General features: G+C 41.6%; 3 protein-coding genes across 4 annotated transcripts; 1 reads left to right on the forward strand and 2 right to left on the reverse strand.

Moving 5' to 3' along the window:
- Positions 33,292-35,979, forward strand: LOC109225964. The gene is made up of 3 exons (XM_019390771.1): positions 33,292-33,759; positions 33,934-34,250; positions 34,293-35,979. The coding sequence occupies exons 1-3, from the start codon at positions 33,292-33,294 to the stop codon at positions 35,977-35,979; spliced, it is 2,472 nt and encodes an 823-aa protein (XP_019246316.1).
- LOC109225301 (FBD-associated F-box protein At5g38590-like) lies at positions 42,866-47,655 on the reverse strand. 2 transcript variants are annotated; one of them, XM_019389920.1, is made up of 6 exons: positions 47,515-47,655; positions 47,124-47,177; positions 46,162-47,049; positions 45,940-46,083; positions 43,405-43,697; positions 42,866-43,072 (listed from the first exon to the last, which is right to left on the reverse strand). In XM_019389920.1, exons 2-5 carry the CDS (start codon positions 47,166-47,168, stop codon positions 43,407-43,409), a joined length of 1,368 nt encoding a protein of 455 aa, XP_019245465.1. In that variant the 5' UTR covers positions 47,169-47,177; positions 47,515-47,655; the 3' UTR covers positions 42,866-43,072; positions 43,405-43,406. The 2 variants fall into 2 exon arrangements, with proteins under 2 accessions (XP_019245465.1, XP_019245464.1); XM_019389919.1 differs by lacking the exon at positions 42,866-43,072 and having other exon boundaries at positions 43,103-43,697.
- Positions 52,275-52,878, reverse strand: LOC109225966. The gene is made up of 2 exons (XM_019390772.1): positions 52,395-52,878; positions 52,275-52,316 (listed from the first exon to the last, which is right to left on the reverse strand). Exons 1-2 carry the CDS (start codon positions 52,692-52,694, stop codon positions 52,275-52,277), a joined length of 342 nt encoding a protein of 113 aa, XP_019246317.1. The 5' UTR covers positions 52,695-52,878.

Genomic DNA, 72,089 nt, shown 5'->3' on the forward strand with positions numbered 1-72,089 from the left:
CGATTCTTTAGCTAAATACACGAATTATAAGTAGATTTAACATGGAAAATTGTAGTATTTATGGGATTTTTGAGGAAATCCTAGGATTTTGATAAATATGAGATTTGACCGAGAAAATAGTTATGGAGTTTGATAAAAATCATATATTTGAGTTCATGATGTCATGGGCAATAATTTTCTTCGAAAATTTCCAGAATCCGGGCACGACCCCGGGATGAATTTTGGGAATTCTTCAATCGGGGTTGGGATAGTTAGGATATGAACTTTTAAGCATAAATTGACTATCTTATTTAACATTTGACTAGTTTCGAATCGTTTGGTACCAAATTGAGGGTTTGAGCATAATCTTGGATCGGAAAGTAGGCCTTGAGACAAGGTAAGTCTCTTTTCTAACCTTGTAAGAGGGAATTAACCCCATAGGTGAACTTAATTAATATGTGCTTCTATTTGTGGGGGCTACGTACACACGAGGTGACGAGAGTCTGTACGTAGTTACTATTCATGCTTATGTCGTAGTTTTAGGTTTACCCCATGCTTTGTTGACACCGTTATTTGATTATGCGTCTTAATTGTCTTGAATAGAGTTGAGGTTGAGGATTTCAAGATTTTAAAAGTTTCTAGTTGAATTTCTTATTTTGGAAAGAATTGAGGGATATTATAATAACTTAAGAAATCTATATTCAACTGCGTCGCAAGTATATGCCACGAGCGGGGTAAATTTCCACTACTCTCATAGGAGCGGGTCGTTCGCCTCGACAGGTTAATAGATGCATCTATGGTTCGTGTTGTTCAACCCTCAGTAGTGCACATAGTATATGTATATGTATATTTGGATCGGGTCGTACGTCCTCGGTATAATTCGTGTGGAATAATACTGGAAACCCTATTATATTTGATATTGTTCCCATGGCTTGAAAGGTTAAATGGTTAAATTAGGGAAGTGATTTAGTACTTACTGATGGTGAAAGGATTGTTTATTTATTCCTTGCTCCGAGTTCTATTATCATTTATTTAAATCATGTTTAAGTAGAATTTCATATTATTATATTGTTGACCCATAGTAAGTGCCAAAGTCGACCCCTCGTCACTACTTCTTCGAGGTTAGACTGGATACTTACTAGGTACATGTTGTTTATGTACTCACGCTACACTTCTGCACTTGATGTGCAGGATCTGAGGCAGGTGCATCTGGATATCAGTCCGGCGCGCATACTTGATCCCTGTTACGAGACTACACGGTGAGCTACTTTTCCGAGTCGTTCTGCAGCAGCCAGAGTCTTTCTTTTGTTTATTGTTCTGTCTATTTCATTTCAGACAATAGAGTAGTAATCTTTTGTATATTATACTAGTAGCCCATACACTTGTGACACCAGGTCTTGGCACACATGCTAGTAGACTTGTGATTTTGGTTTTATTTATATGGCTATGATTGCAGTCAGTTGCTTTCGTTTTAATTATCTTTGATCTGTTATTTATTAAATCTTTAAGATTAAGGAAAGTCATTTACTCGAAAAACCAATTTAGAAAGGAAAATTACAAGATTGTTCACTGTTGGCTTGCCTAGCAACAGTGATGGGCGCCGTCACGACCTATAATAGAATTGGGCCGTGATGTTATTAAGCGTCAATACCACACAAGAGGAGGGTGATTTGTGTGGTACCCAATTTTTCGACCTAGAAGAACCTGGTTCTTCTAGGTGTTCTAATAGCTACTGTTTGCGGAATTAAATAACAGAAATAAAGAACACAGAGATTTTTACGTGGAAAACACCTGGCTCAAAAGGTGAAAAACCACGACCTACTACTCAGTAGGATTTTCCCAAACTTCCACTAAAATCAATGAGCCAAAACATCATTTACAAAAACTCTTTGTAAACCTAAGGATTAAACTCTAATCCCAGTGTGGCACACAGCCTCAACTGCTGCGACACTATCAAGTTAACTCTAACTTGATTACACAAGGTACCTAATACAATTGCTTCTATGAAAGCTGAAAGGTACAATTTTAAAACCTACTACAATTGAACTAGACTTAGAATAAACACAATGATGGAACTGGTTCTTCTATCTTAGTTCAAGTAGCTTCAGGCGTGCACACTTGTATCTCACATATATTGCTTGCAAAACAGACTTGCTCTTTTGCTCTCAAATATGCTTAACTTCTGCTTATGTGCATTACCTGTAAAAGAGAACAAACACAGTTATATATTGAGTTAGTAGTTAGAGTTTGATCGAGACTCCAATGCTTATCCATAGTCGATTTGAGTCCTTGACCAATACAAACTCCAACCCTTATCCTAGCTTAGAATTGTGTTCTCGTCTCATAAGGAGACTGTCCTCCTTATCCCAAATGCAACCTTTTCGATCAGTTCAGAAGATATTGCTGCGTGATCTTTAATACATATCTTCCTCACGTGCCTCTCATGTGCAATGGTTGATTCAGACTGTGTAACACCATATGGACCAGGTCCTTCACTCAGTTCATTTGTCAATCTTCAAAACTTCAACTGAACTTGGGCCAACAGGCCGTGACATCATGGTATCAGAGCACTAGGTTCACGTACGCCTCACAAGTTATAGGCAGGACTAATAGAGTCTTGCAGATCGGTGCGGAGACGTCTGTACTTGTCTTCGAGAGGCTATAGGGTGTTAGGAAACTACTCTCTATTCATATCCCTTCGTGCAGTTGATGGTGTACTAAGTTTCTTTCTCTTATTCTCTCACAGATGGAGAGAATGCGCACGACGGACATTCCAGACCCGGGAGGGGCTGCTCCCCCTGTGCTAGAGGTCGAGGTAGAGGCCGGAGGAGGGCACCAACCCGAGGTAGGGGACGAGGATGTCCCAGAGTTTTTCTAGTTGTACCACCAGGGGATCCAGTAGAGGATCCCATTATTGAGGAGCAAGGCGAGGTGCCCGCAGCAGAGCCTGCCCCGGTCGATTTCATGTTAGCACCGGGCTTCCAGGAGGTTATGGGCCGTATGCTAGGGTTCATGGATTCTATGACCCAGGCTGGTATATTTCAATTAGACTCAGCCACATCTCAGGCGGGTGGGGGAGCACAGACCCCTACTGCTCAGGCTCCTGGACATGCAGTTGTTGTATATCAGACCCCGGGCGCACTACCCGTAGGCGGGGCCCAGGCAGTAGCAGCAGCCGTACCTGAGCCCAGACCACCTGCGGTCGATGAGCCGCAGAAGCTTTTTGACAGATGGACTAGGCTACACTCTCCTGTCTTCAGAGGTGAACGACATGAGGATCCCCAGGACATCATTTGTAGGTGCAAGGACAGACCGCACAACATGTCAGAAATCTCAAATTTAGAATTTAAGCATGTATATTGGAGTCCCACAAGGTGGATTTCACTACATTTTAGCTGGAGGGCAGGGCCCGCAGATGGTGGAAGTCTTATCTTCTTGGCAGACCAGCAAGTTCTCCTCCCATGATGTGGGACCAGTTTACACGTCTTTTCTTGGATAGGTATATCCCACCCTCTTAGAGGAAAGAGTTGCGGTGTCAGTTTGAATAGCTTTAGCAGGGTCAGATGTCAGTGACCGATTATGAGGCGAGGTTCTCTGAGTTGTCTCGTCATGCACTTATGATACTTCCTACTGACGCAAAGAGAGTGCGGAGGTTTGTTCCGGGGTTGCACTTTGATATTCAGGCTAGTATAGATCGAAAGGTTGAGATAGGGACTTGTTATCAGGTTGTACTGGAGATAGCCCGGAGAATTGAGGGTTACTGTCAGCGAGGTAGGGAGCAGATGCAGCGGGACAAGCGGTTCTGTTTTTCTGGAGAGTTTAGAGGTGTGACTGGGGGCAAAGGTAAGTTTGGGAGGGCCTAGCAGGCCCACATATCCAGCACCGCCACCTCCTCGGAGGTGCTCCAGTGCGATCCTATTTCAGCCCCATGCTAGAGAGTTCTTACCGCCCACTAGCTATTCATGGTTCTTTTAGTGGGTATTCAGGCTATCAGGATCAGACTTCAGGAAAGTAGTCTATGGTACCGAGAGGTTGTTATGAGTGTGGATTCGGGTCATATGAAGAGGTTTTGTCCCAAACTTCGGGGCAAGGCAGTACAGCAGGGCCATCAACCCATGATTACAGCACCAGACGCCCAACCGCCTAGAGGCGGAGGACAGACGGGTAGGGGCCGTCCTAGAGGTGGAGTCCAGGCAGGGGGAGATCAGCCAGCTAAACAGTCAGGCAGAGGCCAGCCAATCAGCGCTCCAGCTAGGTTCTATGCTTTTCTGGCTAGACCAGATGCAATGGCCTCAGATGCCGTGATAACAGGTATTATTTCTGTCAGAGGTAGGGATGCGTCAGTATTATTTGATCCAGGGTCTACCTATTTATATGTGTCATCTCTGTTTGCTCATTTCCTGGATATTCCTCGCGAGTCCTTGGGTACTCCTATTTATGTGTCCACTCCTATGGTCGATTCAGTTGTTGTGGATCGGATCAATTGGTCTTGTGTGGTCACATTCTGTGGTTACGAGACTAGAATGGATCTTCTGTTGCTTGATATGACCGACTTTGAGGTCATCCTGGGCATGGACTAGCTATCCCCATATCACGTCATCCTTGATTATCATGCCAAGATTGTTACCTTAGCGATGCCAGAGTTGCCTAGATTGGAGTGAAAGAGTTCGTCTGTCAGTACATCTAGTCAGGTTTTCTCCTTTCTGAAGGCTCAACATATAGTCGAGAAGGATTGTTTGGCTTATCTAGCTTATGTTCGGGATACTACCACAGAGACTCCAGCGATTGATTCAATGCCAGTAGTTCGGGATGTAACACCCCGTAAAATTCGGCTTAGGTATGAATGAGTTAAAGGAGTAGTAAGGATATATTTTGAACATGTGAAGTCCCATTGGGATGATTATGGGTGAAAATAGTTGTTTCAAAATCAACATGGAAAGTGAGGTGCATAAGATTCGACAAAATCGACTAATTTTGCAGAAGTTCCGTCTTCCAGCAGGTTTTAGTGAGAATGTGTAAGGTATTTTGGAAAACTCAAAGCATAAAAGTTGTAGGCCTTTGAAATATCTTTCTAACGATATATTGTGGATCCCAAACGGAGCTCTGTGCAAAAAGTTATGCTCGTTTTACAGAATAATGCATAACCGCCGCAGTTCTGCCGCGTTTTTACCGCGACTACGGTGGTGAGGCAGTGTTCCAGCGATTTACTGCAGTCTGGACCGCGGTCACGCCTACTGGGACGCGTTGGCTGAGTTGAGAAGTCATTTTTTTAGCCCTATTTCATCCCCCACAATCCCAAAACATGAAAATTAAACGACATCTTATTAACATGGGTGTTGATTACCTTATCAAGGGTCCCTCCACCACCCAAGGTAAGTTTTAATGGTGATTCTTAGTTAATTTTAAATTTCCGACATCTTATTAACATGGGTAAACCCTCCACATCATTAGATATTCGATTGGGACACCATTGTTGAGAGAAGAAACCCTAGAACTCGAATTCAAGAAGATTAAACGACAAAAAGGTAATATCTTCACCCTCTAATTGATTCTATCATTGAATTAATGATTATAGACTCTATTTCATGAGATATGAGTTGATGGGTTTGATAGAAAAGTATGAACGGTGATAGGTTTGGGTTGTTGATTGGTTATTATTGGTTATGGGTGTTGATTACCTTATGGGTGATAAAGAATATTGTTGATTATAACCATTCGAGACCTTAGAATTTATCTAGGAGCAAAAGAATGGGTTATTGTGTGTAGAGACACCATTAATAAGGGCTATGAAGCTTTATGCCACCGAGTGTTTGATAAAATGCCTAAGTGACCAAAACATGACTATTGTTGCTAATTTGGAATCCCTTTGACTTGGACTGATATAGATTAAAGTTGAAAGGGTCGGCGAATGTTGTATTGTGCTCAAGAGCAGGAAGTTAAGGTATGTGAGGCTAACTCTCTATGTTTGGGAATTTCAATGATTCTCCCTACACTACGTTTCTTTTACGACGTATCAATCGCCTCAGAAATATAGTTAAGCTTAGTTCCTTGAATAGTTGTAGAACTTCTATTCTCTAGCTTCATAACTCGTTTATGACTTTCATTCTGAACGTTGTGAGCTCAGTTCGTATTCAATATAGGCTTGGGCTTGATGTCCCTAAGTCTCGGTATAGCTTACTCTGCATGTCATAAATAGTTGAAGTTTCAGTGTTCATAACTAGTTCAAGAATACATGTCTCATTCTAGTCCTATTCAGTATTCCAGTATTATGTAACTCACTATGATTCAGTATTCTAGTACAATGTAACTCAGTGTGATCCAGTATTCCAGTATCATGTAACACAGCATGATTCAGTATTTCACTATTATGTATTGCAGTATGATTCTCAATTCCTAATTTTAAATCCCTGAATGTCGAACCCCAGTATTTGGGCCTGAGGCCGCAGTTAATGCTTTATGCATCTTTGGGCTAGAGGCCGCAGTTTATGCTTTGTGCATTTTGGACCTGAGGTCTCAGTTATGTATACGTATACTTGGGCTCGAGGCCGCAGTTTGTGCACATATATGTATTGGGCCTGAGGCCGCAGTTTAATATTCAGATAAACAGGTTGTTCATCATTTAGAAGAGGGAGTATTCATATCCTTACTTCCTTTGTTCAGTTCAGTTATCAGTTATCATTTCAGTTATCAGTTATCATTTCAGTTATCAGTTATCACTTCAGCTATCAGTTATCAGTTATCGGTTATCACTTCAGCTATCAGTTATCAGTTATCAGTTATCACTTCAATTATTATTACAGTTCAATTTTGATGGTTATCATTTCAGTTATCAATTATCAATTCTTAGTTATCAGCTCAGTTTTAGTTCCAGCATTTATAATTCTTTCTTTCAGTCGATTTACATACTAGTGCAATTCAAATGTACTGATGTCCCTTTTACTCGGGGCCTGCATCTCACGATGCAGGTAATGATTTACAGGTTGACGATTCAGAGCGCTAGGATTCTCGTACCAGCTATTTGGTGATCCCCAGTTCTTTCGGGGAATTATAATTATCTTACAGTCTTCAGTATTTTCAGACAGTCAATGTTTTCAGTACTTCATTTAGAAGCTTCATAGACTAGAGTAACAGTTAGACAGAGTCTCAAGTTTTTCATGTTAAGCTATATTTGCTACAAATACATTTCAGAAATTGTATTAGTATTTCCGCACTTTGATTTATATCATCCAAACTTTCAGTATATCAGCATTTGTTAGTTTATCTTCCGCATTTAGTATGTTATGATATCACATGTTGATTCAGCTAGCCAGTTGGTTCGCTTGGTCACATGTAGTCAGGCACCCAGTGTCGTGTTACGTCCAGGCCCTGGTTTGGGGCGTGACAAGGGAATTCTCAAATTTGTTTCCTTCTGACCTTCCAGGCATGCCACCAGATCATGATATCAATTTTTGTATTGACTTGGCTCTAGGTACCCAACCTATATCTATCCCACTGTACCATATGGCTCAGAAATAGTTGAAGGAGTTAAAGGAGCAGCTTGAGGAGTTGCTAGCAAAGGGGTTCGTTAGACCAAGTGTATCACCTTGGGGTGCACAAGTGTTATTTGTGAAGAAGAAAGATAGGACTATGCGGATGTACATTGATTATCGCCAGCTGAACAAAGTTACCATTAAGAACAAGTACCCGTTGCCGCGTATTGATGATTTGTTTGGCCAGTTTTAGAGTGCTAGGGTGTTCTATAAGATCGACTTGAGGTCGGGGTACCATCAGTTGAAGATTCGGGATTCAGATGTTCCGAAGACTGCTTTCTGTACTAGATATGGCCATTATGAGTTTTTAGTGATGTCCTTCGGCTTGACTAACGCCCCAACGACGTTTATGGATTTGATAAGCTGGGTGTTCAGGCCATACATTGATTCATTTCTAATTGTCTTCATTGATGATATTTTGATCTACTCGCGCAGCATGGAGGAGCACGAGCAGCATTTGTGAGTGGTGCTTTAGACCTTGCGGGAACAAAAGCTATATGCTAAGTTCTCCAGGTGTGAGTTCTGGCAAGATTCTGTAGCATTCTTTGGGCATGTTATATCAGGTGAGGGTATTAAGGTGGATCCCAAGAAGATTGAGGCAGTTCAGAGTTGGCCTCATCCCATTTCGGCTACTGAGATCAAGAACTTCTTGGGATTAGCAGGTTATTATCGTCGGTTTGTGGAGGTCTTCTCATCCATTGAGCACATTTGACTAGATTGACTCAGAAGGGTCCTTTGTTCTGTTGGTCCGATGATTGTGAGGCGAGCTTTTAGAAGCTCAAGAAATCTTTGATAACAACACTGATTCTAGTATTGCCTTCCGATTCGGGGATGTATATAGTGTATTCCGACGCTTCACGCATTGGCTTGGGTTGTGTACTGATGCAGGATGGGCAATTTATTGCATATGCTTCACGTCTGCTGAAGATCCATGAGAAGAATTACCCTGTGCACGATTTGGAGTTGGTCAAGATTGTTCATGCTCTTAAGATCTTGAGGCATTATTTTTATGGGGTGTCCTGTGAGGTTTACACTAATCATCGCAGCTTATCTCAATTTGAGGCAGCGCAGATGGCTTGAGTTACTGAAGGATTATGACGTTACCATTCTTTACCATCCGGGAAAGGCGAATGTAGTCGTGGATGCCTTGATCAGAAAGGTAGAGAGTATGGGTAGCTTGGCAGTCATTTCAGCAGAGGAGAGGCCACTAGCTTTGGACTTTCAGTCCTTGGCTAACAGACTTGTGAGGTTGGATATTTCAGAGCCCAGCCGAGTTCTTGCATGAGTTGTTGCCCAGTCTTTACTATTAGAGCAGATCAAGGCTCGATAGTTTGATGATCCACATTTGATGGTTCTTAGAGAGACGGTACTACAGGGTGGTTCCAAGGAGGTTTCTATCAGCGATGATGGTGTTTTGCGACTCCATGGTCATCTATGTGTTCCTAATGTCGATGGATTGAGAGAGAGGATTCTAGAGGAGGCACACAGTTATCGGTATTCCATTCATCCAGGTTCTACGAAGATGTATCGCAACCTGAGATAGCACTATTGGTGGCGGCGGATGAAGAACGACATAGTTGAATATGTAGGTGCCTAAATTGCCACCAGGTTAAGTATGAAAACCAGAGGCCAGGTTTCCTACTGCAGCAGAGGACTATACCGGAGTGGAAATGGGAGCTCATTACTATGGACTTCGTAGTTGGGTTTCCGCGGACCTTGCGAAAGTTTGATGCAGGTTGACCAAGTCAGCACACTTCATTCCAGTTGTGAATACATATACTTCGGAGAGGTTGGCCCAGATTTATATTCAGGAGATAGTTCGATTGCATGGTGTGCTTATTTCTATCATATCGGATAGAGGCCCTCAGTTCACTTTACATTTCTAGAGAACAATACAAAGTGAGTCGGGGACCCGTGTAGAGCTCAGCACCGCATTTCATCCACAGACCGACGGGCAATCGGCGCGGACAGTTCAGATCTTGGAGGACATGCTGAGAGCATGCGTGATTGACTTTGGAGGACAGAGGGATTGATTCTTACATTTGGCCGAGTTTGCTTACAACAATAGTTATCAGTCCAACATCGAGATGGCTCCATTTGAGGCTTTATATGGTCGGCGATGTCGTTCTCTCATCGGGTGTTTTGAGACCGACGAGACTAAGTTATATGGTACTGATTTGGCGAAGGATGCCTTGGAAAAGGTAAAGTTGATTCAGGAAAGACTTCGCACCGCACAGTCTAGACAGAAGAGTTACGCGGATCAGAAGGCACGTGATTTATCATTTATGGTGGGCGAGAAGGTTCACTTGAAAGTCTCACCGATGAAAGGTATCATGAGGTTTGGGAAGAAGGGCAAGTTGAGCCCGAGGTTAATAGGCTCATTTGAGGGGTTGAGACGAGTTGGGGAGGTTTCTTATGAGCTTGTTTTACCTCTCATCCTATCGGGAATTCATCTAATTTCCACGTGTCTATTCTCCGAAGGTATCATGCCGACTTGTCATATGTGTTAGACTTCAGCACGATACAGTTAGATGAGAGCCTAGGTTATAAGGAGGAGCTGGTTGCCATAGTTGATAGGCAGGCTCGCCAGTTGAGATCCAAGAGGATTTCCACGGTAAAAGTTCAGTGAAGGGGCCGACCAGTCGAGAAGGCAACCTGGGAGTCTAGGAGGACATGCGAAGCGGAGATCCACACTTATTCAGCACTCCAGGTATGATTCTAAACTCGTTCGAGGACGAACGTTTGTTTAAGAGGTGGAGAATGTAACGACTCGACCGGTTGTTTTGCTTTCTAGAACCCTATTCCCCTAAATAAGACTTCCGGTACGTTCTTTTACTAATTTATGACTTGTGAGGAGGGTTAGTTTGGGATTTGGAAGGGTTCAGGTTGAAATCGGAATACTTAGTTCCTTAAGGTTGGCTAAAAAGTCTAAGTAGGACTTTGATTAACATTTTGAATGAACGACCTCGGAATCGAGATTTGACGGTTCTAAAAGTTTCATATGATGATTTCAGACTTGGGCGTATGTTTGGATCGGGTTTTGGATGACCCAGGAGTGTTTTGGCGCCTAATAGTGAAAGTTGGCATTTTGGGTGAAATTCACAAGTTTGGGTTGAAGTGGATTTTTACATTTTAGACGTCCGTTTGGGATTCCGAGCCTGGGAATAGCTCCGTCTGGTGATTCTGAAATTAGAAGCACGTCCGGAAGTGGATTTGGAGGTCCGTAGGTCATTTCGGGGTCATTTGGTGAAAGTTGGAAATTTGAAGTTTTTGGAAAGTTTGACCGAGGGTGGACTTTTGGATATCGCGTTCAGATTCGAGTTCCGGAAGTTGGAGTAGGTCCATAATATCATCTAATACTTTCACATAAAATTTAGCGTTATTCCGAGTTGATTTGATAGGAATCAGACGCCCATAAGTATTTTTAGAAGTTTTTGAGTTCATGAGTTAATCCATGCATTTTGGTGTCCGATTCGTGGTTTTTGATGTTATTTCAGTGTTTCGATCGCGCTAGCGAGTTCATGTGATATTTTTAGATTTGTGTGGGTGTTTGGTGTAGAGACCCGAGGGGTCGGGTAAGTTTTGGATATTCAGAAAGTTGAGAAAAACTTCAGTATTTCTGGGCTGGAGTTGCAGGTCGCGCAAATGCGAAGATTTGATCGCATTTGTGAGCTCGCATTTGCGAAGAGCCATTCACATTTGCGAAGTTGGGAAGGCTCTGAGGGTTTTGCATTCGCGAAGATCTTATCGCTTTTGTGAACTGGCCCTCTTCGCATTTGCGAAGTTTTTGGTCGCATTTGCAACCACGGCAGAGATGGCCAGCATTCGCATTTGCGATCATTTTGTCGCATTTGTGACTTTGCATTTGTGATCGAGGTGTCAAAAAATGTGACACCTGCGAGCTGAGCATCAGCTTTTAATGCGGGACTTAGCTTTATTTCCCCCATTTCCCACTTAGTCCCCCATTTCCCACTTAGTCTTAGGCGATTTTGAGAGCATTTTTGAGAGGGGTTCCATCAACACCAAGAGGTATGTGATCCCTATCGATTCTTTAGCTAAATACAAGAATCATAAGTAGATTTAACATGGAAAATGGTGGGATTTATGGAACTTTTGAGAAAAACCTAGGGTTTTGATAAAAATGGGATTTGACCACGAAAATGGTTATGGAATTTGATAAAAATCATATATTTGAGTTCATGAGGTTATGGGCAACAACTTTCTTTGAAAATTTTCGGAATCCGGGAACGTGGGCCCGGGGGTGAATTTTGGGAATTCTTCAATCGGGGTTGGGTAATCACTTTAATAATTAGGATATGAATTTTGGAGCATAAATGGACTGTCCTATATAATATTTGATTAGTTTCGAGTCATTTGGCACCAAATTGAGGGTTTGAGCACTATCTTGGATCGAAAAGTAGGCCTTGAGACGAGGTAAGTTTTTTTCTAACCTTGTAAGTGGGAATTAACCCCATATAAGAACTTAATGAATATGTGATTCTATTTGTGGGGGACTATGTATGCACAAGGTGACGAGAGTCTGTACGTAGCTACTATTCATGCTTATGTCCGGGTAGTTTTAGGTTTAGGCCATGCTTTGTTGACACCGTTATTTAATTATGTGTATTAGTTATTTTGAATAGAGCTGAGGTTGAGGATTTCAAGATTTTAAAAGTTTCTAGTTGAATTTCTTATTTTGGAAAGAATTGAGGGATAATATGATAACTTGAGAAATCTATGTTTAACCGCATCGTAAGTATATTTCGCGAGCGAGGGTAAACTTCCACTACTCTCATGGTAGCGGGTCGTCCGCCTCGGCAGGTTAATAGATGCATCTATGGTTAGTGCCATTCAACCCTCGACAGTGCAATACAGTATATGTATATGTATATTTTGATCGGATCGTACGTGCTCGGCATAATTCGTGCGTAATAATACTGGAAGCCCTATTATATTTGATATTGTTCCAATGGCTTGAAAGGTTAAATGGTTAAATGAGGGAAGTGATTTAGTACTTACTAATGGTGAAAGTATTGTTTATCTATTCCTTGCTCCGAGTTCTATTATCATTTATTTATATCATGTTTAATTAGAATTTTATATTATTATATTGTTGACCTATAGTAAGTGTTGAAGTCGACCCCTCGTCACTACTTCTTCGAGGTTAGACTGGATACTTACTTAGTACATGTTGCTTATGTACTGAGCTACACTTCTGTACTTAATGTGCAGGATCTGAGGCAGGTACATCTGGATATCAGTCTGGTGCACATACTTGATCCCTGTTATGAGACTACACGATGAGCTGCCCTTTTGAGCGGTTCTGCAACAACCGGAGTCTTTCTTTTGTTGTCACGACCCTAAAAACGGCTCGGTCGTGATGGCGCCTATTGTGAAACTAGGCCAGCCGACACAACTCCCGATTAACCATTTAATCAATAACAATCATTTTTAAGCCTTTAATTAATCAAATATTTCATAATGAAGGTCTAAATGAGCAGTACAGAATAAATACACAAGCCCGACATCGGGGTGTCACAAGTCACGAGCATTTACTAAGGTCTGACTATAATGGAGAGTCTAAAAATATACTAAGTACAATCTAAGGAAGACAAGAGGGAGAAGAGCAGGGCTGTGAACGTAGGGCAGCTACCTTGCTAACTCCGATGATTCTGCCACTGAGCAATCAACACCCGCTACCGGGTTCAGAAATACCCGAATCTGCACACAAGGTGCAGGAAGTAATGTGAGTACGCCAACTCAGTAAGTAATAAAAGTAAATGAAAGCTGAGCAGTAAGAAAACACGTAAAGCACGTCAAAACGCTACAACAAATGCAGGACATTTCCAACACAATACAGAAATCATTTACTTTGTAAATCATGCTCGGTTTCGGTAAAACCCTTTTAAAACAACTTTTAATAGTTTCAAACGAGTGATAAAATAGTGAGTAAAAATGATAGAAACGTAAACGGCCCCTCGGGCAAAACATGTACCATAAACTGCCCCCGAGCATAATTTTGACAGAATCAGCCCCTCGGGCTACCTCACAATCACTCGTAATCAGCCCCTCGGGCATAACATAAGTCAAGAACCGCCCCTCGGGAAAAACATGGAATAACAACAGCCCCTCGGGCTACATCATAACACCCACACAGGGTATCCGCGCTCACTGGGGGTGTACAAACTCTGAGAGGGCCCCCATACGGCCCAAGCGCAATAACAAGCCATCTCGTGGCATAATCAAACATGCACTCGACCTCATAATATCATAAATCAATAACAACGTGCTGCGGCATGCAACCCGATCCCATAATATCCTTACAACACAGGCCCTCGACCTCGCTCAGTTAGAAACCTCTCAAGCCACTCGGGCGACAGTAAAACATGATGCTCAGTCCAAAATATCATAAAAAAATACGTAAATATGGCTGAGTTATGAAAGCAGTAGAATATAGCATGACTGAGTACAAATATGAAGTCAAAACAATGAGGAATAGTAGTAAAAATCCCTTAAGGGTCCAAAACAGTTGGCATTCAGCCCAAATATGGCATTCATCCCAAAATATGATAATAATTTCCAAAACACAATGATATCAAACAGTTTGCAATCAAATACACGACTTTAGTCGTACGAGACGGACTAAGTCACAATTCCCAACGGTGCACGACCACACGCTCATCATCTAGCGTGTGTATCACCTCAAACTAGCACAACGATATGAAATTCGGGGTTTCATACCCTCAGGACAACATTTACAATCATTACTTACCTCTGTCCGGTCCAAAATCTAGCCCGCGATGCCTTTTCCCCTCGAATCGGCCTCCGGATGCTCCAAAACTATCCAAAAACCGACTTGTACCATCAAAATATGCTAAGGGAACAAAGCCCACTCGAAAATAACCAATTCACACCAAGAATCCCGAAATTGGCCAAACCCGACCCCCGGGCCCACGTCTCGGATTTCGACAAATTTCACGACACAAAATCCTTATACTCTCACGAGTTCATACATACCAAATATACCAAAATCCAACCACAAATGACCCCTCAAATCCCTAAATTTAGGTTCTCCAATTCCCAAGCCCTAAATCCCCAATTTGCTACTGATTTTCCGTAGATTCCAAGCTTACAAATGTTAAAATTCATCATAGAAACAAGTTTAGGGTCCAAAAACCTTACCTCTACGAAACCCTCTTGAATCCCCTCTTCAATTTGCTCTCCAAAGCCTTCTCCCGAATGAAATATGGTGAAAAACCACTCAAAATTGCGAAGGGCCAAATATATATGTTCTGCCCCAGCTAAACCGCTTCTGCGGTACAAAATCTCGCACCTGCGGTCCCAAGTGCGCATCTGTGCAAATCACTTAAACTCCCCAGACCGCACCTGCGATCAAAATACCGCACCTGTGCTATCGCAGGTGCGCTCGAACAACCGCTCCTGTGGTTCCAGCTCCCTTGTCCTTTTCCACATCTACGACCCTCTGGGCGCTTCTGCGAGCCCGCACCTGCGGTCCCCTAGCCGCAGGTGCGGTTATTACAGGAGTTTCAGCTCTTCAGCTCCAAATTCCAACTCCAAACCTCCCGTCAACCATCCGAAATCACCCCGAGGCCCCCCGGACGCCAACTAAAAGCACGAACAAGTCATATACTACTATCAAAACTTACACCAATCTTTGAAATACCTAAAACAAAATCGAATCAACCAAATGACATCAGATTCAAGCCTAAGGTTCCCAAAAACTTCCAAATTCCGCTTTTGATCAAAAAGTCTATCAAACCTCGTCCGAATGACCTGAAATTTTACACACACATCCCAAATAACACAACAGACCTACTCCAATTTCTGAAATTCCATTCCGACCCCTATATCAAAATCTCCGCTACCAACCGAAAATGCCAAAATTCCAATTTCGCCAATTTAAGCCTAAACCTTCCACAGACCTCCAAAATACATTTTGATCACGCTCCTAAGTCCCAAATCACCTAGAGCTAACCAAATCATTAATATTCCAATCCGAGATCATATACTAACAAGTCAAAACTTGGTCAAACCTTTCAAATTTTAAACTTCAAACTGAGAACTGTTCTTCCACATTCATTCCGATTACCCTGAAATCCAAAACCGACGATTTACATAAGTCATAATACATCACACTGGGCTAGTCATGCCCCAGAACTGGCAAGCGAAGTGCAAAAGCTCAAAACAACCGGTCGGGTCGTTACATCCTCCCCACTTAAACATACGTTCGTCCTCGAACGTGCCAAGGGTTGTTTCGAAACTCATCAAAATGCTGTGTAACCTTGCCATGCACATACCCGGGGGTGATCCCACGTCACCCTATCTCATATGGATCCAATAACACAATGAAACTGAAATTCCGCAATCCAACGTAGCCCATAAACCTTAGAACCACATTTTCACTTCTGAAATCATCTACAAGATTAGGATCTCATATTTATACTCTGAATAAGCCCGAACAAGCTGTAACATACCATTCCTACAACCTCAAATGCAATTACATGATATACTACATAACTCAAACACTCGTAGCAATAACTTCTAATCATAGCAGTTGCTCAAAACAATCGAATATCGATAATAAGCCTCTTATCCAATAAAGCCTCACTCCAGCACTTCCGTATACTGCCAATGATAAATGAAACACGTAGAAAGTCATAACTATTCCTCAGGTTAACCATTCGTGAAGCTCCCTCTCTTTTGGCAAGAACCATAGTAAATTTCTAAGCCGAATCCCGACATTATCCTTCCAACATGCTGAAATCAAATCCGATAGTATTCTTTCTAGATCTCAATGACCTCATCTCATCCAACACGACTACTCTAGTACCGTGACACATCGATACAATCTAGATCCACAACCCGTGCAACCCGCTCACCAATAAGCAATAGTCCAAATGTACTCAAATCATGGAAAATGACTCAAATGAGAGGGATGTACCGCAAATTCACCAGAATCACTATCACTACAACAGAAATGCTGAGAACCCATCACACATCGTAGAACCAGGACGCATGAATCCAACCCGAAGGATCATACCTCCACATAACTTCGTTGCAATGCGCGACCCTATCCAAACACTGGCCCACATGAAACACCTCAAGTCGCTATGCTCAGGGTCAACAAACACGCACAATTTGATGTCGAGTACCAAAAACAAATCATCATAACCGTAGTGAAGCAAATAACATAACACCACACAAACCCGAAAGGATATAATTGATACGCCATCCACTGAGCAATACCTAATACTCTTCCCGCTTGAATTCCACTATGAAACCCCAATAGAACCGCACCATATGTGCCTATAACCAACAAATCATAACGCCTCACAACACGGAAAAGTAACTCATAGATCACCTTAGAACACTAACAACTCAATAACAACCGAATCAATACATCCCTCAACAGTAGCAACTCGAGTCAACAAAGCCGTCTCGATGCAGAACACACATCCATATAGGTCTACCAATGAACCCCTTATCAAGTAGTTCTTGAAGCTGCTCCTCCAACTCCCTTGGCTCTGTCGGTGCCATATGATACGATACGACGCCCGACACCAAATCATTATAGAAATCAACAACCCTGTCCGACGACATGCCTGACCGTAGGAACACATCCGAAAAATCCCTCATGAAGGCCAAATAAGAAGACAACCATTCCCAACCATCCGCAGGGTTTAAAAAATGAAATCACCCTACTAAGAACATAATCTGTCGAACCTCGCCACTCAATCAGTGGCATCCCAAGCATAGCCAACGTCGCCGCCTTAGCGCAACAACCCAGAATAACACGACATAGAGACAACCAGTCTATACCCGATATCATACCAAAATCTTACACACCAAGCCATAAAGGATCCACTCGGGTCTCTAAACCCCCGATAGTCACCACACAAGGCCGATACATGCGACCCACAACCACAAAACAACCTGTTTACGAGAACGCCAGTCTCCAAATCCATATAGCACACGAATCACCATATCCGATCCCAATTCTGCCGTCCAAATACATACCATACCTCTAATACCCAATCATTCCACGAGATACTCCAAAAATTCTTCTGTGCCACCAAGCAAACTCGAATATCAGCAGTCGATCCAAAAAGAGAGAGAGCCGTGATACCAATGATGTATTATTTACTTAATCACACTGCCCTGTATGAAACGTATGCCCTTATCAGGCCACCCCAATTAGCAATATCATTTGCGTAATTATCTGAAACTGCCCATGCTGACTAGGAATTTATGACCATTCCTTTCAGAACTGAACTGTGACCTTACATATGCAAATTTCAACCCTACACAACATACCGTATATACCATGCCATCCTGATAAATATGAGAACTTCATAACCGCTTCCGAGCCACAAGCAGCTACGTACTCAACTGGCCAAGAACTTTCCATTTGATCCTATCTAGAAGAAAATCACTATACATCACATGCTCCTTACGCCCGTAGAAAATATACATCTTTAACCGTGGTAGATGTGAGCACGTGATTTTTGCCCTACATGAATTATTCCCAAAAATTCAAACAAAATATTTTCTTTCATTATTTTTGCAATTTTGTGAATTTTATTTTATTTTCTGTTAATTATTTGCATTTTATTTATGCAATTTAATTCATATGAAAAATATAAAAAAATACATTTGGCATGAACATTTAGGGTTCAATTTTACATTTTAGGATTAATTAGAAAATTAATTGTTTCATAAAAGAAAATCAAAAGTATAGTGTAGTTTGCACTTTTAATTTTGATTTTTTAAATAGTTTTGTGTTAATTTGTTGTGCTAATTGTCGTTTTGGATTTAATTAGTTTTTCTTTAATTTTAGGAATTAATCTAGATTTTTGTTAGGTCAAAATTAAAAGAAATTAAAATTAAAAAAAAGAGGAAAAATAACAAAATTGGTCCTTTGCATTTTTTGTTTAAATTTGCATTAGTTTATGTTTAAATTAGGAGTTATTGTAATTGGAAATTAGGAAATATAATTTTTAGTGTCAATTTGGTTTTTGAGAGCATTTAATTAAATCAGAAAAAGAAGAGTATAAAATACAAAATGAGAATAAACAAAAGAAATGAAAAAAGGAAAGCAAGAGAAAACAAAGAAATTGGGGCTGCTCGAATTGGGCTGCCTTTATTTAAAATCATAACCCAAACCAGTCCAAATGAACCGACCCAAAACCACCCCAGAACCGGCCCAAAGTTTTCCCTTGACCCGGCCTGCCCCCCGTAACCAAACGACCCCGTTTAATTTGTGTTAAATCTTGGCCGTCAAGGTTGATTAGATCAACGGCCAGGAACTGGGGACCAAATAATATAAAATGGTCGGAATAGCCCCCCCCCCCCCCCCAAGTCATCGTCTCCCTCACCCATTTACAGACCCTGTGTAACGCCGTCGTGAACCGCTGCCGGAAATCGCCCACGGCGGCGGCCCGTCTCCAAACCACTCCAAAAATACACCCCTTACTCCTCTCTTCCTCCTCTTTCCATATCCACAACCCGTTTCCCTCAAATCCCGTCCAAACTTGTCGAATATTAGATCAAAGTTTTCCGGCCAGAACACTGCATTTCCTAAATCGGTCCAAAATAACACCGTAGAACCGTCGTGACCTCCTCTTTCAAACCCCCCAAATCCCGTCCCTCAAAGCTGACTGGAACTCTTCGAATTTTGATTTGAAGCTTTCCGGCCAAAATCCTAATTGCTCTAAACTACTCCAAATTGATACCACATGGTCCCCTTGCTTCCCTCATGAAGAATCTACGGTCAATAGCACTCAATTCCTACCGGAGATGGCCGGATTTGAACTTTGAGAGTTAGCTGGAGTTTTGAAGTCGAGTCAGTGAGTTTCCCGATTTTCTTCTCTTTTTCCTTTTTCTGGTGTTAATTTATTTTTCATGACTGTTTGGCTTCTTGATTACATACTAATTTTGGTTGTTAATAAGTGTTAGTCCGAAAATCAATAAGTTTTCTTCAATTCTGTTTCAATTTCGTTCAACAGTTGTTTCATTCTGATCCTATCATTGTTTTAGTTTCTAGTTTAGTTTTGTTTGATTGGTTTAAACTTGNAATAGAAGTAAGGATAATACAGGTATTCCACAAGTAGAAGAACACCCTAGGGCCTTCTAGAATAGGACTTTAGTGAAGATTTTAGCAAACTTAGGGTAGTAACTTGAGAAACAAGTCAGAAATTGAAGGTTTAATAGGTGAAATCTGAAATTAAAAGAGGGAAAAAATGTGTGAAAGCTTCCAGAATATTCTGCCCCACTCCTTGCCTATAAAAGGCACCCCTAATGCCTTCTTGAACAAGTTTTGGACCTCCAAAAAATTTCCCCAAAAGTGCTCTCTAGTTTTCAGATCTAAATTTGAAATTCAACATTCAAAAAACCAAAAAAAAACAACAAACAAAGCAACAAAAAATCAAAAAAAAAAGTTACTGTTTCATTGCCTCCCTTAGATCATCTTCGAACTTTCAGCCATTAATTCAGCTCTTTAGCTCACTTAGGATCAGAAATAGCTGGAACTTTTCTGCTTCTGTTCTATATTCGAAATTAAAGCATTTGGAGTCATTTGTAGGATTGGATCTGTTTGTTCGAGTTCCATTGGGTTATTTGCTGAGTGTGAATGAAGTTTTGGGGTTCAATTTCAATTTCAATTGGTTTAGTCAAATTGTGTCTGGTGGATTTCTGGTTTCTGCTGGGTTTCAAGCTATTCCTGGACTGATTGAGTTAGCTCTGGGTTGTTGTTGATTTCTACCTGTTATTGCTGCTTGTGACTGCTGAATACCAGTTGATTACTTGCTGCTGACTTCTTCTTGTTCTTCTGTTCTGTTTTAAATCCAGGTACACAGTTCGAACTCACACTAATGTAGCTTCAAATTGGAGTGAAATGAAGTAATGTTCCAAATTTGTGTTCACCTGAATAGCTGAAGTTATAATTAATTGAATGTTATGTAGTTATTTAGCCTTAATATGTTTGAATTGTATTAAACCAGTGACTGTTTAATTAGGATTCTTTTAAACTGATTCTAATTGTTTAACTTGTACTAGACTGTTAACTTTGATTTGGAATTTATTCCTTCTGAAATAGAGTCCTTAGTGTAATGTGGTTTGACTGCTTGTGTTAATTGTTNATTGTGTCTGGTTGATTTCTGGTTTCTGCTGAGTTTCAAGCTATTCCTGGACTGTTTGAGTTAGCTCTGGGTTGTTGTTGATTTCTGCCTGTTATTCGGAGTTTGTGGGCCGCAAATGAGTGGGTATGTTCTGGCAAAGAAGATCCTCCGAGCAGGTTATTATTGGCTCACTATGGAGCGAGATTGCATCAACTTCGTACGCAAATGTCATCTGTGCCAAGTGCATGGAGATTTGATTCATTCTCCGCCATCAAAACTACATACGATGTCCGCACCATGGCCTTTTGTTGCATGGGGCATGAATGTCATTGGGCCAATTGAGCCAGCAGCGTCGAATGGGCACAGGTTCATTTTGGTGGCTATAGATTATTTTACCAAGTGGGTGAAGGCTAAAACGTTCAAATCTGTAACCAAGAAAGCTGTAGTGGATTTTGTGCATTCAAACATTATCTGTCGGCTTGGGATACCAAAGGTGATTATCACATACAAAGGAGCTAATCTCAATAGTCATTTGATGAAGGAGACAAGTGAGCAGTTCAAGATTATCTATCGCCATTCTACTCCTTACCGCCCTAAGGCAAATGGTGCGGTTGAAGCGGCCAACAAGAATATAAAGAAAATACTCCGAAAAATGGTAGAAGGTTCTAGACAATGGCATGAAAAGCTGCCTTTTGCATTGTTGGGGTACCGTACCACGGTTCGTACTTCAGTGGGGGCGACTCCTTATTCATTGGTGTATGGCACCGAAGCAGTAATACCTGCAGAAGTGGAAATCCCATCCCTTCGAATTATTGCGGAGGCTGAGATTGATGATGATGAATGGGTGAAGACCCGCCTTGAACAGTTGAGTTTGATTGATGAGAAAAGGTTGGCATCAATGTGTCATGACCAATTGTACCAGCAAAGAATGGCAAGAGCGTACAAAAAGAAAGTGCGTCCAAGGAAGTTTGAAGTGGGACAATTAGTGCTGAGACGTATTTTACCCCATTGGGCCGAAGCCAAGGGAAAGTTCGCTCCAAATTGGCAGGGACCATTTGTCGTAACCAGAGTGTTGTCTAATAGTGCACTATATCTAACAGATGTGGAAGGAAAATGTGTAGAAATGGCTATCAATTCCGATGCAGTCAAGAGATACTATGTATGATTTCTTTATTCTGATTGTACTTGATTATATTTGGCATATTTTGAAGATTGAAATAACGAAGGCATTTTGTTCTGCTATGTAAACACTTTATCCCTTGTCACCCCTTTTGAGCCTTGTTTAATTTCTTTCATAACCCTCTTTCGGAATCAATGGCACAATTAAGAAACACAGGTGCGAGAAGACAAGTAAATGAAGCAAGAAGGAATAAAAAGAAAAGAAAGAAGAAGGAAAGAGAAAAGAAAGGAAAAGAAAGAAAAGAAAAGAAAAGAAAAGAAAAAATGAAAAGAAATGAAAAGAAGAACAGAAATACAAAAGAAAAGAAGGAAAAGAAAGAATCACAACAACACAGTAATTCCTATGGCGTGAACTACGTTTGACTTGATCCCGAAAGGGTACGTAGGCAGCCTTCCTCTGAGGTTCAGTCATACCAAAATAAAAGTCCAAAAGTCCCCAAGAAACTGGGGCAGAAGTTGTGATTGTTTTGAGAAATTGGATTCCGAAAGTTGTAATTTTAACCCATTTTGATATTGTTTTTTAGCCTTTTATATCCTTCTTTTCTAACCCGTCCAAAAGCCTACATTACGGTCCAAAGAAAGACCTTCTGATCAGTCTTTGAGAAATGCCAAGTCAAGCATGTAAAGGTAATTCATGACAGGGGCAACACTCCGGTTCAAGCAGTAAAAATTAAAAAATGAGAGAGTCTTATTGGTGAAAACCCTCACGGGCACCGTAAGGCGACGGGAGCTGAGAGAAATAAAAATGAGAGAGTCTTATTGGTGAAAATCTTCATAGGCACCATAGGGCGATGTGAGTTGAGAGAAATGAGAGAGTCCTATTGGTGAAAACTCTCACGGGCACCTTGAGGCGAAAGTGGGTTAAGAAGTGAACAAATGAGAAAGGTCTGCTGGGGAAAACTGTTTCGAGGCACCGCAGGATGAATAAGGTCAAGGTTTGGGTTAAGTAATCAAGTGATGGAAATTCTGGGGTAAAAAGTATGGAAACTGAAAGCTGGTTGGTTGGACAGATTGGGCCGATTAGTCCGAAATGCATGTCATGACCGTTGGTACCAGCTGTTCCGGTCAGATAAGTTTCTTTTCCTTCTCTTTTAGCAATCATCCGGTTTTGGATTCTTCTTATCCTTAACTCATAAAATCATTGCATTTCATTTTCTTTTGGGGGTTTTATCTGTCTAATATATTTCAATGTCAGTCTTGTTNGCAAAGCAATGCAGTGGAAGGATTCTCAACAAGAATGCCGTCAACTAACCACCATTTTAAACTGACGAAATTTTCTTTGATTAAAACAGGGGCAGGAAAAGTCGATTGTTCTGGAGGACTCTCCGCAGGGGAAAAACAAGTGGTAATCAGGTTTGACCGCCAAGTGTGGTTTGATTAAAATACAATATAGTAATGAGTAGCATAGGGGAATGTAAGTTGGTTCCAAAGTTTGCATGTTTGGGATAAAATTCAAGTAGGAGTTGTCAGAACCTTCCTGAATAATAGGACGTAGTTCAAAAACCCTTGTAGATAGCATGATGTAGTGAGAGTAATACCTTCAGAAGATAACTTAGGATCTTAATTGTTAGGAGTTGTCAGGCCCTCCCAGGATAATAGGACTTAGCTTTTACATTCTAAGTAATATTTGGTAATATGATTCAGTTTAACATTCACCCATGCACCCAGTTACCAAACTGGGGCAGAAAATTTTCCTTGTTTTTGTGCGTTTGTGTGAAGTCAGGAGCCCGCCTGGATAGCATGGGAATACTTTCAAGTTCAGCAATCAGGAGCCCGCCTGGATAGCATGGGAATACTCTCAAGTTCGGCAATCAGGAGCCCGCCTGGAGAGCATGGGAATACATTCAAGCGCAGCAGTCAGGAGCACGCTTGGAGAACAAGGGAGTACAATTTAAAGTTTTAGCTTTCAAATTCTTTGTTTTGTCTATTTTGAAGTCAGGAGCCCGCCTGGAGAACAGAGGTATACAATTCAAGTTTCAGAAGTCGGGAGCCCGCCCGTATAATAGAGGTATTGCAATTCAAGTTTTAGTTTTCCAATTCTTATATCCGGTAACATGTACCCAGTTTCCAAATTGGGGCAGAAAGTTTTCTTTGCTTTGTCTATTTTGTGAAGTCAGGAGCTCGCCTGGATAACAGAGGAATACAGTTCAAATTCAGAAGTCGGGAGCCCGCCCGTACAACAAGGAAATACATTCAAGTTCAAATTCAGAAGTCGGGAGTCCACCCGTACAACAGAGGAATACATTCAAGTTCCAGTTCAGCAGTCGGGAGCCCACCCGTACAACAGAGGAATACATTCAAGTTCAGCAGTTTGAAGAGAAAGAACAATGTCTCAGTTTACAATTTGAAGTGGCAACAAGGAATTTCACTAGGAGAACACAAGACGACAAGGTAGCAAGGAATACAAGAGCAAGTCGAAGAATTTAGATAGGATTTTTGTAATTCATAGTTCATAGCTTAGTCTAGCTTCTTTTATTTTGATGCTGTAATAAGGGAGGTCAGCAAGCAGTAGCAATTGCAGTGAAATCACAGCTCCTGGTAGTCCCAGCTACCAAACACTCCCGAACTACACTGACCTGATTCCTTTTTAGCCAAGGATATGTAGGCAACCTCCGAGGCAGGGTGCGGTCAACTCTTCCAAAATGCTTCACACGGAATATTCAAACGGGCAAAAATCGCTCGTTTCCGCTCACTTATCTTTGCACGAAAACTCTTCGTGTTTCCGGGAAAAGAGGGGCAGCTGTGAGCACGTGATTTTTGCCCTACATGAATTATTCCCAAAAGTTCAAACAAAATATTTTCTTTCATTATTTTTGCAATTTTATGAATTTTGTTTTATTTTCTGTTAATTATTTGCATTTTATTTGTGCATTTTAATTCATATGAAAAATATAAAAAAAAATACATTTGGCATGAACATTTAGGGTTCAATTTTATATTTTAGGATTAATTAGAAAATTAATTGTTTCATAAAAGAAAATCAAAAGTATAGTGTAGTTTGCACTTTTAATTTTGATTTTGATTTTTTAAATAGTTTTGTGTTAATTTGTTGTGCTAATTGTCGTTTTGGGTTTAATTAGTTTTTCTTTAATTTCAGGAATTAATCTAGATTTTTGTTAGGTCAAAGTTAAAAGAAATTAAAATAAAAAAAATAAAAAAAGAGAGGAAAAATAACAAAATTCGTCCTTTTGCATTTTTAGTTTAAATTTGCCTTAGTTTGTGTTTAAATTAGGAGTTAATGTAATTGGAAATTAGGAAATATAATTTTTAGTGTCAATTTGGTTTTTGAGTTTTAATTTGTGTTAAATATAACCTCGTTTAATTTGTGTTAAATCCTGGCCGTCGAGGTTGATTAGATCAACGGCCAGGAACTGGGGACCAAATAATATAAAATGGTCGGAATAGCCCCACCCTCCCACCCCAAATCATCGTCTCCCTCACCCATTTATAGACCCTGTGTAACGCCGCCGTGAACCGCCGCCGGAAATCGCCCACGGCGGCGGCCCGTCTCCAAACCACTCTAAAAATACACCCCTTACTCCTCTCTTCCTCCTATTTCCATATCCACAACCCGTTTCCCTCAAATCCCGTCCAAACTTGTCGAATATTAGATCAAAGTTTTCCGGCCAGAACACTACCTTTACCAAATCGGTCCAAAATAACACCGTAGAACCATTGTGACCTCCTCTTTCAAACCCCCCAAACCCCGTCCCTCAAAGCTGACTGGAACTCTTCGAATTTCGATTTGAAGATTTCCAGCCAAAACCCTAGTTGCTCTAAACTACTCCAAATTGATACCACATGGTCCCCTTGCTTCCCTCATGAAGAATCTACGGTCAATAGCACTCAATTCCCACCGGAGATGGTCGGATTTTAACTTTGAGAGTTAGCCGGAGTTTTGAAGTCGAGTCAGTGAGTTTCCCGATTTTCTTCTCTTTTTCCTTTTTCTGGTGTTAATTTATTTTTCATGACTGTTTGGCTTCTTGATTACATACTAATTTTGGTTGTTAATAAGTGTTAGTCCGAAAATCAATAAGTTCTCTTCAATTCTGTTTCAATTTCGTTCAACAGTTGTTTCATTCTGATCCTATCATTGTTTTAGTTTCTAGTTTAGTTTTGTTTGATTGGTTTAAACTTGCCTTGGTAATTCTAGGTGTTAGCTTAATTGTTGTTTGAATCCGTCCTAATACATGTTACAGTTTATAATTCCTTATTATCTGTTCTAATTGATTTTGTCTGGCCATTGTTTGATTTTAATTTGCATTGTTTTATTTGCTAGTTTTGATCAGTCAGTGTAATTTAGTTTAAATTCATAGTTGCATTAGTAATTCCATACTCAAGGATTGGTTTAAGTTTTGTTAGTGTTCTTGCTTAGCTCTTTAGGCTCAGTAATTTCAGGTAGATAAGGGGTAGTTTAGGCATTTCTGACAAAGGAATATTGTAGTAACTGAGAATGAACTTCCTAGAAGCTTCTAGATGGGGGCTTTTAGGTAAATTGCAAAAGATAAGTGTACTAACTTGGGTAACAAGTCAATAAGTAGAGGACTATTGTGCAAATAAAAGAAGGACCAAAAGGAAAATAAGAAATCTGATGCTCACCCTCATTGTGCCTATAAAATGGCATTCCCATGCCTTGTTTGAGAAGTTTTCACCTCCAAAAAATTCCCCCAAAAGTGCTCTCTAGTTTTCAGATCTAAATTTGAAATTCAACATTCAAAAAACCAAAAAAACAACAAACAAAGCAACAAAAAATCAAAAAAAGTTATTGTTTCATTGCCTCCCTTAGATCATCTTCGAACTTTCAGCCATTAATTCAGCTCTTTAGCTCACTTAGGATCAGAAATAACTGGAACTTTTCTGCTTCTGTTCTATATTCGAAATTAAAGCATTTGGAGTCATTTGTAGGATTGGATCTGTTTGTTTGAGTTCCGGTGGGTTATTTGCTGAGTGTGAATGAAGTTTTGGGGTTCAATTTCAATTTCAATTGGTTTAGTCAAATTGTGTCTGGTTGATTTCTGGTTTCCGCTGGGTTTCAAGCTATTCCTGGACTGATTGAGTTAGCTCTGGGTTGTTGTTGATTTCTGCCTGTTATTGCTGCTTGTGACTGCTGAATACCAGTTGATTACTTGCTGCTGACTTCTTCTTGTTCTTCTGTTCTGTTTTAAATCCAGGTACACAGTTTGAACTCACACTAATGTAGCTTCAAATTGGAGTGAAATGAAGTAATGTTCCAAATTTGTGTTCACCTGAATAGCTGAAGTTATAATCAATTGAATGTTATGTAGTTATTAAGCCTTAATTTGTTTGAATTGTATTAAACCAGTGACTGTTTAATTAGGATTGTTTTAAACTGATTCTAATTGTTTAACTTGTACTAGACTGTTAACTTTGATTTGGAATTTATTCCTTCTGAAATAGAGTCCTTAGTGTAATGTGGCTTAACTGCTTGTGTTGATTGTTACTAAACTGGAAATCGAATGCAAACAGCAGCATATAGGCGTCTGTTCACGTTAGTCCAGGTCTGGTAAACAGGTCATGTATGTTTGATTTGAAATCAGAAACTAGCCATAGCCTCATGTGTGATTTAAATGTCATTAATCATTGTTGAATAGGTGTGATTCATTAGAGTTAGTTATAGGTAATCCAGTTTCATTAACATCACTGGCCATCAAGTTTCATTAACTACAATAGCTTAAAATGATACCAATCTTGAGTGCAAAATTAGAATTTATAAGTTGATGCAAGTATAAAATTAGTTCTGCAAATCAATTACATCCTACACCAATTGATCAAACTGGGCTGCTATAATTCCTGAAGCCCAAACAATTCCTGCCCAGCTGCGAAATTTTATAGGCAGGCCCAGTTGGTTTGATACTGGGCATATGAACTGTTACGGGCCTAGTCTGCCCAATTCCTGAATAACGAAACTGGGGCTGTTGGTTGAAAATGGCTTGCTTTACTTATTCAACTCTTGGGCCTAATTGTTTGAAATTGTATTATGGAATTTTGGACCTTTCACACATGTTAATTACTCAAGACCTTTTCTTTTATTTTTAGAGACAAACAAAAATAGAAAATCATAATTGCTTTTAGGTTTGCTTTTTAAATAATAAAATGAGATGAGCCTCGCTAAACAAATATATAAATCGCGGGGCCCTCAATAAATGTTTGTATTAAAATACTTAGATTTCGGGACGGGCCGTTTAGCGAATTTCGCGGCCTTCCTCAAAGATAATAACGCGTTAGTCTCTTTAGGCGCGTATTTTAATAACATTACCTTCCTAAATTCGGGTGCGCATTTATGTGACCCAAATCCAAAGCTCAACGAAGTCGAAATGTGTCAACAACCACGGGTGCATTTATGTGACGTGGTTCGAGACGCGTTTTCACGACGTTGCAATTCTTGTTAAAATAATCATAAAAGCGGTTTACGATTAAAAAGCACATAAGCTAAAACATGTTTTGAAATCAGATAAATATTCCAAATATAACAGTTGAGCGACCGTGCTAGAACCACGGAACCCGGGAATGCCTAACACCTTTTCCCGGGTTAACAGAATTCCTTACTCGGATTTCTGGTTCGCGGACTATTAACAGAGTCATATTTTCCTCGGATCGGGATTCAACCAGTGACTTGGGACATCATTAATCTCCCAAGTGGCGACTCTGAATCCTAATAATAAATCCCGTTCCGATTGTCCTTTAATTGGAAAAACTCTTCTATACCCTTGCGGGTGTAGTGAAAAAGGAGGTGTGACAGCTCTGGCGACTCTGCTGGGGACAAGAACCCAGAACGTTTTGTTCAGGGTTCAGAATTCGAGCTTAGAATAATTGTTGTGTTTGGCTTTATCTGATTTTCCTACATGTTTCATGCTAAATGTGCTAAATGTTTACCGCTTTGATATTATCTGAATTGTATGTAAATTGTGCCGAACCCCTTCTCTTCTCACCTCCGGGGATGTGCTTACTGGTTGAGACTCCCTATTCTGTTAGTGTTCTACCCTGAAATAAAAAAAGAGGCTCGGACAAGTTACTAAGCCGGACGATCTTGCGGGTCCCCGGTACGTAGCCCCCTCCTCGACTCGAGTTGTCCTCCCGGGTACACTGTTTAGAACATATACCCAGGTTTCGAACCTAGAATAACATGACTTCATGCCGGATCCCTAGTAGGAACGCTTATTTGCATCATGTACATTTCTGGCTTAGGGGACTCAACACAGGGGTTGGGTCTGTCTAGGACAAGCAACCCGAAATGAAAAAGACCATCCTGATGCATCCTACTTGTTTTCTGTGCATTTATTTATTTCGGACCTGCATGCTGACCGGCTTCTGAATATCGGGAATACTGGAAAATTGAGAAAAAGAGAAAAAGAGAGAAATAGCAATGTAGAGAGTTAATTGCCTATTTTTAAAAAAAAACCAACGCCCAAATATTGTCGAAACTCTGCCGAAATTTCGAAAAAAAAATGAAAAAATGTTTTGTTTTAGTTGTTTTATTCGAAAAGCAAAAGAAAAAGAGTCTTTCATTTTTAGTTTGTCTTGTTTTCAAAAATGGAAAAGGAAAAATAGTTTGTTTTGCCATGGAAAATAAAAAAGAAAAAGTTTTGTTTTCAAAAATAATTTGCTTTGTTTACCCGAACTATGCCAGTTTGATTCTCACAGGGCGTGAGATACGTAGGCAACCCCCATCGGGTCAAACTTTTCGGGTTTTGCAAAAATAGCCCAAAATGAACAAAAATTTTTGTTTTATTGTAAATAAGTCGGGTGATGCTGCTTTTGTCAAAAATAGCCGAATGTTCCCGAAAGTGGCGTCGGAAGGCTGATTTTGCATAAATAGCCACCTTTGGTCATTTTTTAAGGTTTGACCGGTTAATCTACACAGCCTTAAAATCTTCGTCCCCGAAGTGCTGAAAGGCCGTGTTCGAGAAACTGGGTCTTTCATTTTAATTTGGAAAAAAGAAAATAGTCAGTTTTTGAGTCAAATAAGTTTTACTTTTGCTTAATCACCTTAATAAATGTGCAGAATGAGCACGAGTCAGAATTTACCCGGAGCCATTATAAACAAGATCCCTTTGGAATTGCACATATGGTGGGATGACTTGGGCGAATCAGGGCGAGACACGGTCAAATTGTCTTTGGGAGGCCTTACTGGGTTGCTGAAGATTAATCCGAGGGGGGATATCATAAAGGCATTGGTTCCATTCTGGGACCCGGCACACAATGTATTTCACTTCTCCGATTTTGAACTTACCCCGACATTGGAAGAGATAGCCGGATACATCGGGGGTCCCAAGGTTCCTTTGAGAAAACAGTACTTGATTGCTCCGAGGGCCATAGCCATACACAAGTTCTTAGACTCTTTGAAGATACGCAGGACGGTTCACAACCCGGACTTGGCGGCTGGCTTTTGTACTCTGTCATTCATATACGACAGATATGGTCATGTAGGAGGGTTCAACAACCCAGAGAGTAAAATCTGTAGCAAGGATAACCGCCTCAAGTGGGAAGAACATAGGTGTGTTGCGTTTATGGTGGCCTTTTTGGGACTTCTGGTGTTCCCCAGAAAAGATGGGAAAATTGATATACGAGTAGCCGGTGTTGTCAGTACTTTGGTCACTCAGGATAACAGCACTCTTGCACCTATGATAGTAGCCGACATCTTCCGTGCTCTTACTGCTTGCAAAGCCGAGGAGGACTTTTTTGAGGGTTGTAATGTATTGCTGCAAATGTGGATGATTGAACACCTGTGCCATCGCCCTCAATTTATGAGCTATGGGTCATCGGAGAAGACATGTATAGAAGAGTTTTCTACAAGGGTCGACGGGATTAGTTTGCCAGAGGGGGTCACCGAATGGGTAGCATGCCTGCGTTCCGTCACCGCGTGCCAGATAGAGTGGACATTTGGGTGGTTATCTGTGGACGAAATCATATATATGTCAGCCACAGGATCTCATTTTCTACTGATGTGGCTCAAGAGTATTCAACCATATGCCCTGTACCGAGTCTTAAGGCAGTTGGGGAGATGCCAAATAGTCCCGAAGAATGAAGATCTCAGCAGCTAGGTAGTCGAAATTGGGCCTAATGGTCAATTCCCTGAAGCAGTCGTTTGCAAAATCTGGAACGAATGTCAATACTTAAAAGCAGATACTTGCGTGCGGGATCGGTCCAAAGGCGAAGTGTTGCCAGGATACCTTGCTTGGTATAAGAGGGAGCTTGAGTTCGAGAGGCCAGCTAACAGACCTCGCCTCCAAGATTTTGCTGAGTCATCACATGAACAATGGGCCTGGTTTAGCTAAGGAAAATGAATACAGGGCCAAGATAGGAAAATTGGAGAAGCAGGTCCAAGACCTTAAGTTTGAAAACAGCGTGCAAGCTGCAGCTGACGAGGGGGATAAAAAGAAGCTGGCCCAAGAAAATGAAGCTCTTAAGGCCCAGATCCGACAAATGAGGAAAGATGCTGACAACCAACAAAGGAGTCGGTCGGATGAAAGATTGATAAACTGATTGAAAAAGGAAATCATTGAGTACCGGGACGATCTGAAGAAATCCGAGGGTACCATAGCAGGACTCCGGGCACAATGGGCAAAAAGAACAGAAGAGCGCACACAGTACTTGCAGCAGATGAAGAAAGATTACGAAAAAACCATTGCTAATCTGAAAAGAAAAGTGACCACCCTTGAGGACAAAGCAGCTAAGCAAGCCAAAGCTTTTGAAACCGAAAGTAGACATTGCTATGACTTACTGGCCCGAATGGAAGACGAAATACAGCAGTTGCAGAGTCAGCATCTCCAGGATTCTCAGGTTTTGGAGGCCCGTAATGATCAGATAAGGCGCTTGCTCATAGAAAAAGGTCGAATCAGGGACAGGATTCAGACCATTGCCCATGCCATCGTTAAGAAATGCCGAGTGTGTGAAGACATGACCCGCACTACCTTCTTTTCGGCAGTAATGATTTTTGTCAAGCGGATAATGTATGAACTGGAACAACTGGAAAGGGATCTTGTACCTAAGCCCGCGGCGAGGCCGAACGATGCCCCATGGGCACCAAATTTTGATGCTTTAATGTATTCGTAGTTTGAGTCTGTATTTCTTTTTTAGAAGTTGTTGTCTGTTGGAGTCTGTTTTTCCTTTTTTCGCATCAGAGTCTGCCAGTAGGTCTTGAGTATGTACTTTTCTCTGTTTCGAGTCTGTTGTTTTTCCTTTCCAAAATCGTCTAGTTTGTAATAGAATGTTTTATTAATGAAAATTGAAAATTCCCAAAAATTGTTTCTTTATTTTTTGCATTTGTTTCACGAACTACGCTTTGTCTGATTCGTGCGGGGTCACGATACGTAGGCAATCCTCATCGGATTCGACTGTAACCTCAAGAGGAAAGGCAAAAGAGATAGGAAAGAAAATGAAAGAAAAACAGAAAAAAGCAAAAGAGCGGGAAAAATGAAAAACCAAGAAAAGCATGGCAAAAGAAATAAAAAATGAAAGAAAAGCAAAAAGAAAAGAGGAAAGTGTTGTAATCTAAAATGAGAAAAGGCAGGGATGACGCATGCGATCGAGAAAATGCATATTAGAAACGGTTAACTGTATAGGTGCATTCATGTCAATGTGCGGTTATCCAATCTGTTAAAGCCTAATCGCTAACAAAGTTGTTGTCTAATGTGATGAGTACAGACAGGTGGTTAGTTGATCAGGTATTCTGGCAACCCATCCATACAACACCCGGTCAAAAGATAAAGTGAACATGACAGGCAAGAATCGGATACCAGTATTGTGGACCCGTCGAAAGAGGTTGAGGTGACAGATGTGAACGCCATGAAAGAGGAGATGCGTAAACTGAAGCAACAGATGGCCGAGATGTATCAGGCCTGGGCTCAGGGGCATCCGGCGCCAGTGTATCCCGCCAATCCAGCCTATGTCCCGCCTTTGGTTCAGGCTCAGGAGCCTCCTACCTCAAATCCATCTCCAGCCTTCCCTTACTACACACAGGGTTATGGCACTACTTCCTACGCTCCCCAACCTCCACCACCCAAACAAAACCCTCCTCCACCAATTGCTCCTGTCTTTGTGGTACCTCCACCCGCCACACTGCAGAGATCATCCAGTGAGGCTTTGTTTCAAACTCACGATAACCAATACTATCCTCCTGAACCTACTTTCAAAGCTCCTGAGTCATACTCTTATACCCCTCACTTTGAGCTCCCGGCAGAGACTGAAAAGCCGTCTAAGAGCCCAGAGCAGGAAGAAGTGCTTCGAAAAGTGAAAAGTCTGGAGCAGTCCTTCAGGAATATGCATGGGTTGGGCGGCTAGGTCAGTGTGGCCTATAAAGATCTGTGTTTGTTCCCCGATGTTCAGCTACCGGCGGGGTTCAAAATGCCAAAGTTCGACCTGTATGATGGGCACGACGATCCAGTGGCACACTTGCGAGGGTTCTGTACTAAGATGAGAGGGGCCGCTGTGGGAAAGACGAGCTGTTAATGGTGTACTTTGGGCAGAGTTTGAGTGGGTCCGCCCTAGAATGGTACACACGACAGGATCCTAGCAGGTGGTATACTTGGGATGATTTGGCACAGGCGTTCGCTGGCCAGTTCCAATATAATCTTGAGATCGTCCCAGACCGGTTGTCGTTGATAAAACTCGAGAAGAAACCCGAGGAAAGCTTCAGGGAGTATGGGTTCCGCTGCAGAGAGCAGGCTGCGAGGGTTGACCCTCCCATGAAAGAAAGCGATATGGTGGACTACTTTTTGCAGGCTTTAGAGCCAACTTATTTTGGTCACTTGGTGACGGCAATTGGTAAATCTTTTAACGAAGTTGTGAAGATGGGAGGTATGGTCGAAGAAGGATTGAATTCTAACAAAATCATGAGCTATTCAGCGATTAAAGCAACCACCCAGGCCATCCAAAGCGGCACTGGGGGTGTGCTTGGAAAGAAGAATAAAGAAGAGGTTGCCACAGTTGAATCCGGAGCTTGGTCCGGATCTAGAGGTCCTTCACCCTATTACAACCAACCCAGACCCCACCACCCAAATTAACCATACACCTCATATGGACATCCACAACACTACTAACCACCACCAGATCCACACTTTTCCGTCCACCATTCCCAAACTTATACTCAGCCTCTGGCTCACACGCAATGGCGTGCACCGGCTTCCCAAAACACATACTCAGCTCCACAAAACACATATCCACCCCCGAGGGCCTACAGACCAGGATCCGGCTTCCGTCCAAACCGGGCCTTCAGGAACGAAAGAGTACAGAAACAGAAAACATTCACTCCATTGGGAGAATCTTACACCAGCATTTTCCATAGATTGAAGCAATTGGGCATGTTAAACCCAATCGAGCCCAAAATGCCAAATCCCCTTCCTAGAAATCTGGACCATTCAGTAAGCTGCGAGTACTGTTCAGGGGCCCCAGGGCATGATACCGAGAAGTGATGGAAATTGAAAAACGATGTGCAAGAGCTCATTGACAGTCACCGGATCGAGGTTCAAGCCCCAGAGGCACCGAATATCAACCAGAACCCTTTGCTAGCTCATCACGAGGCCAACATAATTGAATTGATACACAAGGGAGTAGAGCCTAAGAAGCCTTCGCAGGCAGTAATGATGATCTGTTCTAGCGAAGCCAAGGTGAATAAGAAGGCAGCTAGTGTGAAACCAGCGATTCAGTCAAAAAGGGTAGGTAGCATGCCAGTTGTGGTGATCGGGAAAGGGTCGACAAGCACTGTTGCAGTAAAATTAGAGCCAATCAAAGTGGTGGTCCAGGGGGAAGCAGACAAAACCGTGGTAGTCGTGAAGGGGGCTCCCATAGAGCCGGTCATCATAAAGCCAGTGACTCAGTTGCCAGTGACCAATAGCAAAGCCATCCCTTGGAATTATGAACAGGTAGCAGTGACTTATAAGGGGAAGGAAATCAAAGAAGAAGTTTGTGAAGCGCAAGGTTTAACTCGGTCGGGAAGGTGCTTTGCTCCCAAAGAGTTGAGAAAGGCCAGGGTTCCTAAAGACAACCCGGTACTGGTTAAGAAAGCTTTAACAGAAGAAGAGGCAGAGGAGTTCTTGAAAAAGATGAAAGTGCAAGACTACTCTATTGTTGAACAACTAAGGAAGACACCGGCCCAAATCTCATTACTTTCATTGCTTATTCACTCAGATGAGCATCGCAGGGCATTGATGAAGATACTGAACGAGGCTCATGTCCCCGACAAAATCTCGGTGAATCATCTAGAGAAGATAGCAAATAAGATCTTTGAAGTAAACAGAGTGACATTCTCCGATGATGAGTTGCCAGTAGAGGGCACGGAACATAACAGGGCTCTGTATTTGACAATAAAGTGCGAGGATTCGGTGGTCACCCGGGTGCTCGTTGATAATGGGTCCACTGCAAACATCTGTCCGTTGTCCACATTGAACAAGCTGAAGGTTAACGACGACAGAATTCATAAGAATAGCATCTGTGTTCGAGGATTTGATGGTGGAGGTACAGACACAGTTGGTGACATAATTTTAGAACTGACGATCGGGCCGGTGGAGTTCACTATGGAGTTTCAGGTACTAGACGTGGTGATGTCTTATAACCTTCTGTTGGGACGACCATGGATCCACGCCGCCAAGGCGGTGCCTTCTACACTGCATCAGATGGTCAAGTTCGAATGGGATAGACAGGAGATCGTAGTGCATGGCGAAGACAATATGTGCGCTGTAAGTGATGCCATTGTGCCCTTCAAAGAAGTTGACGATGATAAGGGGCCATGGGTCTACCAGGTCTTCGACACGGTCTCAGTGGAAAAGGTTCCTGAAGGTAAAAGCATCCCAGCCCCTAGAATCACGGCCGCAACCGTCATGGTAGCTTCGGAGATTTTAAAGAACGGGTTTGTGCCGAGAAAAGGTTTGGGTGTTGATCTGCAAGGTATTGTTCAGCCGGTTTCTTTGCCCAAGAATCTAGATACTTTTGGGTTGGGATTCAAGCCTACAGCTGCGGACATAAGGCGGGCCCGCAAAATGAAGAAAAGGGCATGGGTCCTTCCCAAGCCGACCCCACGATTGTCCAGGCCCTTCGTCAGGCCGGGTGTCGGGAAGAAACTATTGGCAAAGGTGCCTGGGTCACTAATTGGTGCAGATGGAGACTTGGGAAGGGGTTTGAAAGGTTATTTGCTGAAGTAAACATGGTTGAAGCCGATGAAGGGTCCAGCAAGGTAGACATACAGTTCGTCGGGCCACGTGCTAAAGTCAACAACTGGGAAGCCACTCCTCTTCCTACCCGGAGGGAGTCGTGGTAGTGGGTTTTGTTTTCCTTTAGTTCACCTGGATTATTCCAGGGTTTGTAATTCAGTTGCTATGTTCCGTCCGTTTGGATGAGTTAAAACCCTGTTATCTTTACATTCAATGAAATGCAATTTTCTTTCTTTCTTCAGTCCTAATTTTGTTTCCATTTTTCTTTTCTTCTCTGTACAGTTCTTTTTATGCTGATATCAATGACATGACATTCATGAGGAATCTTCGGCCCAGTTTTAAAAGTCAATCTAACTCAGAAATAATAACACAAGAAATTGAGTGTGATGATGAGGTGGAATATGATGATGATGAGGCCTATGAAGAAATTGGTAAGGAATTAAACCACTTTGAGGAAAAACCCAAACCTAACCTAAATGACACAGAAGCAGTTAATCTAGGGGACCAAGATAATGTCCGTGAAACTAAAATAAGTATTCATCTGGAACCACAACTCAAGGAGGAGATAATTAAGGCGTTGTTCTAATACAAGGATATTTTTGCATGGTCATATGATGATATGCCGGGTCTAAGCACGGATTTAGTGGTTCACAAATTTCCCACTGATCCGACACTCCCTCCTGTCAAGCAAAAGTTGAGAAAGTTCAAAACGGATATAAGTGTAAAGATCAAATAGGAGATCACCAAGCAGTTCGATGCGAAAGTCATTCGGGTCACGCGGTATCCTACCTGGTTAGCCAATGTTGTGCCTGTGTCAAAGAAGGATGGCAAAACCAGGGTGTGTGTTGATTATCGGGATCTTAACATGGCGAGTCCAAAAGACAATTTTCCACTGCCAAACATGAGATTGGTTCTTTTGTGGATTGTTACGCGGGTTATCATCAGATCTTAATGGACGAGGAAGATGTAGAAAAGACGGCATTCATCACGCTGTGGGGAACATACTGTTATCGGGTCATGCCGTTTGGTTTGAAAAATGCTGGGGCAACCTATATGAGGGCAATGACGACAATATTCCATGACATGATACACAAGGAAATTGAGGTGTACGTGGATGATGTGATCGTGAAGTCTAGACAGCAGTCTGACCATGTCAGAGATTTGAGAAAATTCTTCCAAAGGCTCCGCAAGTACAATCTTAAGCTCAATCCTGCAAAGTGCGCTTTTGGGGTGCCATCTGGGAAGTTGTTGGGATTCACAGTCAGCCGCCGGGGTATTGAACTAGACCCGTCAAAAATCAAGGCTATTCAGGAGTTACCGCCTCTGAGGAACAAGACTAAGGTGATGAGTCTGTTGGGGAGAAATTATATCAGTAGGTTCATTGCTCAGCTCACGACGACTTGTGAGCCCATCTTCAAATTGTTAAAGAAAGATGATGCGGTAAGGTGGACAGATGAATGTCAAGAGGCTTTCGATAAGATAAAGGGGTATTTGTTGAATCCACCCGTGTTGGTCCCGCTAGAACCAGGGAGGCCTTTGATTCTATATTTGACGGTTTTGGATAATTCATTTGGCTGCGTATTGGGGCAACATGATGTTACTGGTAGAAAGGAGCAGGTTATCTATTATCTCAGCAAGAAATTCACATCTTACGAGGTTAAGTATACTCATCTTGAAAGGACATGTTGCGCTCTAACTTGGGTCGCACAGAAGTTCAAGCATTATTTGTCCTCCTACACTACTTATCTCATATCTCGATGGGATCCATTGAAATATATTTTTCAGAATCCTATGCCCACAGGGAGGCTTGCAAAGTGGCAGATCCTGCTTACAGAATTTGACATTGTTTATGTGACACGGACTGCGATGAAGGCACAGGCCTTAGCTGATCATTTGGCTGAGAATCCAGTTGATGAAGATTATGAACCGTTGAAAACTTATTTCCCTGATGAAGAGGTAATGCACATTGATGAGTTGGAATAGGTCGAGAAGCCGGGATGGAAGCTTTTCTTTGATGGGGCTGCAAATATGAAAGGCGTGGGAATAGGAGCGGTACTTATTTCTAAAACAGGGCAGCATTACCCTGTTACGGCTCAGCTTCGTTTCTATTGTACCAACAACACGGCAGAATATGAGGCATGTATCTTGGGTCTGAGGTTAGCAGTTGATATGGGTGTCCAGGAAGTCTTGGTCATGGGTGACTCAGACCTACTGGTACACCAAATTCAAGGAGAATTGGAAATACGAGACTTAAAGCTTATACCATACCGACAATGTTTGCATGAGCTTTGTCAACGGTTTCAGTCGATAGAGTTCAGGCACATTCCAAGGATTCATAATGAAGTTGCCGATGCTTTGGCTACTTTGGCATCAATGCTACATCATCCGAATAAGGCTTATGTGGACCCTTTGCAGATTCAGGTCCGTGATCAGCATGCTTACTGTAATGTGGTGGAAGAGGAACTTGATGGTGAGCCGTGGTTTCATGACATCATGGAATATATCAGGATGGGTGTGTATCCGGTACAAGCCACAGGTGATCAGAAAAGAACAATTCGACATTTGGCAAGCGGGTTTTTCCTTAGCGGAGGAGTGTTGTACAAAAGAACTCCAGATCTAGGGCTGTTAAGATGCATGGATGCGAGACAGGCCACAACTATCATGACTGAGGTACATTCCGGAGTTTGTGGACCACATATGAGTGGGTATGTTCTGGCAAAGAAGATCCTCCGAGCAGGTTATTATTGGCTCACTATGGAGCGAGATTGCATCAACTTCGTACGCAAATGTCATCAGTGCCAAGTGCATGGAGATTTGATTCATTCTCCGCCATCAGAACTACATACGATGTCCGCACCATGGCCTTTTGTTGCATGGGGCATGGATGTCATTGGGCCAATTGAGCCAGCAGCGTCGAATGGGCACAAGTTCATTTTGGTGGCTATAGATTATTTTACCAAGTGGGTGGAGGCTAAAACGTTCAAGTCCGTAACCAAGAAAGTTGTAGTGGATTTTGTGCATTCAAACATTATCTGTCGGTTTGGGATACCAAAGGGGATTATCACAGCCAATGGAGCTAATCTCAATAGTTATTTGATGAAGGAGACATGTGAGAAGTTCAAGATTATCCATCGCCATTCTACTCCTTACCGCCCTAAGGCAAATGGTGCGGTTGAAGCGGCCAACAAGAATATAAAGAAAATACTCCGGAAAATGGTAGAAGGTTCTAGACAGTGGCATGAAAAGCTGCCTTTTGCATTGTTGGGGTACCGCACCACGGTTCTTACTTCAATAGGGGCGACTCCTTATTCATTGGTGTATGGCACCGAAGCAGTAATACCTGCAGAAGTGGAAATCCCGTCCCTTCGAATTATTGCGGAGGCTGAGATTGATGATGATGAATGGGTGAAGACCTGCCTTAAACAGTAGAGTTTGATTGATGAGAAAAGGTTGGCATCAGTGTGTCATGGCCAATTGTACCAGCAAAGAATGGCAAGAGCGTACAACAAGAAAGTGCGTCCAAGGAAATTTGAAGTGGGACAGTTAGTGCTGAGACGTATTTTACCCCATTTGGCCGAAGCCAAGGGAAAGTTCGCTCCAAACTGGCAGGGACCATTTGTCGTAACCAGAGTGTTGTCCAATAGTGCACTATATCTAACAGATGTGGAAGGAAAATGTGTAGAAATGGCTATCAATTTCGATGCAGTCAAGAGATACTATGTATGATTTATTCTGATTGTACTTGATTGTATTTGGCATATTTTGAAGATTGAAATGACGAAGGCGTTTTGTTCTGCTATCTAAACATTTTATCCCTTGTCACCCCTTTTGAGCCTTGTTTATTTTCTCTCATAACCCTCTTTCGGAATCAATGGCACAATTAAGAAATACAAGTGCGAGAAGACAAGTAAATGAAGCAAGAAGGAATAAAAAGAAAAGAAAGAAGAAGGAAAGAGAAAAGAAAGGAAAAGAAAGAAAAGAAAAGAAAAGAAAAGAAAAGAAAAAATGAAAAGAAATGAAAAGAAGAACAGAAAAACAAAAGAAAAGAAGGAAAAGAAAGAATCACAACAACACAGTAATTCCTATGACGTGAACTACGTTTGACTTGATCCCGAAAGGGTACGTAGGCAGCCTTCCTCTGAGGTTCAGTCATACCAAAATAAAAATCCAAAAGTCCCCAAGAAACTGGGGCAGAAGTTGTGATTGTTTTGAGAAATTGGATTCCGAAAGTTGTAATTTTAACCCATTTTGATATTGTTTTTGAGCCTTTTATATCCTTCTTTTCTAACCCGTCCAAAAGCCTACATTACGGTCCAAAGAAAGACCTTCTGATCAATCTTTGAGAAATGCCAAGTCAAGCAGGTAAAGGTAATTCATGACAGGGGCAACACTCTGGTTCAAGCAGTAAAAATTAAAAAATGAGAGTCTTATTGGTGAAAACCCTCACGGGCACCGTAAGGCGACGGGAGCTGAGAGAAATAAAAATGAGAGAGTCTTATTGGTGAAAATCTTCATAGGCACCATAGGGCGATGTGAGTTGAGAGAAATGAGAGAGTCTTATTGGTGAAAACCCTCACGGGCACCTTGAGGCGAAAATGGGTTAAGAAGTGAACAAATGAGAAAGGTCTGCTGGGGAAAACTGTTTCGAGGCACCGCAGGATGAACAAGGTCAAGGTTTGGGTTAAGTAATCAAGTGATGGAAATTTTGGGGTAAAAAGTATGGAAACTGAAAGCTGGTTGGTTGGACAGATTGGGCCGATTAGTCCGAAATGCATGTCATGACCGTTGGTACCAGCTGTTCCGGTCAGATAAGTTTCTTTTCCTTCTCTTTTAGCAATCATCCGGTTTTGGATTCTTCTTATCCTTAACTCATAAAATCATTGCATTTCATTTTCTTTTGGGGGTTTTATCTGTCTAATATATTTCAATGTCAGTCTTGTTCAAAGCAAGTAGGAAAAGGATTTCAGAGCTCATTACCAGCTTCCGAAAATGGTAAAGCACAATGTGGTCAGAGCATGTCAAAAACAACATGATGTAAGGTGGAATACAGGGAATCACCGGAAGTTTCATCGGTGGAATGATTGGGACATACCGTGGGGGAAATGCAGAGGTTCAGATAAAGAGGTCAGAAAGGTGAAACAACAGCATGGGTATAGAATACTCGAGTTGTCAAAGGTCAGGGGTTGAAAGTCAGGCAGAAAGTCAAGTGATTCATGGCCAGTTCGGGGAAGCCAGTCAAAGCAAAGCAATGCAGTGGAAGGATTCTCAACAAGAATGCCGTCAACTAACCACCATTTTAAACTGACGAAATTTTCTTTGATTAAAACAGGGGCAGGAAAAGTCGATTGTTCTGGAGGACTCTCCGCAGGGGAAAAACAAGTGGTAATCAGGTTTGACCGCCAAGTGTGGTTTGATTAAAATACAAGATAGTAATGAGTAGCATAGGGGAATGTAAGTTGGTTCCAAAGTTTGCATGTTTGGGATAAAATTCAAGTAGGAGTTGTCAGAACCTTCCTGAATAATAGGACGTAGTTCAAAAACCCTTGTAGATAGCATGATGTAGTGAGAGTAATACCTTCAGAAGATATAACTTAGGATCTTAATTGTTAGGAGTTGTCAGGACCTCCCTGGATAAAAGGACTTAGCTTTCACATTCTTAGTAATATTTGGTAATATGATTCAGTTTAACATTCACCCATGCACCCAGTTACCAAACTGGGGCAGAAAATTTTCCTTGTTTTTGTGCGTTTGTGTGAAGTCAGGAGCCCGCCTGGATAGCATGGGAATACTTTCAAGTTCAGCAATCAGGAGCCCGCCTGGATAGCATGGGAATACTCTCAAGTTCAGCAATCAGGAGCCCGCCTGGAGAGCATGGGAATACATTCAAGCGCAGCAGTCAGGAGCCCGCCTGGAGAACAAGGGAGTACAATTTAAAGTTTTAGCTCTCAAACTTTTTGTTTTGTCTATTTTGAAGTCAGGAGCCCGCTTGGAGAACAGAGGTATACAATTCAAGTTTCAGAAGTCGGGAGCCCGCCCGTATAATAGAGGTATTGCAATTCAAGTTTTAGTTTTCAAATTCTTATATCCGGTAACATGTACCCAGTTTCCAAACTGGGGCAGAAAGTTTTCTTTGCTTTGTCTATTTTGTGAAGTCAGGAGCTCGCCTGGATAACAGAGGAATACAATTCAAATTCAGAAGTCGGGAGCCCGCCCGTACAACAAGGGAATACATTCAAGTTCAAATCAGAAGTCGGGAGCCCACCCGTACAACAGAGGAATACACTCAAGTTCCAGTTCAGCAGTCGCGAGCCCACCCGTACAACAGAGGAATACATTCAAGTTCAGCAGTTTGAAGAGAAAGAACAACATCTCAGTTTACAATTTGAAGTGGCAACAAGGGATTTCACCAGGAGAACACAAGACGACAAGGCAGCAAGGAATACAAGAGCAAGTCAAAGAATTTAGATAGGATTTTTGTAATTCATAGTTCATAGCTTAGTCTAGCTTCTTTTATTTTGATGCTGTTATAAGGGAGGTCAGCAAGCAGTAGCAATTGCAGTGAAATCATAGCTCCTGGTAGTCCCAGCTACCAAACACTCCCGAACTACACTGACCTGATTCCTTTTTAACCAAGGATATGTAGGCAGCCTCCGAGGCAGGGTGCGGTCAACTCTTTCAAAATGCTTCACACGGAATATTCAAACGGGCAAAAATCGCTCGTTTCTGCTCACTTATCTTTGCACGAAAACTCTTCGTGTTTCCGGAAAAAGAGGGGCAGCTGTGAATACTACAATTACTACATGTAAATAACATGGTTTAATTACTTCAATTACATTTCCTTATATATAGGAGTAATAAATATAGTTAAATATGCAAGAACAACAAAAAAAATGGTGCATTCATTCCTTTAATAGTTCGATTCAAAATAATACACCACCTTTATCATTGTTGAACAGCAAATTTTGAGTATCTTTTACAGCATTTCGGTAAAGCTTAAGAAAAGATACTCATTTCGATATGCATTCATAGAAACTACAAAAGTGGCATTGATGTTTGAAGTAGTTGATCGGCTAACGAGATTACACTGTAACACCAAAACAACAAAAGACAAACACAGACAAAATGGACGAATCAAACTTAGAATTTCAGGTGAAAAAGGAAAAGCCAGTTGAGGTACAGAAGAATAAAAGAAAACCCAATTGATAACTAACATCCTAATTTACATGATTTCCTGAGATCCTAAAAAAAAGGTCATGTTTCAAGTTCACATAAAATACATGCCGAACATCTAGTGGAACTCATTAGAATAACACTCCACACTCACCATACCATCTAAATATTTCAATATATCAAGGATTTTCCCAATTTGGAGGGAGAAGATCACACAACAATAGCTGATAAAAAAGATTAACTTACTTTCACAATATCACCAACTCAATATGTGGAGGTACTTCACCTTCAAGCTGGAGCTTAGCGAAATTTCTTAAAATTTCATCTGGTGCCACCCTGTGACGATGAACGTACTGAGTAGAAGGATCAACGATGATTTTCTCGAGCACCATAGCATTTTCCAGAAAATACCTAACGAGTTCAACTTCACTAGTCCGGCCATAATATCCGGACAATCTGAGCACTTTGAGGTGATGGAGTGGACATCTTACAGCCTTCCTACACTCTCTTTCTGACCTCGAGGGGTCGACCCATAATAACTGCCATCACGGAAAGAAAAGAAATGAGGAGAAGAAGAACCATGATTTAGAATCAATTCATGGAAACATGCAGCTAAACTAGCAAAATCTTCATAGAACATCACCAGCTAAACTCCCGTTAGCTTCCCCATTACTACTTTAATATGTTTTCTCTACCATTTAGCATCCCTCTTCTCTTTTCTATCAACGATAAGAGGCACATTTTATATATATATATATATATATATATATATGCCCAAAAATCTCCAAGGGCTAGCAGAAGCACCAGGGACTTGGTTTTTTATAAACCTATTACCCCTGTTTGACTGCTCCCACTACCATATAACATAACTCGTTCTCGAGTTGACAAATTCAACATTTTGCAATCATCATCTATAAGTTGTCCATTATCACTTGGAAAAAAAAGAAAGCAAATTTTAAAACAAGCCCAGAAATAAGATCACGAATTAAGACATAAGTGACTTATCACTTGGTGTTCATGTCAAACTCATAACTATCACCATAGTTTTATTAACTCGTTCAAAGAACTAACCTACCACAAGTATAAGCTAGCACAGCCTTGTGGCCAACAACCTTGCAGGCCCTAGATAAATCACAATTGAGATCTACAGGCTGCAACAAATAAAGAGCTACATGCTGTCTATGTAGGGCTGTGCATTTGGATCGGATATCCGAAATCCAATCCAATCCGCTCAATTTCAGATTTAGGATATTTGGATCGGATCCGATTTTAGTTTATTGAAATTTTGGATATTCTGATCGAATTCAAAATGGTATAATTTTAACCCGATCCAATCCGAAATCTAAAATTATTAGGGCAAATATAAATACTAACTTTAATTTTAGGGTTAGGTCTATTTCATTTTCTCTTCTCTTCGGTCTTTTACTCTTCTCTGTGTTACAACTCCGACCGACCGAGAGTCCGAGATTGCTGCTCGCTTCCTCTGTCTTTTCTCTGTGTGGCACTTTGACAGACGATGATACACACTGTTTATTGGCATTTAGAGGTATCAACATTTTACTTTGACGCCCAGTTCACAATAAGAGGCCTACAATCTTAAGCAAATTTAAACATTATAATCATGGAGAATTAGTTTATGTTGAAGCTCTAGTAACTATCTGACTTTAGTTCCCATCACTACAACAAAGGCTTAGTCCTTAGCTGTTTATCCTTGTTCAGATTTGTCTTTTCAATCCAGAAAACTACTGAATCTTTGGCTGGAAAAAGTGGCCATGTGAAGGTGATTTGCAGTTAATCTGTTTACCTAACTAATACTACCACAAATGGAAAAGGCAAAAAAGGATAAAAGAAAAAGTTCTTAATAATACGTATAATCCGATCCGAAAAATCCGAAATATCAACCGATCTGAAGTTTAAAATCCAATCCGATACGATATTAATTCGGATCGGATTTGGACTGCATAGAATCCGAAATCCGAAATGTGCTAAATCCCATCTGATCTGATCCATGCACAGCCCTACTATGATCACAGTTCAGGTTAATATTCTACAAAAAAGGCTTAGGCCAAGGAAGTCATAATGAAAGAATTTTGGAAGCCATTAAACCAGTGATTAATAATCAACCGTCATAATTCTGCCAGCCATGCACATCCAAAGAGCTAACTTACAGATTTTCAAATGTTATCCAATACCTCAAATCAATGATTCCATGGGGAATGAACGACTGCTACCCCAACTCTTTCCCTTTCCGTTATTTTTCCTAGGCCAATACACAAGAACTGAAAAAATGTCTAACGTGCTGGAAAAGAAATAATCGTCGAATTAGGTGTCTACTACTTCATATCAAATTGAAAGTTCTATTAAAGGATCCTATCAAATAGGCTGCAGAAAGGATAAAAACGATTACTTGGTTCATCCCATACCAGGTTCATATGCATTGAAAACTTGAGATGGGATTAGAATCCACTGGGAACTTTCAAAATTGAAATATGATTACCAAAGAAATAGCTAGAGTCGGTGAAAGTACCCATGAAAAAAAAAGGGTTCTATTTAATTTTTACTATACTTTTTCTATTTCACCATTTTACTATATAAAAAGGGGTCAACTTCCCTCTTGAAAGAGACAGCACCTATTAAGTAACACACATTCATGTCCAGATTGTCATAACCTATTTTATTTGAGCTTGACGTGTGATGTAACTCAATTACAGTATACAAGCAAAATCAGCACTAATTTCTTGAACCAGAACTCGAAATGATCAAATCAGACTTGACACTTACCTTCAACTCAAATTCCTTCAACTGTGGAGCAGCCCCTATGACATGTGTGCAACCTAAGACACTCATGTCTTCGTTTGCCAAAACTTCTACGACAAATTTCTTGAGCTTGGCAAGTTGAGGGAACTTGTAATGCTCCAAGTACTCCTGGGAAATATTTAAAACACACCAGTTAGTACAAGCAAAGTAAAGGTATATTGACATTTCAAATTTTTGTAGACTGACCAATCCCCCATAAGCATGTATTTTAAGGACCTCCAGCTGAGAGAGTATGCAGGAACCCCAAGGCACTATGGTATCCAAAATATGCCGGAACGGATGACCCCCAACGTCTACCTCAATCAGCATTGGAACATTTGAAAGCAATAATTTGTGGGCTGATGAAGTCCTAAGTGTTACGATGTTTGTATCACAAATTTTAAGTGATTTTAAACCAACACAGAACCATATCTCCAAGTGTTTCAACTTGAGGGAAGGACCAACAACTTCCAAATTAACCAGAGTTTCCGATCCATGAACTACCATTTCTTCAACAAATGGACAATTGTGCAGGAAGAACTCAAGAACTTCACCTGTCACATGTACTGACTTAAATAACAGTACCTTTACAGCCTTAAAATTATGCCAACGAGGTGGCAACTTGTGGACATGATGATTGAGACCAAGGAGCTGCGCTGGAAACGTATAGCAATAATCTGAAGCTTGAATCCTCTCCCCACCTTCTAACAAGTCTAACTCTAGCCTTTGAACTTGCCTAGAAAAGGCAAACTCCAGCCACTTGTCAATATCATGCTGGGCAAGTTTGTTTAAGTCAAAACAAACACGAAATTGGTCTAATCTTTGAGCTTTACACATTCGCAAAGTACGGTTGACCCATCTCACATACTTCTTCATGTACCTTTTCTGAAGCTTTTCGTGCACTGCTACTTCACCCAATTGTTTGGTAGCATCAAAATCAAGCCGAGGAACATTTCTCCACAGGGGTAACCACCGCTTGGAGAGGACACTGGTGTCTGCTGCTTCCTTAACGCTGAGGAAAGACAGTATATGTACCAGAATATCATCAGGCAACTGACTAATGCGATCCTTTCCAGTGCAACCTCGTCTTGAACACTAGAAATATACAAGTTTCATCAAACCAATCAATGAGAAAAGAATAGTAGCACAAATCTTGTAGTAGGATTTACCTTCTTTAGAGCAAAATTATTGGAAAGCTGCGGTCTTTTCGCCATGAGAGTCTCCTGCACCACAACAATTAACCGAATGAGATAAAAGTTTATATTTTTCTTTCTTCTTCCAACCACCAGAGTCAATCAGTGCTCTCAAAACAAAAAAAGAGTCTTGATTACAGAAATTTATATTACAAGTACAAATAGGTGGGGGAAAGAGGAGTCTTGATTACAGAAATTTGGATTACAAGTACAAATAGGAAGGGGGGAAGAGGAGTCTTGACTACTCTGTGTGTGTGTATTAAATTGTGCAAAGAGTTATTTTTAAAAAGAAAAAGAGAAAAAGGAGCTCAAGGTCAGAAGACTAATATATAGATTTGAGTAGAAATTAAAACTGAAATATACTTACCTGGGAAGAAAAGGAGCAGAACAAAGACGATTGATCTTTTTCGATTGAAAGAACAAAGATTGCTCTTCGGAAACAAACGGAGTGTTCAAAAAAAATCTAAGGGAAAGAGAGAAAACCAGATCTTACATAGACTGAACCAAAAGCAGTGTTCATACATATAGGGTCTCGTGGTTCTTATGGGCTAGGCCCAACTAGTTTCTCCAGGACCCCACTTCCACGTTGGATCGAGATTTCGCGGTCAAAACTTTTTTGTGACCCGCCTTTTTTCCTCGTTTAAAACCCAAATCTACAATTCAAAATAGTAAAAATTGTACTAGGCGCCCTATTTGGTCGCCCCATTTAACTTATACTCATTTTTTTTTAAAATTATAACTTGTACTCATTTTTTAAATAACTTCAGCCCCTTTTCTCCTTATCCTTCTCCTCCTTTGTTTTCTTCTTCTTGTTGTTGTTGTTCTTTTTTCTACTGTTGTTGGTGCTGCTATGAAACTTTAGTTCAGGGGATGATTGTCATAATTATGTTTATCAGATTATTTAAAAATAATTACGTAAGTTAGTAGACAATAATTTATGAATATTTTCATGTAACACTGTTCTTTTCACGTTTATTGTTTTCAAAATTTATGATTTAGATACTGTTGGCAATCTAATTTCTTCATAGTAGTAATACATTATGAAAGAATAAGGTGATTATTTATCTAGTGTGTTAGATAAGTTTTTCAAAAACTTCAGCTTATATAGTGCTGAAGTTTTTTTCAAATGAACTAAATAACTTCAGCATCTTCTGCTGAAGTTTTTGAAAAAGCTTTATGACAACTAATGAATCCAGGATAAAAAAAACTTCAGCTATTTTAGTGCTGAATTTTTATAAATGAACAAAATAACTTAAGCATCTTATCCAGGACAAAAAAACTTCAGCGTATTGCCTTTGCTACTTCAGGTCCGTCTACTGAAATGCTGAAGTTTTGCGTGATTGACTTTGCTACTTTAGCCCCGTATGCTGAAGTTACGCGAAAAAGTGGGTACGCTTGCAATTTTTTTTGCAAAGCGGGCACACGTTAAAACGTGACCCAAAAAGCAGGTATAGACAAATCCCCCTTCAAAATAGGGAAATTTTTCCGTATCACTACAAAGCAGTCCGGAGTGAGAGTGAGCAGTGGGTCGGTACAAACGGTCCCTGTTCCGTATCAGTCACAAAATAATTGGGCCAAACGGTCTTTATGTAGGAACCGGCCCGGGACGGGTCCCACAAACTCATGGTCCCGGGCTAAACGAATAGGGCCCGCGAGCTAAGTGGGCCCAACGGCTAATTTTTATTTTTTAAATTTAAATAGAAATTAGATACAAAAAGATATTAAAAACTATCTAAGACAATGCCTAGTAAAATTTATTATAAAATTGTGACCTAAATTTTTTAATTTAAATTTAAAGACAAAAATATTGTAAATAGGTATTCAAAGCAATGCTTTATAATTTTATTATAGCATTAAAAAAATGTGGCAATATCTTTCTTAGTCTTCCTTCCCCTGTGGAATGAGCACAACAGTGTGCTAATACCACCATTGAGAAGAAGAAAAACTAATCACTAATGCAAAAATATCTGCAAATATCAGTAACTATGCTAGCAATAAATTGTCATGTGTGACGTGAGTTAATTATTCTATAAGAAATTATGCGCTTTTTCATTATCCAATCATCATCAATCCAATGACTGATAACAATAAGGTGATAACAGTCATTGCCATTTCTACCAATATCAGTTGTAATAGCAACATGACAATTTATACGAGTAAATAAATAGTATAGATATATGTTCATATTCATACTTATATTTATAACTATCGCTGTTCTTTGTTGTGCAAGGAAAACCTTTATAAGTAAGATTAAAAAATTCTAATATAATGCACAAAGTTAGGGTCAGAAGGAAAACTATATGGTATGCACATAACAATTACCATTTTTGCCAATTCTTCCGATCTTTTTTTGGATCGTAATATAAAATATCATCGATAATAGTGTTAATTCCCGGTTGAAATTGATTTGAACCGGTATTGGGGCCAGCTTGAATATGACTAGGTACACTTTTTCCCTCTGCCAAAACTTTCAGACATATTTAAAAGCTAACTCCATACCACAAGTTTTTCACTTAGCCTGATTTTGTGGAATTAGTTGAGTAAAAAGTGGCCAAACAGGAGATGTTTCTGTCCGTCTGGTAGGTTGACTAGAAATCGACGGCCCTTGCCTCCCTCTGCTCAAGTTCAACCGCTAAAGACGCTATTTGCGCCTGAAGATCAGCATTCTCAGCCATCAGTCCCTTGCTCACCTCGAGCTCGTCCTCCTTGGCCTCTAGCGCTGCCTCAAGCAAGTTGCACCTACTGATGCCCCTCATAAGTTCCTCGTCCCTCTCCCTCAGCTCCTCGTCCTTCTTCTTCAACTCACCATCCTTCTGCTTGAGCCCATCACGGAGCAACTGAAACTCGCCATCCTGGCTAAGAAAGTCAGCTAGCGTTTGGTGCTTGGAACGGTACTCTCTGTACTTGGAGGTCATCTTCTTAAAAATGGCCGTCCTCCGCTACTCCCGCCGGTCGCGCTCAATCTCCATGACAAGGGTCTGACACGCAAAAATTAAGAAGAGGTCAGTGTAAACAAGTTACACATACGAAATAAACTTAACCTAACATGGGAAAAGCAAAACTTACTCGCAAGGCCATGCCCGATATACCCAGCGATAGGTCCGCATCTTTTAGCGTCTGTAGCGTCCTATTCTCGGAAGCCGCGCATAGGTGAGTGAAGGTCGGCACCGCCCGTTTTGAGTTGTCCAAGAGGTCAAAATCCACGGGACTGACTATATATCTATTAGGAGCCTCCGTCCTTATCTCCACGCGAGTAGTCTTCTCCACGAAGGTGCGTACCTCCTCAAGGACGATGTCTGAGCTAGAGTTATCGACCTCCGCAGGGACAACTCTCCCTCTCCCAGCCGCCAATGATGAGCCGCCTTCACAGCCCGCGTGAGCTCTCCGCTACCACGAACCCCCTAAACCTCATAGGTCCTCTTCTCCATGGCGGCACCCGCCGTAGAAACGGCCTCGACGCATGGTGTAAGCACTTATTCCGCTTCCAAAGCAACGGATCTTACTAGCTCAACATCAATGATAATGGCCTTTCTGGTCTCCACCCTTCGTCTTTTCCTCGTCGATGCCTCCTCACCGCAAGACAGCTCTTCCACGAGGTGAAATATAGGGTAAGAAGAGATCTCATCCGACAGAGCAATAATTTGAGAAGTGGAGTCCCTCATTGGCGTAACTTGAGTCCGACCTCCTCAAGCAGACTCGGCTAAAGAAAACTGCATTCCAGCCTACGTGATAGCCTGGCAAAATGCAGGCATTGGAGCCTTCGCCTTTTAAAATTAAATAGAAATTAGATACAAAAAGATGTTAAAAACTATCTAAGACAATGCCTTGTAAATTTTATTATAAAATTGTGACCTAAATTTTTTAATTTAAATTTAAAGACAAAAATATTGTAAAGAGGTATTCAAAGCAATGCTTTATAATTTTATTATAGCATTAAAAAAATATGGCAATATCTTTCTTAGTCTTCCTTCCCCTATGGAATGAGCACAACAATGTGCTAATACCACCATTGAGAAGAAGAAAAACTAATCACTAATGCAAAAATATCTGCAAATATTAGTAACTATGCTAGCAATAAATTGTCATGTGTGGCGTCAATTACTCGCAAGGCCATGCCCGATATACCCAGCGACAGGTCCGCATCTTTTAGCGTCCGTAGCGTCCTATTCTTGGAAGCCGCACATAGGGGAGCAAAGGTCGGCACCGCCCGTTCTAAGTTGTCCAAGAGGTCAAAATCTACGGGAATGACTATATATCGATTAGGAGCCTCTATCCTTATCTCCACATGAGTAGTCTTCTCTAAGAAGGTGCGTACCTCCTCAGGGATGATGTCTGAGCTAGAGTTATCGACCTCCGCAGGGATAACTCTCCCTCTCCCAGCCGCCGATGATGAGCCGCCTTCACAGCCCGCGTGAGCTCTCCGCTACCACGAACCCCCTAAAACTCATAGGTCCTCTTCTCTATGGCGGCACCCACCGTAGAAACGGCCTCGACGCATGGTGTAAGCACTTATTCCGCTTCCAAAACAACGGATCTTACTAGCTCAACATCAATGATAATGGCCTTTTTGGTCTCCACCCTTCGTCTTTTCCTCGGCGATGCCTCCTCGCCGCAAGACAACTCTTCCACGAGGTGAAATATAGGGTGAGAGATCTCATATGGCAGATAGGGGTGGGCATTGGTCGGTTCGGTCGGTTATTATAAAAATACGGTTCGGTTTATCGGTTTTCGCTTTTGTAATATTAATAACCAAATCAAACCAAAGTATTTACGGTTCGGTGCGGTTTTTTCAAAGTTCGATTCGGTTATTTCCGATTTATATTTTCGGTTTCAAACGGTTGTAGACTTGTAGGAACAACGAAGTATGTCCTTATATAATTATGTACAATACAATTAAATCTACCACATATATGCAAATAATAAGCAACGCCTTTAGTAGAGTATTGTCAACTGCATAGTCATATTCATCTTTAGTACCAGTCATCTGATGTAGCCTACGAGTACGAGTTCTCTTGCTAATGAATCAAGAGATCAAATACTGTTGGACAATTTGCTTGAAGTTGACGATAATTTTTGGTCCGAGGTACTATGGACCCCAGGCACCAGCTGAAACTAATGACTATAACGTTAATGCCCAAGTTGAGGGAACTTGTAATGCTCCAAGTACTCCTGGGAAATATTTAAAACACACCAGTTAGTACAAGCAAAGTAAAGGTATATTGACATTTCAAATTTTTTTAGACTGACCAATCCCCCATAAGCATGTATTTTAAGGACCTCCAGCTGAGAGAGTATGCAGGAACCCCAAGGAACTATGGTATCCAAAATATGCCGGAACGGATGACCCCCAACGTCTACCTCAATCAGCATTGGAACATTTGAAAGCAATAATTTGTGGGCTGATGAAGTCCTAAGTGTTACGATGTTTGTATCACAAATTTTAAGTGATTTTAAACCAACGCAGAACCATATCTCCAAGTGTTTCAACTTGAGGGAAGGACCAACAACTTCCAAATTAACCAGAGTTTCCGATCCATGAACTACCATTTCTTCAACAAATGGACAATTGTGCAGGAAGAACTCAAGAACTTCACCTGTCACATGTACTGACTTAAATAACAGTACCTTTACAGCCTTAAAATTATGCCAAAGAGGTGGCAACTTGTGGACATAATGATTGAGACCAAGGAGCTGCGCTGGAAACGTATAGCAATAATCTGAAGCTTGAATCCTCTCCACACCTTCTAACAAGTCTAACTCCAGCCTTTGAATACTTCTTCATGTACCTTTTCTGAAGCTTTTCATGCACTGCTACTTCACCCAATTGTCAAATACTAGTTATCACTCAAATCATATGTCAAATTACCTAATTAGCATTATGGACCCTCAAAATTCTTTAACAAATAAATAATTAAATTTTATTCATCTATAAGATTAAGAGTAACTCAAATACGAGTTATAATATTGCATATTTATTAACTGAGAATACTGTGGAGGTGTTTGGAGGTAGTGACGTTCCGGTATCGCATATTAGGGTGATTAAGGATATGTATGTTGGTACTAAGACTTGGGTGAGGACTGTGGGAGGTGACTCGAAACATTTCCCTATTGTGATAGGGTTGCACCAGGGATAGGCTCTTAGCCTGTTTTTATTTGCTTTGGCGATGGATGTACTGTCGCGATACATCCAAGGGGAGGTGCCTTGGTGCATGCTATTTGCCGATGATATAGTATTGATTGACGAGATGCGAATCGGAGTTAACGTGAGGCTGGAGGTTTGGAGACAGACTTTGGAGTCTAAAGGTTTCAAGTTAAGCAGAACCAAAACAGAATAATTGGAGTGCAAATTCAGTGATGGGATCCATGAAAGAGATGTAGAGGTAAAGCTTGATGTTCAAGTTATCCCCAAGAGAGATAGTTTTAAGTACCCCAGGTTCATTATCCAAGGTAATTGGAAGATTGATGAAGATGTCGCACGTCGCATCGGAGCGGGATGGATGAAATGAAGGCTTGCTTCCGGTGTTTTATGTGATAAGAATGTGCCGCCAAGTCTTAAGGGTAAGTTTTATAGAGCGGTGGTTTGATCGACTATGCTGTATGAGTTTGAGTGTTGGCCAGTCAAGAACTCCCACGTGTAAAATATGAAAATAACATAGATGAGGATATTGAGATGGATGTGTGGGTGTACCAGGAGAGATAAGATTAATAATGAAGCTATCTGAGACATAATAGGAGTAGCCTTCGTGGAGGACAAGATGCGGGAATCGAGGCTGAGATGGTTCGGACATGTTAAGAGGAGAAGCATCGATGCTCCCGTTAGGAGGTGTGAGAGTTTGGCCATGGTGAGTTTGAGAAGAGGTCGAGCTAGACCTAAGAACTACCGAGGATGGGTGATTAGGCAGGACATGGCGATGCTTCAGTTCACTGAGGACATAACCCTTGATTGGAGGGTGTAGAGGTCACCCGGGTCCACTCCTACGGGTGTATAAATACACGAAAAGGTGTTTTTGAATGGACTTTTGACCTGGGAAGCTTTGGGAGAGCATTGGAGGCTACAAGACACGAGATTCCATCATCTTCCCATCAATTCAATACGAGAGTTTGGATTGTAAAGTTAGATTGATGCTTTCTTATTCTTCAATTATAATTGTGATGACTTCTCCATGATTATGGAGTAGTTTACATTAGGGTTTGATGGATATGGCGTGTTGATAAATATTTGTGGATTTTAACTCTAGTTCGTGCTTAAATTCGTTTATGAAGTTTTGAATTGTTGCAACTTTGTTCATCAGTTTATTTAACCGAAAGAGGAATATCTTGGTTATCTTTGCATTATTTTGTTTGATTTAATTTATTGATTCTCCTAAGTAATCGAAAGAGGTTGTTGAGTTGTTGAATCAAGTTAGGAGACTATATGAGACACGTTTTCCTAAGGACCAATCCATTAACGCATGCTTGCATACCAGTTCTTATATTAGTTCATGTTTGAATTAATCATCGAGTGAATTCGTACGAATCATTAAAATATTAGAGTGAATTAAACTAGAGCTAAGCCCCAAATAGTTATCTTGCACCTATCTTGTCAAACCCTTATCCCTCGCATTGATAAGAAACCACTATGTGAATCCCCAATTCCTTACTGTCAATTGTCAATTACATTATTTAGTAGTTAATGTAACGACCCGGCCGGTCGTTTTTGGAATTTACGCCCCGATCCCCTATTAACTGCTTCCCCTAAGTTCATTTTTGCTATTTTGGTTTGCCGGGACGTTCAGTGTTAGGATTCGGAGTGTTTTGGGACACTTAATCCCTAAATGAGAGCTTAAGAGTTGGAAAGTGGTCCGTAATCGGAACAGTGTGAAGACGGCCTCGGAATGAAAATTCGATGGTTCCGTTAGCTCCGTTAGGTGATTTCGGGGTTGGGAGCGTGTCCGGAATATATTTTGGAGGTCCGTAGCTCATTTAGGCTAGAAATGCCGAAAGTTGAAATTTTGAAGTTTTCGGTCCGATAGTGAGTTTTTGATCCAAGGGTCGGAATGGAATTCCGGAAGTTTCAGTAGCACCGTCATGTCATTTGGGATGTGTGTGCAAAATTTCAGGTCATTTGGACGTGTTTTGGTTAGGTTTTTGATCGAAAGCGTATTTTTGATGAAATTGAAGTTCTTAGGCTTAAATCTTTGATTAAATCGGGTTTCCGGTGTTGTTTTAGGTGTTTTAAGGATTGGTACAAGTTTGAATAAGGTATTAGGTGAAATTGGTGCTTTTGGTTGAGGTCCCGAGGGCCTCGAGATGATTTCGGATGGTCGACGGGAAGAATTGGAGAAGTGTGCAGCAGCTGAAGTTTTCTGGTTCTGGTATTTCCGCTTATGCGGCTTGGGAACCGCAGAAGCGGAGCCGCAGAAGCGGCCTTGGCCATCGCAGAAGCGAGATTGGGCATCTCCCTCAGGAACCGCAGAAGCGGTCGAATCCCGCAAAGCGAAATCGCAGAAGCGGTTATGTGTCCGCAGAAGCGGAACCTTGAGACTTAAGTGAAAACGCAGAAGCAGTAATCCCTGGTCAGATATAGAAATTTCGAGGTTTGAGTTTCAAAAGTTGGAAAAATCAATTGAGAGCTCGGGAGAGGGCGATTCTGAGTGGGTTTTGAAGAGAAGATCATTGGGTAACGTTTTCTTAATCCCTTTTTGTTATATTCCATCAATATGTAGTTAAATCCATCTTTTAATTTTGAATTGAGGGTCAAAATTTGGGAAAAATGGAAGAAACTTCTTGGACCGAGAATCTAAGTTTTGAGCGGGTTTTTGATATCCCATTTGGGAGATTTTTATATGGTTAGACTCGTGAGAGTACGAGAGTTCTCAAAATGTGAAAATTAACCGATTCCGAAATGTTGGCTTGAGGGGCGTTTTGGACATTTTACCTATTTTCGCGCCTTAGCTTTAAATTTAATAGTGGAATCAGTTGCTTGCAATGTTATTTACGATATGTAATTGAATTGAATAGATTTGGGCCATTAGGAGTCGGATACACGTGGCAAAGGCGTGGTTCCTAGTTGATTTTGTGCCGGTTCGAGGTAAGTGGCTTGTCTAACTTTGTGTGGGGGACCTTCTCCCCTTAGGACTTGTTATTTGATGATTGAGTGACTTGTACGTGAGGTGACGAGCGCGTACTTGAGCTAATTGTTGAAAATCCGGTTTACACTTAAATGATCAAGTTGATATTCCTTTCCTATTTTTTCTGTTTACTTGCAATATAGCTTGTGATAGCCTAGAAAAGTATGTTTAATTGACTTAATTGGGTTAGTTGCTTTATTTGCCTTGTTGCATTACGTGAAGTATGTTAGGCTAGATTTCCTGTTGCCTTGGTGTTTAATTCGGTTTTTGATTTCTCTCTTGCTGTTGGTGTGTATTTACATTGGAACTACAGATGTGGGATTCAGGTAGCTCCCCCTTTTTTATTTATTTTGGGACTACGGATTAGATTCCCGGTAGATCCCCCTGCACATTTATATTTGGGACTACGGATCGGATTCCTGTAGATCCCCGCGCATTGATAGTTGGACTACGAGACGGTATCCTGGGAGATCCTTCGGATATACATATATGATAGACTACGGGACAGTATCCCGGGAGATCCACTAGATAGTTGAGAAAGGACTACAGGACGGTATCCTGGGAGATCCTCAGTGATATTTTTGGCATTGAATTATACATTTCTGTGTTTACTCTTTACTTCGGTTAATTGTTTTTGACTTATATATTCTGTCTTATTTCGCTGATGTTTCCATTATTCTACCTGTTTGCGTACTGTACATTATTATTATTATGTTTATCTCAGTCGGGCCCTGACCTTCCTCGTCATTACCCGACCGATGTTAGGCTTGGCACTTACTGAGTACCGCTGTGGTGTACTCACGCCTCTTCTGCAGATGTTTTTCATGTGCAGACCCAGGTACCTCCACTCAAGCGCATTATTAGTGATCCAGGAGAGCCACAGATACTTTGAGGTATATCTGCCGTGTCCGCAGACCGAAGAGTCTCCCTCTTATTCTATCCTGTAGTTGTTTAGCTTCTTGTCTTTCTTTGATGTAGACGCTTCTGGAGTTTAGAGCCTTTATTTTGCATTTCTATAGCCTGTGTTGCCCGTGAGTTTTCGGGTTTTAGGATTGTTGTCTTAGATTTGTGATGTTGAGTTGTATATGCCAAGCGGCATATATACATTTTTCCGTAAGTTATTTAGTTTTAATTAATTATTTCCGCAAATGATATTTCCGCACTGTCAGGCTTACCTAGTTATAGTGACTAGGTGCCGTCATGACATGTTCACGGACGGTGAACTAGGGTCGTGACAAGTTGGTATCAGAGCTCTAGGTTCATAGGAGTCACGGAACACATGCCGGTTTATTAGAGTCTCGTTGATCGGTACAGAGACGTCTGTACTTATCTACGAGAGGCTATGTAACTGTTTAGGAAAATTCTTCACTTTATTTGATTTCCTGTCGTGCGATATTTTTGACATCAATTCTAAACTTCTGTCTTCTATTCTCTCACAGATGGTGAGGACACGTGCTACTCGAGACGATCAGGCACCTGCACCCCCTCCTCCAGCCGTCAGAGGCAGGGGCCGGGACAGAGGCCGTGGACGCGCACGGGGTGCAGCCAGGGCACCTGCGCGTGCTGCCGCTGAGTACCGCTAGCAGATCCAGTCGGAGTTCAGGCACCTGACACGCCTACAGCTACTACTACTCCAGCCCTTCAGGAGACATTGGCACAGTTTATGAGTATGTACACCACGCTGGCTCAGGCAGGGTTGTTTCCCCTTGCTGCAGCCATATCCCAGGACGGGGGAGGAGCACAGACTCCCGCCGCCCGCACTCCTGAGCAGCGAGTGCAGGTTGAGCAGGTCCCAAAGATCATTCCTATACAGCCTGCAGTACCAGTTCAACCCGAGGATGGGGCAGCTGCTTCTGAGGATGAGCAGCGGAGACTTGAGAGATTCAAGAAGTATGATCCTCCGGTTTTCAGTGGATTAGCGACAGATGATGCCTTGGGATTTCTAGAGGATTGCCACTGTATTCTTCGCACTATGGTTATCACCGGATCGAGTGGGGTTTCCTTCACAGCCTTCCAGCTTCGGGGAGCCGCCTATGATTGGTGGCGCACCTATGAGCTAGACAGTCCGGACGAGGCTGCTTCTCTGACTTGGGCCCGATTTTCGGATATGTTTCAGAGACAGTTTGTTCCCCAGAGCCTCAGGGACGCATGGCGCGCAGAGTTTGAGCATTTGCGCCAGGGTGCTATGACCGTTTCGGAGTATGCTATCCGTTATACCAGGTTGGCCAGGCATGCACCGGCTTTGGTTGCCACTGTCCGTGAGAGGGTTCGCCGGTTCGTTGAGGGTCTTATTCCACCCATCAGATCTAGTATGGATCGAGAGTTGGAGGTGGACTCAGCAGGTAGTGAGCATTGCTAGGAGGATCGAGGGTATGCTCGCCAGGGAGCGAGAGGAGAGAGAGGCCAAGAGGTCTCGAGAGCCGGGTCACTACACCGGTACCCGTACCCCAGCAGCAGGTCGTCATGGTAGGGGTTATATGGGTCGCCCCGTTCCTTCAGCTCTTCCATCATCCAGCAGTGCTCCAGCTCCTCCCAAACCTCAGGAGCCTTACTATGCACCTCCGGTTTCTAGCGCGCCTCCTGCGCGAGGTGCTTTCCGAGGTCAGTCCAGCAGACCTGGCCCCAGCCAGTCACAGCCACCGCGCCCTCCCAGAGCTTGTTTTGAGTGTGGTGATACACGCCACATGGTTAGGGATTGCCTCCGACTTGGGAGGGGTGAGCCTTCTCAGACTCCTCAGCCACAGCGTGCTCTACAGGGTTCTCAGGCTATGGTCCCAGCTCCAGCTGCCACCCCATCTGCCCAGCCAGCTAGGGGCGGAGGTCGGGGAGGTAGAGGTCGCCCTCGAGGGGGAGGCCAGGCCAGATATTATGCTATTCCTGCTCGTACCGAGGCTGTTGCCTCCGATTCTGTCATCATAGTATTATACTGGTTTGTCACAGAGATGCATCAGTTCTATTCAATCCAGGCTCCACTAATTCTTATGTGTCTTCTTATTTTTCTCTCTATTTGGGTGTAGCCCGAGATTCTTTGAGTTCTCCTGTTTATGTTTCTACTCCTGTGGGAGATTCTGTTGTTGTGGACCGCGTTTATCGGTCGTGTTTGGTTACTATTCGTGGTTTTGAGACCAGTGCAGATCTATTACTCAACATGGTTGATTTTGATATTATCTTGGGCATGGACTGGTTGTCGCGCTATTATGCCATTCTTGATTGTCACGCCAAGACTGTGACGCTGGCTATGCCAGGTATTCCGCGTGTTGAGTGGAGTGGTACTTTAGATCACACTCCCAGTAGAGTTATCTCTTTCCTTAAAGCTCAGCGTATGGTTGAGAAGAGGTGCGCCGCTTATTTAGCTTATGTGAGAGATGTCAGTGTTGATACCCCTTCTGTTGATTCAGTCCCAGTGGTACGGGAGTATCCCGATGTGTTTCCAGCTGATCTTCCGGGCATGCCGCCCGATATAGACATTGATTTTGGTATTGATTTGTTGCCGGGCACTCAGCCCATTTCCATTCCTCCGTACCGTATGGCTCCTCCTGAGTTGAAGGAGTTGAAGGATCAGTTACAGGAATTGCTTGATAAGGGTTTTATTCGACCCAGTGTTTCACCGTGGGGTGCTCCTGTCTTGTTTGTGAAGAAAAAGGATGGTTCTATGCATATGTGCATCGATTATCGTCAGTTGAACAAGGTTACAGTAAAGAACCGTTATCCTTTGCCTCGTATTGATGATCTATTCGACCAACTTCAGGGCGCACAGGTGTTTTTTAAGATTGATTTTCGCTCAGGTTACCATCAGTTGAAGATTCGGGAGCCGGATATCCCGAAGACTGCCTTCAGGACTCGGTATGGCCATTACGAGTTTTTAGTTATATCATTTGGGCTGACCAATGCCCCAGCAGCCTTTATGGATTTGATGCACAGTGTGTTCAGGCCATATCTCGACTCGTTTGTCATTGTTTTCATAGATGATATTCTTGTTTACTCCCGGAGTCGGGAAGAACACAAGCAGCACCTGAGGACAGTGCTTCAGGCTTTGAGGGAAAAGAAATTGTATGCAAAGTTTTCAAAAAGTGAGTTTTGGTTGGATTCTGTGGCCTTCTTGGGTCACGTGGTGTCGAGCGAGGGTATTCGGGTGGATCGGAAGAAGGTAGAGGCAGTGCAGAGTTGGCCTAGATCATCCTCAGCGACAGAGATTCGCAGTTTCCTTGGCTTGGCGGGTTATTACCATCGGTTTGTTGAGGGGTTTTCTTCGATTGCAGCACCTATGACTAGACTGATCCAGAAGGGTGCTCCGTTCCAGTGGACGGAAGAGTGCGAGGTGAGCTTTCAGAAGCTCAAGACAGCTTTGACTACAGCCCCAGTTCTTATATTGCCTACAGGTTCGGGTTCTTATACTGTCTATTGTGATGCCTCGAGGATTGGCCTTGGAGCGGTATTGATGCAGGATGGTAGGGTGATTGCCTACGCGTCCAGACAGTTGAAGAGACACGAGAAGAATTATCCTGTTCACGAGCTTGAGTTAGCTGCTATTGTTCATGCCTTGAAGATCTGGCATCATTATTTGTACGGCGTGCCTTGTGAGATTTATACGGATCATCGGAGCTTACAACACTTGTTCAAGCAACAGGATCTAAATTTGCGCCAGAGGAGGTGGTTAGAGTTGTTGAAAGATTATGATATCACTATTCTGTATCACCCGGGCAAGGCCAATATAGTGGCCGACGCCTTGAGTCACCGGGCAAAGAGTTTGGGGAGTTTGGCGTATCTGCCAGCATCAGAGAGGCCTATGGCGATGGAAATTCAGGCCTTAGCCAGCCAGTTTGTGAGATTGGACCTTTCGGAGCCCAGTCGAGTTCTAGCTTGTGTGGTTTCTCGGTCTTCATTGTTCGATCGTATCAGGGAGCGGCAGTATGATGACCCCCATTTACTTGTCCTCAAGGACAAGGTTCAGTATGGCGATGCCAGGGATGTGACTATCGGTGAGGACGGGGTATTGAGGATGCAGGGTCGGGTCTGTGTACCCAATGTTGATGGTATTCGGGAGTTGATACTGGCAGAAGCTCATAGTTCGCGGTATTCCATCCATCCGGGTGCCACGAAGATGTATCAGGACTTGAGACATCACTACTGGTAGAGGTGGATGAAGAAAGACATAGAGGGGTTTGTAGCTAGATGCCTCAATTGTCAGCAGGTGAAGGCTGAGCACCAGAGACCGAGTGGGTTACTTCAGCAGATAGAGATTTCGGAGTGGAAATGGGAGAGGATCACCATGGATTTTGTAGTTGGTCTCCCTCAGACTGCGAAGAAATCAATGCCATTTGGGTTGTTGTAGATCGGCTGACCAAGTCCGCGCACTTCATTCCTGTGTGTACCACTTATTCATCGGAGTGGTTGGTAGAGATTTATATAAGGGAGATTGTTCATTTGCATGGCATTCCAGTTTCTATTATTTCGGACAGAGGTACTCAGTTCACATCACGGTTTTGGAGAGCCGTTCAGCAGGAATTGGGTACTTAGGTGACGATGAGCATAACAATTCACCCCCAGATGGACGGACAGTCCGAGCGCACTATTCAGATTCTTGAGGATATGCTCTGTGCGTGTGTGATTGAGTTTGGAGGGTCTTGGGATCAGTTCTTGCCATTGGCGGAGTTTGATTACAACATTTATTATCAGTCCAGCATTCATATGGCACCGTATGAGGCTTTATATGGTAGGAGATACAGATCCCCGGTGGGTTGGTTTGATCCGGGTGAGGCCAGGCTATTGGGCACAGATTTGGTTCAGGATGCGGTGGAGAAGGTTAAGGTGATTCAGGACAGACTCCGTACAGCCCAGTCCAGACAGAAGAGTTACGCGGACCGGAAGGTTCGTGACGTTTCCTATATGGTTGGTGAGCGGGTTCTGCTTCGGGTTTCGCTTATGAAAGGCTTCATGAGATTTGGGAAGAAAGGGAAGTTGAGTCCGAGATTTATTGGTCCTTTTGAGATTTTGAGGCGATTTGGGGAGGTTGCTTATGAGCTTGCCTTACCTCCTAGTTTGGCTGGGGTTCATCCGGTATTTCATGTTTCGATGCTCCGGAGGTATCACGGTGATCCGTCGCACGTGTTGGATTTCACTTCAGTCCAGTTGGACAAGGATCTATCCTATGTTGAGTAGCTAGTGGCTATATTGGACAGGCAGGTCAGGAAGTTGAGGTCAAAGAACATTGCTTCAGTAAAGGTTTAGTGGCAGGGTCAGCCGATCGAGGAGGCGACTTGGAAGACCGAGCGGGATATGCGCAGCCGATATCCTCATCTTTTCACTGCTTCAGGTATGTTCTCTATGCTCGTTCGAGGACAAACGAATGTATAAGTGTGGGAGGATGTAACGACCCGACCGGTCGTTTTTAGAATTTACGCCCCCCGATCCCCTATTAACTGCTTCCCCTAAGTTCATTTCTGCTATTTTGGTTTGCCGGGACGTTCGGTGTTAGGATTTGGAGTGTTTTGGGACACTTAGTCCCTAAATGAGAGTTTAAGAGTTGGAAAGTGGTCCATAATCGGAACAGTGTGAAGACGGCCTCCGAATAAATCCGATGGTTCCGTTAGCTCCGTTAGGTGATTTCAGGGTTGGGAGCGTGTCCGGAATGTATTTTGGAGGTCCGTAGCTCATTTAGGCTAGAAATGCCGAAAGTTGGAATTTTGAAGTTTCCGGTCCGATAGTGAGTTTTTGATCCAAGGGTCGGAATGGAATTTCGGAAGTTGCAGTAGCACCGTCATGTCATTTGGGACGTATTTGCAAAATTTCAGGTCATTTGGACGTGTTTTGGTTAGGTTTTTGATCGAAAGCATATTTTTTGATGAAATTGAAGTTCTTAGGCTTAAATCTTTAATTAAATTGGGTTTCCGGTGTTGTTTTAGGTGTCTCAAGGATTGGTACAAGTTTAAATAAGGTATTAGGTGGTATTGGTGCTTTTGGTTGAGGTCCCGGGGGCCTTGGGATGATTTCGGATGGTCGACGGGAAGAATTAGAGAAGTGTGCAACAGCTAAAGTTTTCTGGTTCTGGTATTCTGCTTCTGCGGCTTGGGAACCGCAGAAGCGGCCTTGGCCATCGCAGAAGCGAGATTGGGCATCTCCCGCAGGAACCGCAGAAGCGGTCGAAATCCCGCAGCAGAAGCGGTTATGTGTCCGCAGAAGCGGAACCTTGAGCCTTAAGTGAAAGTCGCAGAAGCGGCTTAGTTTCCGTATAAGTGGGACCGCAGAAGCGGTAATCCCTGGTCAGATATAGAAATTTCGAGGTTTAAGTTTCAAAAGTTGGAAAAATCAATTAAGAGCTCGGGAGAGGGCGATTCTGAGTGGGTTTTGAAGAGAAGATCATTGGGTAACGTTTTCTTAATCCCTTTTTGTTATATTCCATCAATATGTAGTTAAATCCATCTTTTAATTTCGAATTAAGGGTCAAAATTTGGGAAAAATGGAAGAAACTTCTTAGACCGAGAATCTGAGTTTTGAGCGGGTTTTTGATATTCGATTTGGGAGATTTTTATATGGTTAGACTCGTGAGAGTACGAGAGTTCTGAAAATGTAAAAATTAAGCGATTCCGAGATGTTGGCCTGAGGGGCGTTTTGGTCATTTTACCTATTTTCGCGCCTTAGCTTTAAATTTAATAGTGGAATCAGTTGCTTGCAATGTTATTTACGATATGTAATTGAATTTAATAGATTTGGGCCGTTTGGAGTCGGATACTCGTGGCAAAGGTGTGGTTCCTAGTTGATTTTGTGCCGGTTCGAGGTAAGTGGCTTTTCTAACTTTGTGTGAGGGACCTTCTCCCCTTAGGAGTTGTTATTTGATGATTGAGTGCCTTGTACGTGAGGTGACGAATGCGTACTTGAGCTAATTGTTGAAAATCCGGTTTACACTTTAAATGATCAAGTTGATATTCCTTTCCTATTTGTTCTGTTTACTTGCAATATAGCCTGTGATAACCTAGAAAAGCATGTTTAGTTGACTTAATTGGGTTAGTTGCTTTATTTGCCTTGTTGCATTACGTGAAGCATGTTAGGCTAGATTTCCTGTTGCCTTGGTGTTTAATTCGGTTTTTGATTTCTCTCTTGCTGTTGGTGTGTATTTACATTGGGACTACGAATGTGGGATTCCGGTAGCTCCCCCTTGTATGTTTATTTTGGGACTACGGGTTAGATTCCTGCTTGATCCCCCTACACATTTATATTTGGTACTACAGATCGGATTCCGGTAGATCCCTGCGCATTGATAGTTGTACTACGGGACGGTATCCCGGGAGATCCTTCGGATATACATATATGATGGACTACGGGACGGTATCCCGGGAGATCCACTGGACAGTTTAAAAAGGACTACAGGACGGTATCCTGGGAGATCTTCAGTGATGTTTTTGGTATTGAATTATACATTTCTCTATTTACTCTTTACTTCGGCTAATTGTTGTTGACTTGTATATTCTGTCTTATTTCGCTGCTGTTTCCATTATTCTATTTGTTTTCATACTGTACATTATTATTATTATGTTTATCTCAGTAGGGCCCTGACCTTCCTCGTCACTACCCGACCGAGGTTAGGCTTGGCACTTACTGAGTACCGCTGTGGTGTACTCACGCTTCTTCTGTGCATGTTTTTCATGTGCAGACCCAGGTACCTCCACTCAGGCGCATTATCAGTGATCCAGGAGAGCCACGGAGACTTTGAGGTATATCTGCCGCGTCCGCAGACCGAAGAGTCTCCCTCTTATTCTATCCTGTAGTTGTTTAGTTTCCTATCTTTCTTTGGTGTAGACGCTTCTGGAGTTTAGAGCCTTTATTTTGCATTTCTATAGCCTTTGTTGCCCGTGATTTTTTCCGGGTTTTGGGATTGTTGTCTCAGATTTGTGATGTTGAGTTATATATGCCAAGCGGCATTTATACACATTTTTCCTTAAGTTATTTAGTTTTAATTAATTATTTCCGCAAATGATGTTGTTTCCGCACTGTCAGGCTTACCTAGTTATAGTGACTAGGTGTCGTCATGACATGTTCACGGACGGTGAACTAGGGTCGTGACTTAGATCATAATCATTTAACTCGAGTGTTGATCCTCCTGAATAGCAATTAAACCAGGAGCTACTTGAATATTTTTTAAATCAAATCCCTATTGGGACAATCATTAAACTATACTATCTTTGGCTAGCGAGCATAAATATCATGTTGTGTTTTGGGATCATCAAAGTTTTGGCGCCCTTGCCAGGGATTGGCAATCAATAGTGTTCAAATTAGTTTTTGGTGCTAATTCAGGAATTTATTTTATTCTAATCTATTTTTCTTTTTTATTCTTCATGAGTTCCTCTTTCGTGTGCAGTCAATAGATTGACGTCTCTGGTGTGTGACTCGATATTCTTCAAGGGAATTGATTCCATACAATCCAGAGGTAGAAAAGAGTCTGCGATAGTTGAGGAAAGAGAAAGAACTCACCGGAAAGTTCTTGGGGAAACCTTCAACCCAAGAACACATGGCTAATAACGGTGAAGATGAGGTAAATTTAGCTGCAAGAGAAGCAACACAACACAGAGAAGAAGCTGCAATGATAGTAGTCGAGGTAGGCCGTAGAGCTACTGATGAGACCGTCAATAATGATGTGGGTCAAAGATTCGATCTGAATTGACTCTTGATTGAAGATTAGTTCGAGAATATGGTACCCAGGCCTGGTCGAGCATTTGGGTGATTACACCAGACCAGTCTACAATCAGGGACTGTCCAGTGTTAGACCTCCACTAGTAGTAGCAAACAATTTTGAGTTGAAGCAAGGCTTGCTTCAAACTATCCAGAACAACTTTGTCTTCAGAGGAAAGGTGAATGAAGATCCGAACACTCACTTGATGGATTTTGAGGAAATCATGAACATCTTCCAGTACAACGGAGTGTCAAAAGATGCAATATACTTAGAGGCATTCCCTTTTTACTGAAGGATTACACGAAGCACTGGCTTCGTAGCTTACCAACGGGTTATATCAGGACATAGGAAGATATGACTAGGAAGTTTCTTGACAAATACTTCTCAGATGCAAAAACAGTAAAGTTAAGAAGGGAAATTCACAACTTCTGCCAGACTGGCCCCGAAACAGTTTTCGAGGCTTGGGAAAGATTCAAGGAGATAATGAGGAAGTGTTACAATAACGGGATTGAATTGTGGATGAAACTCCAGGAATTTTGGGATGGACTGACGCCTCCCTCACGATGAACTCTAAACACTGTAGTTGGAGGTCCTTTAATGAAGAAGACGTTTGAGGAGATTGTGGCAATTCTTGACGAGCTATCTGAAGATGCTAACCAGTGGCCTACTGAGAGTAATGATAGAAGAAGATCAGTTGGGTTCATCAAGCAGATTCTAATACCGCAGTGCAAGCCCAACTAGATGTCATGGCCAAAGAGATAAGAAAGTTGACCTTAGCCAAGGTCCAGAGCCAAGCATCACCAATTTGTGATTTATGTGAAATGGGTCATCTAACACATAAATGTCAGGCCTTAGTTGCAGATGAAATGGTAAATATTGTGGGAATCTTTGATAGTGGAAACTACCAGTGTGGTAATAATTTCAATCCTATGGGACAGAGGTACCCAGGCTTTTCTTGGAATTCACCAAGTGGTATCCCGAAGTCATGGCAGCAAAGTAACTCTAAACCACCCAGGGACAAGGAGCTCAAGGTTTTCAAAATCAGCAAAGGCAACAATTTCAGCTTCCACAGTCCAATCCGTCTACCATGGAAGATCTGATGAAGGCCTTTATTAAGACAGATGAGAGGCTTGACACCCACGACGCATCTATCAAAGAACTGGGCACATCTTTTCAAAACCTGGAAAGACAGGTTGGGCAACTAGTTACTCTATTGTCTAAGAAGGTTCCGGGAATAAGCCCTGCTGATACTGAAAGAATTCCAAAAGAGAAAATAAATGTAGTGTATTTGAGGAGTGAGCACAAGTTGGAAAATCCCATAGCAAAGAAAAAGGATAAGCCGGTTGAAAGGCAGGTGGAGTATTGTGGAGGAACAAAATATCAGCAACATTCAAGAAAGTGAAGTGATGGTAGATAAGGATTTGAAGAAGAAGGGGAAGATTAGAGCTCAGAAAAAGAAAAAAAAAATAATTCAACAAATAATGAGACCGAAGAGAACAAATACTGCCAGCTCTACCTTCCCTCAGAAGCAAAGAAGAGAGAAGTTGGACAAATAATTGGAGCGCTTTCTAGAAGTGTTAAAGTAGGTGCATGTGAATACACCTTTCACGGAGGTGCTTTCTCAAATGCCAGCTTATGCCAAATGCATGAAGGAGATATTGTCCAAGAAATGGAAGGTGAAAGAGACATCGGTTGTCAAGCTGATAGAGCATTATAGTGCCATCTTGCAAAATAAGCTCCTTAAAAATGTGGAGATCTAGGGAGTTTTACTATACCTTTCTCTTTAGGAAGTACTAAATCTAAAAAATCTTTGTGTGATTCAGGTGATTCTATTTATGCCGTTGTCTATTTTCAGGAAATTAGAGGGAGATATTGGAGAAATCAAGTCGATACCTGTGTCATTGCAACTGACAAATCAGACCATTATCATACCTGAATGAATAGTGGAAGATATGCTGGTTCGGGTTGAAAAATTTATGTTCTATGTGGACTTCATTATGGTCAACATGGAGGAGAATAGGGAGGTCTCGCTGATTTTAGGAAGACCCTTCCTGGCTACGGGCAAAGCAATTCTAGATATTCAGGAAAGGCAGCTCATGCTCAGAGTGAGGGATGAAAGGCTGATATTCAAAATGGAAGGAGATATGGGGGTCCTGAAAGAGCAAATTAGAAAGAGCGAAGCCGATAAGTTTGGGGTGTACCCAAAAGAAGACGGATAAGAAGTTCTTAGCATGGATATGTGCACTGGGTCGGTCGTGCATAGGAGATCCCGACTTCGATTCAAACCCCGACTAGATGAATTAGGGAATTTTTTTTACCTCTTGCTTTTTATTTGTGTGTCATGGGGACATGGAACAATTTAAAATGTGGGGTTGGGGAATGTATATATGTATATATATGCCTTCTTTTGATTGAAAAAAAATGGCTTTCCTCGACGATGGATTTCCTCGGTTGTCTTTTTGAGGGATTAAAGTCGAAGGAAAAGAATATTTTATTTTTTCTTAGGTAGTATAATAATTTCCCCTTGGTTTTTCTTTGTGTCGCGGTTCTTTTTCAAGGGTTTTGTTTGAACCGGGTGTAGTTAGTTTTTCTTTTAGTGGGAGTAGTGAAGTCTTGTGCTATGTATTAAATGGAGATGATTTTCCTTGACTTTGTTGTGCCTTGAGAGCAGTGAGTGCCTTATTTGTGATGCTTTGGCTCGTTCTTGACTCATGGATATGTACCTTAAATTGTTTGATTGTAACGTTGCTTAACTGCTGTGACTAGAGAGTCGGGATAGATCCGATCTTAAGAAGTTATATGCTAAGGTATGTGAGGTTTTTTCACAATCTATCATGTCATTTGATATCTAGAACTTGTCCTGTGTATTTGCAAAATAAAATATTAGTATTGTTCAATCTAAAAAGTGATATAGGCATTTCTTTGTTGAGCCACATATATGCTTTTACCCACCTAATGAATGTGTATCTTAGTTAGCCCCGTTGAGCTTGTAATCCTATTTCTTTGGCAACCACACTACTAGGTTGACCCCTTCCTTTGAATTGTCTATCTGTTTGAACTTTTTACCTCTCGTGAGCACTTGATGCTGTTATGAGCATGTAAAAGCTAAGTGAGGTATGGTTGATTTTTTGAGTGGAACTATAGGAAAAGGAGAAATGTGCACTGTTTGAAAAATTATGAGAGCCACAGGTAAGGAGTTGGAAAAAAATAGAGAAAGAAAAATCAATCAGAACTTTGAAAATAAGGAAAAAAAAGAGCGTGTATGTGGTAGAAAAGAGAAAACATTGATCCCTTGCTAGTGGTAGTTCACGTCCCGTTTTGCTTAAATATATGTGGAGCTTGATTTTGTGAAGGTTGGGGTTCGTTTTAACACAAGTGTGGGGTTTTAATTGTTAATGTATATGTATTAAAGTGCTTAGGGAGGTGTAACCACTATATCCAAATGTATCCTACCTGTCCCGCAACCTATATTACAACCAATTAAGTTCTACTTGATCCTTGACTGAATGAGCTCAATTAGTAGATTATTACACTAAGGGCAAGCCAATGGTACATCTTCGGTGGCATATGAATTCTATTTTTGAGAGTGAGTTAATTCTTTCTATCTTGAGTTCCTATTTGTTCTTGAATTTATCGTGTATGGAACTACTCTCTATTGTTTGTGTAAGGCCACATGATTTACAAAGATAAGGTGAATTCTTTGACCTTTGTGTTGGAGTATATTAAGTGCAGTTTGATTGCTCGAGGACGAGCAATGATTTAAGTGTGGGGTATTGATGGTAGGTTAGAATCACGTGTTTTAGTCATAGTTTGCACCCTAATTACTGCATTTTACTTGTCTTTGAGCTTAAATGCTAGTGTATTGCTGTTTTATGGAACAAGTTGGAGCTTTGAAGTATGAGTAAAAGCCCAAGTGATTAAACTGGGATCGCATTTGGGGGTCGGGAGCCCTGTCTGGATATCAAAAATCGAAGAAAAACATTTCACTCTAGAGAACTTCCATTGCCACGACGCATGGGGCGGGGCGGCAATACATTTTGTTGTTGTCTGTCAGAACTTGCTCTCTGAACTTCCCCACTAGCACCCCGCATAGGGCAGTGCAATGCGCGGCGTGCTTGTATAATTTTCTCAGAATATTTGTCTTGATTCGACTTGAAAAAGGTAATTTCACCTGGTCCTACTCCTGCATGGTATAAATACACCAAAAAGACATTTTGGAAGGGACTTTTGACCTTTGAAGCTTTGGGAGAACATTGGAGGATACAAGACACGAGATTCCATCATCTTCCCATTAATTCAATACGAAAGTTTGGATTGTAAAGTTAGATTGATGCTTTCTTATTCTTCAATAATAATTGTGATGGCTTCCTCCGTGATTATGGAGTAATTTACCTTAGGTTTTGATAGATATGGTGTGTTGATAAATATTTATTGATTTTAACTCTAGTTCGTACTTGAATTCGTTTATGGAGTTTTGAATTGTTACAACTTTGTTCATCAATTTATTTAATCAAAAGAGGAAGATCTTAGTGATTATATTTGAATTATTTTGTTTGATTTAATTCATTTATTCTCTTTAGTAATCTGAAGAGCTTGTTGAATTGTTGATTAAATCAAGTTAGAAGTGTAATCACCCGACCGGTTATTTTTATTAGCTTCGATCCCCTATTTATTTCCTTCTCTATGTTATATTGTTGTTACGTGACTTTCCGGGATTTTTGATTTTAGTTTCGGAGTAAAATGGGACACATAGTCCCTAAATTGGAAGTTCAAGTCGTAGGAGTTGACCGTAGTTTCACTTATATGAAGACGACTCAGGAATGGATTTTTGACGGTTCCAATAGCTCTGTATGGTGATTTTTGTCTTAGGAGCATGTCCGGATGTTTAGTTTGAGGTTCGCAGGTTGTTTCGGCATAAATTGGCGAAAATTGGAATGTTGGAAGATTTTGAAAAGTTTGATCGGGAGTGGAATTTTCGATATAGGGGTCGGATTCTGATTTCAGAAGTTTCAATAGGTCCGTAATGTCAATTATGAACAATGTGCATAATTTGAGGTCTATCGGACTTGATTTGTTAGGGTTCAGCATTGAATGTAGAAGTTAAAAGTTTTATAAGTTCATTACGCTTGAATTGGGGTGCGATTCGTGTTTTTCATGTTGTTGGATGTGACTTAAGGCCTCGACTAAGTTCGTATCGAATTTTAGGACTTGTTGGTATGTTTGATTGAGGTCTCGGAGGCCTCGGGTAATTCAGACTATTTTCGGCGCATTTCGGATCATTGAGGAGTTGCTGAATTTGGTGCTTCTGGTGTTTTTCTATACGATCGCAATTGGACTAATGCGATCGCGAAGGATAATTTGGCATTGGGGAGAATTTGTTCTATGTGATCGCTTGAAGTGTCCTGCGATTGCGGAAGGCTGGGTTCCAGTGAATCGCTAACGCGTGAAGGTAGTTGCATTTGTGTAGAAGAATTAAGGGATCTGCAGTTCATGCATTTTCTTCTTTTTGGTCGTGTGGGGTGTTATTCAATCGCGTAGATTGACGAGGAGGTGGTACGGGTTCTCATGTTGTTGACCACGTTCACGTAGAAGGTTTTTGAACTGATCTAAATTTTTTCCTACGCGATCGCGTAGGATTTTTCGCCATCGCGTAGTGTAAATAACTAGGTAGTAGACTTAAGTTTCAAAATCGATGGCTTATTTCATTTTACACAATTTGGACTTAGAAAGTTCGGTTTAAGGAAATTTTGTGATTGATCTTCAGAGAGATTGTTGGGGTAAGAGTTCTTAACTCGTTTTGACTAAATTTCCTTAATCTATCTTTGATTTCATCATTTAATTAGGGATTTGGATTGAACAAAAATAGGGGGAAATGGAGGAAACTTCTTAGGCCAAATTTTAGGGATTCGAGTGATATTTTGGTATCGGATTTTTGTAATTATTGTATGGTTGGACTCGATATCGAATGGATATTCAAATTTTATAATTTTGGTCGGGTTCTGAGATGCAGACCTGGTTAACTTTTTGGGCAATTTTTCCATTCTTTGCAAAAATAATTATTTCATTATTTGAATTAGTTTCCTATAGTTATATTTATAGTATGAAATTGTCTTGGCTAGATTCGAGATGTTCGGAGTTGTAAAATCGAGGAAAAGACCTTCTAGTTGA

The sequence above is a fragment of the Nicotiana attenuata genome, chromosome 5 (assembly GCF_001879085.1).
Source record: "Nicotiana attenuata strain UT chromosome 5, NIATTr2, whole genome shotgun sequence".
NCBI lineage: Eukaryota > Viridiplantae > Streptophyta > Magnoliopsida > Solanales > Solanaceae > Nicotiana > Nicotiana attenuata.

Excerpts from the sequence above, each read along its gene's own strand:
- LOC109225966 (XM_019390772.1), bottom strand. The coding sequence starts at position 52,694 with ATGGTAGTTCATGGATCGGAAACTCTGGTTAATTTGGAAGTTGTTGGT. Across the intron at positions 52,317-52,394 it reads TACATGCTTATGGGGGATTG|GAGTACTTGGAGCATTACAA; the intron begins GTCAGTCTAAAA and ends AATATTTCCCAG.
- LOC109225301 (XM_019389920.1), bottom strand. The coding sequence starts at position 47,168 with ATGGCGAAAAGACCGCAGCTTTCCAATAATTTTGCTCTAAAGAAG. Across the intron at positions 47,050-47,123 it reads ATAATTTTGCTCTAAAGAAG|TGTTCAAGACGAGGTTGCAC; the intron begins GTAAATCCTACT and ends GTATATTTCTAG. Across the intron at positions 43,698-45,939 it reads TGAAGGAATTTGAGTTGAAG|TTATTATGGGTCGACCCCTC; the intron begins GTAAGTGTCAAG and ends CCGTGATGGCAG.
- LOC109225964 (XM_019390771.1), top strand. The coding sequence starts at position 33,292 with ATGGTGTACTTTGGGCAGAGTTTGAGTGGGTCCGCCCTAGAATGGTAC. Across the intron at positions 33,760-33,933 it reads GAAAGAAGAATAAAGAAGAG|CCTCTGGCTCACACGCAATG; the intron begins GTTGCCACAGTT and ends ACTTATACTCAG. Across the intron at positions 34,251-34,292 it reads CCAGGGCATGATACCGAGAA|TCACCGGATCGAGGTTCAAG; the intron begins GTGATGGAAATT and ends GCTCATTGACAG.